This window comes from Hippopotamus amphibius, chromosome 17, assembly GCF_030028045.1.
Source record: "Hippopotamus amphibius kiboko isolate mHipAmp2 chromosome 17, mHipAmp2.hap2, whole genome shotgun sequence".
Lineage (NCBI taxonomy): Eukaryota > Metazoa > Chordata > Mammalia > Artiodactyla > Hippopotamidae > Hippopotamus > Hippopotamus amphibius.
In genome coordinates this window covers 36113192-36174139 of record NC_080202.1, presented here as the reverse complement: position 1 = coordinate 36174139, position 60948 = coordinate 36113192, and the positions used below count along the sequence as shown (strand labels likewise).

The window sequence follows — 60948 nt, the reverse complement described above, 5'->3', positions numbered from 1 at the left end:
CGTGGTTGCCTGATTCCCTCTCTGCCCCTCACTAGATGGTATGCTCCTTGGGTGCAGGGATTTCCCTTTTCTTTTTCTCTATTGTGTTTCCAGCACAGGGGAAGCATTCCTAACACATAGTAGGTATTCAGATAAATGCTTGTATGATGAATAAATGAATGAACTAGTGAAACAAACATTCCTTTCAGGAACTTGGATCCTGTGGTTTCAGGCACAGAAGCTCCAGCAGCTTCCTCTTCCTGCATCCACTGTTTGGTCACAGGATGCTCGGCAGCCTGTGAGAACCCTGAACATCCGCTTGAGAGGCTCCTTGACTCACACCATCCACTGGGAGCCCAGTCTTCCCTTAAAAGGCCACCTTATCGGAAAGTGCCTGTGATGGCATTTATGAGCTCTATTTTTATCTATGCTGGAAAAGTCTCAAAGTTAATTCCCAAGCCAACGACATTAAACTCAGGAACGTGGATGAGCAAGAAAGCATCTACGTGATGCCTTTGAGTCACAGCTTTGTTTTCCGTGGTAAGGCTTCCAGTCCTCCCAGTCACTGGGCCCTTGTTTTTCAGGACTGACTCTAAAAAGCTTTTGATCCCCCGTTTGTTAAAACTAGATCCTGCAGCCCTTAATGGTCTAGGAAATGGTGTCCTCTTCCTTAAGGTTTGCTTAACTCTGCTGGGGCCCTCAGAGAAGAACACATAATAGATTGCCAGACACCTCCCAGTTCATTCAAACCAGCTTTCTCCTCCATTCCCAAATGCAAATGAATCGTGGGTGATAGCTTTGCTAGCAGCAGGAAGGAAGGAGGCATCGTGGCCAGAGGAGAGGGCTCCCAATGAGCTTGGCCAGAGAGATAATTGGACAGAAGCTACAGAAATGAGAAGAGTAACCCAGCAGGGCTGGCAAGCAAGTCGAGGGCCTGTGCCAGGGAAAGAATTCGCTGTCAGAACTGGGGAGGAGGGGAGAAGGCAGGAGTATGGAGAGAGGAAAATGACATGAAGGACTGAAGGAGGGAGGTGGCAGGAAGGAAGAAGGGAGAAGCAGGGATGGGAGGAATCATAGGTAGTTTGTAGAGAAAGTGAAGAGGAGCAAGGGAGCACACCTTTCCCTTTAATCGAAGTGGGGTGCTTTGGAGAAAGGGGAAGTTTGAGAGTCAGGTGGTGGCCCCAGAGAGATGGTCAGTGACACCCCCCACGGCAGACTAGAAATGAGACAAGGGACGTTCTCACTCCCAGATTCAAGGCAGCAAATTTGCCACCATCCCTGCCTCTGGGAATTTAGGAAAGATAGTTTTTGTCAAAGGATGTGGGAACCTGGAGGACTCAAGCCACTGAGTCTCCCTCCCCGTTCCTTTAGCAAAAGCCTAAACAATCCAGGGTCTACACCTGTCTCGCACCCCATCCCCTCTTCCTGGCAGCATGCACACAGCCCAGGATCACAGCCCCCTGTGCACTTCTGCCTCTGCTGGCTACTCTGGGCCAGGGACCAGCCTGAGAGCTTGGAGTCTGCGCTGAGTCAGCACTGCCTGTGGGAGAGATTGCTTCAAAACTTCTGGCTGGCCAAGCGCCAGTAGGGAGCAAGAGGCACGCTGGAGGCTGGACGCATCTTTGGCTTTCAAGGTACCTCTCACCAAAGAGAGAATCATGGGACAGAAATTTCCATAATCCAGCTTAAAGAGTGACTCCAATGTACTTCAGACTGCCCCTCCACCCTCCACCCTCTCCGATTCAGAAAATCAAATTTTCAGGTCTCACAAGAGATTTCAGGACCAAGATGGAAGTTCTGATTCCTGATTGATCTAGTTACTTCTCCTGTAAATCAGACAAAATGTACTTTCTGAGCCTCAGATGTCTATTTTCTGAAGATATGTCCTTATTCACGGGGGCAGTAAGAATGCTCCCTTGTGTGGGCGCAAGGCCGCACCCTCTCTAGATAAAAAGGACTGCATACCATTAGCAGAATCAGCAGACTGCTCCAGGGGTCAAGCTCCCGCTCTGTCTCTGGGGGCTGCGATGCGGAGTCTAAGCCATCCTCACCCTTCTCTTTAACCTGGGAATTTTGATCCCCCCAGTGCAGGGTGAAGGGTCATTCTGATGATCTCACTTTGGACAAGTGAGAAGAGAAAGCATTTTACTTTGACCCCCACAACTGCTTGCTATGCAGCGGGCACTCAGCGTGTAGGCAGTGGGTGGCAGTAGCTGCCAGACACCTTCCCCTGAGGATGTATCAGTTGGTGCCAAAAGCCTCTATAAGCTCTTTCTGATCTCTGTGCCAGCAACTACGGGTCCTGGAAGGAAGCCAGGAGTCCATCCTGAGCCCTGCATTCTTCTCCTCCCCCTCATCCGCCAAGAATGGGGAGGGATGGCTTGGGAGCTCACCGAGAAAGGAGCTGACGGTTCCTAGACACATTTTCCAGCTGTCACACCTGCTAATGTGGGAACTCACACTCACGAGCACACGCACATTCAGCAATAAATTGTTTCGGGCTTTCTTGTTCCATCTGTCCCACGCCCGACACAGTGGGAGTAAGAACTTCCATCAACAAACTGCTGTTCCCAGTTTGCCTCCTTCTCCCTCCCTTCCTTGCACTCTTCCACAAACATTTATTGATGTTTGACCGGCACCTACCCTGTGCCAGTCACTGTGTGTTCGGGGCTAAAGACACGAGGACACAGCCTTGGGGAAGAAAATATGTATAAATACTAATCAGATGCAAGAAAGTGACATAGTGCCGCAACATGGAAGGTGGCAAACTGGTGGCCATAGGCCAAATCTGACTTGTAGGCACGTTTAGTCTAGCTGGCAAGGAATTTGAAAAATTGTCAGAGTTCACGTAAAAATCAATATTTCCATCTTTTTTTGAAATAACAGACGTGGCAACAATCCGGAGGAGGTGAAAAGCCACTGTCCCCTTCAGATGGGATGTGCTGTCAGTGGCATAGGCCACATAGCCGTCCCCCACCTCACCCACTTCCCTGTGGGGTTAAACTGGTTCTTTCCATTCACGTTCACTACAATGATTGTGCAGGTGTTAGAATTTGGAACCCTTAAAATGAAAAGCCATCATAGGACCCAAAGGAGGGAAGCATCAGCTCTGCTCAAGGGAGTCAGATCAGTCATCCCTTGAACTAAGTCCAAGTACTCTGTTGGTTTGATGACTTGTGTACTGTTTCTCCCCCGCCCCCATCATGAGAGGCATAAGGGAAAGGCTCCAGTCGTCTCCCCCTCCAAGTTTCTCTGGCCCACGGCAGAGTGCCTGGTACAGGGCCGGTCTCAATGCACACTTGTGAAATGTGTTGAGTGAATGGAGTCGCTCTAAGCACTGGGTGGAAAAGGGAATTCCAAGCAGAGGGAATTGTGGGTACAAAGGTGTGAGGAGTGTAGCGGGAAGCTGCAAACAGTTCACAGGGCACGGGGGTGGGGGTGCGGGTGGTGCTGGAAGCGTGAGGATGGTGGGATCAGGGAGGGTGGCAGCAGCAGGAGTTGAAGCAGGAAAAGACTCCAGTGGGATGCCCAAGGGCTTTTTACCGTGTGTTAGGAAGGCAACCATGGAATCTTGGAAGTGATTTAAGGAGTGAAGTGACAGGATCAGATTTTCATTTCACAGAGATAACTCTGGCAGGGTGGTGGGGAGGAGAGAAGTGGGTCGCTCCAGAGGGAAGACAGAAGCAGTAAATAGAAACTTCAATTCAATGTTCCCCTCTGAGGCCCCTGAAATGCCACAGGGGATCTATTTTAAGAAAATGGTGCCCCCTGCTGACTAAGTCTGGGCTTGCATCTACCCCTGGCCAAGAGGGAAATTACCAAATGTTTGGCCCTAAACAAAAGTACCTGGAAGCCCTGTGCACAGAATTGCAAGTGGTGATGATCTGAGGGTGCCTTCCTTTCCTAGAAAAAGATAGGCCACGAGGATGGGCGACAATGACTAATGCCACAAACTGTGTTGCCAGGTAAACACAGAACACCAGCTAAATCTGAATTTCAGATAAACAAGATACAATTGTTTGGTATAAATATGTCTCAAATAGTTCATGGGACATACCTATATGAAAAAAGAATGTGCTGTTTATCTGAAACTCAAATTTAGCTGGGCATCTTGTATTTTTATTTGCTAAACCTGACAACCTTAGATAAGGTGTGTTGGAGGGGCCAGGAAAAAACTAGAAATGAAATCAGATGTGTTACTCTCCTTAGGCTTCTGTGCAAACTCAATCTCACCCCTCCATCTAAACAGAGCTGGAGATGATGATTTCTCATATTTTACAGTGGTGCCCAGTTATACAATAACTATTTGGGAAATCCATTTTCATTAAATGAGCCCATGATTTCAGTGGACCCTGTGTATGGACCCCTACAAGAATCGAAAGAGAGCTGTGGATCCTTTTTACAGCAAAACTGATCTACTAGCTTGACATATGCGTGAGCACTTGTGTTACAGACACATTTTTACATTAAAATTTCAGGGAGTTCTCAGCCTTCCTGTAAGAGTGACACGTTCCCTCTAGGGCTATAGTCGGAATGTGGCAGTTCCAGGGTCCTGAGTAGGGGGAAATGGTGTCTCGTCAGACCCTAAGCTGAAACATGATGCTTCTGCTAGCTCTGCCCACCCACACACCATGACAAAACACAGAAGTGGGCAGGAAGAAACAGTCTGTCCCTCCCCCTGGAGAATGCCTAGAACCTCTTCCTTCTTCCACCTCTCCCAGAAACAACAGGGAGTCAGGCATATTTGGACAGAAAACCCACCAGCCCTTGTGGACGTGCACCTCAACTGAGTGGAAAGCACTAGAGGAAATCGCTCCTCCTTGCAAGATTCTCTTTGTTCTCCTTTCCAGCCTTCTTGCCACGGCAGGCACAGCTCCCTGGTTCCCAGTCTGAGGTCTGTGCCTCTCAGAAATTAGCTTTCCACAGTAGAGGGAAGTTCTTCCAGGATAAATTCTGGGCGCTCTGAGATGGGTGACGAAAGCCATGGCCCGAACATCCTGGGAGCAGACCTTGGAGCAGAGGTGCTGCGTCTGTCTCCCTCCCGCAGCCCTTCATGGAAAGCCTTCTGGCCCCCACAGCCTGCTCTCCTCCTGGTCCTGCAGAGGGAAGGCAGAAGTGGCCCAGGTCAGGCAGATTGTTGTTTTAGACTCTCTCAGGATGTTCTAAATGATGTAAAACCTCATTGCAGGTTGCTTCCATCTTTGTCAGCATGCTTATGTGACATTCAGCTTCAGCAGACTGCATTATGGAATACAAGCCCCAAATTGACCAAGGTGTTTCAAGCCAACAATCATAATGATATGCCTACAATGTATTACCATAGAATAACATTTTATGTTGAACATTTTCTACAGTTAATCAATTTTTCTTATTACCTATATAGTGGCATCACTTCCAACGATCATTTCTTAGGAAGGATTCTTTATTCCGAGGTGGGTCGCTTTTCCTAAAATGTTTGGACTTAAAGTGTCCTTTTGTAAGCCCTAATGATATTAGATTTTCTTTAATAAGTCCTTACTTGAAAATATAAAAAGCCAACATACCTATATCAGCTGCCCCCCCCACCCCCATTATTCGAAAATTCTACTGGATCAGGAAATCCAAACAGCTGGGAACCACTGGCTTAACTTGCTGACCTGACATGCTAAGTGGAGGCTCACTCTGGGCCCTGCCCTCCCATGCAGTCATGTGACCTTCAGCTGATGCATTTTGGTGGACTTCGGGCTCCCTATTCCAAATATGGGGAGACTTGTTTCTGGCCTAAGCTCTCCCCAGTAGTGTTGTAAGCATAAAATGTCATGAACTAAAAGAGCTTTGGGAAAGGAGGAGCTCAATAAATAGGAGATTGCTGTTCCTAAAGACAGCTGGTGTGTTTTCAGTGGGAAGGGCTGAATGATCCCGCTGAGACCCAGGACAATGTCTCTGCCAGGACATCTGGGGAGAGTGACCGGCACTACGCATAAAATGTGCAAACTGTTCCACCGACACGTGGGACCAGACGGCAGAGGCAATGGGCCTCCTGAGGAGGTTGGCTTCTTCCCCTCTGAGGGCACAGTTCCAAGATGCAACTAGAACTCGGGGAACCTTGAGTTCTAGTGAATCTCTCTGGGACATACCCAGGGACCTACTGCAAGTTGACCCCGTCCCTAACTTGTGTTCCTGTTTCTAAAAGGTGCAGATAGATGCCTGCTCAGTCCTCTTCACAAGGGTGTTACAGGGCTCTGAGAAAACACATCACCCAATCCTAAAGAACCCACTATAGAGATTATCCACAGTGAATGTTTAATTTCTGCCCCTTTAAGCCCTTTGGAAAACAACATACAAATTTTCTCCCTTATAATGATTAATTCCAGAATAGCTTTCCTTATGGTTTTACCCCAAATCACATTCATGCGTCACTCCCCTTGCCCTAGGCTAAGAGGTGTACAGGAAATGGAAAAACCACTCTACCATGAGCCTGAGCACAAACAGCTAGAGGGAAGCCTGATAGTTTGACCAAAATAGACGTTCAGTAGAATACACCCCAAACGAAAAACACAGTGCTCGGGGAAACGTTTTTGCTGGTTCCCTCCCTTCCACACACAGCTGAGAATTAACTGCAGATGAAAGTCCTTTGATGTTTAGCAACCTGAGGCATCAGGCCGCCCAGGGTTAGTGATCAACAATACCTCTGTTTGAACTTGCCTGGTATTTCACATTTCTCGGTACCATTATAACCTAGCAGAGTGTTACCGACGGGAGTCTGACTTGGCGCTCTCAGTTCCTGTGATCCTGTAGGTGAGTACGCCACCTCGAACGAGCTGGCAGCTTACCCAACGTTTTAAAATATCTTCCAAGCGAGCTGAAATGATGCCTCACTGCAGAGCCACTCACCTGCTCCTGTGCTCTCACTTGAACTGATTAGAAGCAGGAGCACAGGGAGAAGCCAGGCAGTTTTAAACTCCATTCCCCACTTGATGGTAGAGCCAAAGTTCCCTTCCCACTTCCTTTCATCTTCCCACTCTCCCCGGCTCAAGCCTCACCTTGCCCACTTTCCTTCGTTATTAGCCCTGCATTTCTGCATTTACCTACCCGTCTCCCTATTAGACTGTGAATCCCCTAGAAAGTACTGGTCCTACTTAACTCTGAACTCCCAGCATGCTCAGGATGTGGCCCACAGAAGGAAGGGTTAGATGCATAGACAAAGGACTGAATGAATATACCAGAACTAGGCTCCTGGCTCACCAAGGACAGGACAGGCTTGCTCTAGTATCAGGTGAGAGCCACACTGAGTTGTTGGAAAGCCTTCTTGCTCTTGGTGACTAGTAAGAGGCACACCTGAAACTGCTGGTTGGGAATGGCAGGGGGTAGAGGTGGAGGGGACTGGCCTGATAGCTGCGAAGATGTTTCCTGTTAAAACAACAGGCCCAAGTGAGGACTGCTTGTAGGCCCCTGGCCCTGGTAACGTGCTCTCACCACTGAACCAATCTGGAAGAACTCAGTCCAGTACGAAAGGAGCTAATTTGATGCAACTTTCAGGATGAGAAACACAGAGAAAAGAAAAGGGTGGAGAAAAGAAAGAAGTTCAGCCAGATGTATTTAAAACCTCTTCTCTCAAGGAGGAGTTCAAAAATGAGAGGGGGCCTTTCAGGGCAGAGCTGCAGTGACACCTGGGCCCCTAGAGAGTGAGACGAGTGCAAGCGAGGCAGGGCTTGAAAGGCTGGGCGAGGGGTGGGAAGGCAGCCGCGCAGGAAGGAGGCTGGGCTCCCATCTGGAGAGCCAAGGGGCTGGGGCTGCTGAACAGATGGAGTGAAAGTTGCAGCTGGTGGAAATGCACTTTCATGTGTAAAGCTTGGTCCATGGAGGACTGCGATTTCCATGTTTCTCCCCCCACTGCCACCCAGAAAACTCGACAGTGGCTCTATGCCAGGACTCAGCCACCGTGCCTCCCGCCAGCATCCCTTTCAACAGGCAGGAGCTGGCGTGGGGACATGAGGGCACAGCCAGGATGGCAGAGGACTGCAATGCTTTAGCAGCTGAAGGGGGCAGGGGAATAGGAAGGATTAATCCAGCCTCCCCAGAAGGGGACTGAGAAGACGGAGAACAGCCGTAGAGGTGGAGGGAGGGAATCAGACCTTCCAAAGCTGTTCATGACATACACACTGGGTCTCTGCTCTGGTCTTGGCTGAGCTTTGGCTGAAGGGGAGGCATTGGGAAAAATATGAAAACGCAGCAGACTCTGAGGCTCTGGGCTCATTTTATCTCGACCTCAAGAGAAGCTTCTTGAGGAGAGAATATATCTGTAGTTTTTTAAGAAATATTTGCCCACCAGAGCTCTAAGAGATAAAGTGATTTTTACATTCTCTGGCTCTAACAGACAGCCACCACGTGTCCTGGCATATTTAGACCTTCGCCTGTGGGAACAGAGGCCACAAGCACAACAGCTCTTGGGGGCACTGGCCACCCAGCCAGGTTAACCACACTCACGAGGGAGCAGCGTGGGCCGTGAGCACCAACCTCTACCCCTTCCCTCTCTCTTCCTCTCTTTACTTGCGCGAGGCTGTGCTCCCAGTCACCAAGAACAGAAATGGCCAACTCTGTCTCATTAAAATCCAAATGCTTTTTTTAGAATGTGATTTTGCTTCCTTTAAAAAAAAAACAATAACAAAAAATACCCAGACTGAAACCTAGTCCTTTATGTCTATTGTGTCCATTTTCCCAAGAGATGTCGCTGTTCGAGAAAATAAATATTCTTGGAGTGGAGGTAGTCTTTCTCTTCCTAGTGGGATGTCTTCTTGGCTCCTTTCCCAAACTTGGCATCGAGACCGAGACCTATGGAAAGAGAAAAAGTGGCCTTAAATTTATGGGGAGAAATGAAGCCTACAAATGATTGGGGGTGGGGGTGAGCCTCGGTTCTCCAAAATTGGAGCTTTAAATGAAACTGGTTTTCAAACATTGGTTTCATAAAACCTCTTCAGAGAAAAGAGATTGGTACCAAATGAAAAAAATCACCAAGATACTGGTAATTACATGTATACATAAAATATGGCAGGGACTTCCCTGGCAGTCCAGAGGTTAAGACTCCACGCTTCCACTGCAGGGGACACGAGTTCAATCCCTGGTCAGGGAATTAAGATCCCACATGCCACGTGGCGGGGCCAAAAAAAAAAAAAATACAGCAAGACTGAAAGAAACTTAAGAATCAAACTTCTAAGCTAGTTCTCTCAGCTCATCCACAGCAGCATAAATTTGTAGGGAATAAGGATAGTAATTTTACCCTGCTCAGTGTCTGGGGAAAGCAGAATCACTGGAAGGAAATAACTCAAATGAAATATTCCTTAGGAAGGCTGGATTAGAGGCAATGCTTCTTTACTCTTTTAAAAAAGTTTTCTCTAAAATAGCTTACTAAATTTCACAAATATAGAAGTAAATATTAAGGAAAAAAAATAAAGCTCTGTCACTGTTCCTTTGTGCAGCCCAGAGCTGCCCACTCTGGATGGAACTTACCCAAGAACACAAGCACGGTGCCCACCCACTGCATGGGGCTGATGGGGTTGGCGAAGAGGATCACAGAGGCCAAAATGGTGAAGAACTTTCGAGTTGTGGTGATGATGGAGCAGGTCAGGGGACCAAAATACACAACTGTCATGAAGATGAAGCTCTAGAGAAAGACAGAGAAAGACAAGGTCAGTCTGGTTCTTGGGTATCTGCCAAGAGGTCTGAAGTCTGTAACAGGACATCACGGCTAATCTTGCCACCCCTCTTCTCCCAGCCAGGTCAGTCTCTCTTGGGGAAGTCAAGCCATCCCCCATCAAGGCACTCACCTGGCCCAGGGCACTAGTCAGGCCAAAGAGCAGGATGTTATAGACGATGGTAGGGTACCTTTCGGCAAAGCTCAAGAACTCCCAGAGCTCCCCAGTGAACAGGATTCCTAGGAAGAAACGTCAAAAGATGAATGGTGCTTCTTGTGTGCCCATACTCACACACATACACTTGCAGAGGCCTGCTAAAGCACTCTGAAGGAGGGTGGGGCATGGGAAAACACACACAATGAGTTTGTAATGTCCCTTCAGGCATCTCCTACTTTTCCTATTTATTTGTTTGTTTGTTTATTTATTTACTGGCTGCGTTGCATTTTCATTGCTACGCATGAGCTTTCTCTAGTTGCGGCGAGCAAGGGCTACTCTTCATTGTGGTGTGCAGGCTCCTCACTGCAGTGGCTTCTCTTGTTGCGGAGCACGGGCTCTAGGCACACGGGCTTCAGTAGTGGCAGCACATGGGTTCAATAGTTGTGGCTCACGGACTCCAGAGCACAGGCTTAACAGCTGTGGTGCACGGGCTTAGTTGCTCCGTGGCACGTGGACTCTTCCTGGAGTACGGCTTGAACCCACGCCCCTGCATGCATTGACAGGCGGATTCTTAACCACTGCACCATCTAGGAAGTCCCTCTCCTATTTTTCTGATTAGAGAAACTAAAGACTCTTTTGGGAAATACTTGGAAGTTAATGAGTTACTTCTGCTGAAGTGATTGAAAGCAGCAAACCTCAGATGCTGTGAAGATACTGATCCACATGTCCCTAGCTCAAGGCAGCCCCAAGCACTGGTCGATTCCAGCCATCAACAGCCTCCTCTGCTAACCCTAGTGTATTGTATGAAAAATACTCCCTGTATGTACCCAGATTTGAAAAAAGTTAGGAAGCACTGACTTAAAAGCAAATACATCCGTGTCTGAACAATATTCAGTATTCATCCTATACCAATGTCTCATCTCTCTCAGAAGAGTGAGAGTTCCCAGGGCAGCCCAGTGTTTTACTATTGTGCATCCTCCCATGATACCTGGCACAGGTCTACCCCTGATTGTGCCCGTAACAAGTAGCAAGCAGAACTGACTAGTAAAAGTTTCTCCAAGAAGGCTTCTCAGGGGCTTGAACGTAAAAGCATCTGAGAACCAAGGCCGACCTTTGGCCTGGGCAAAGTTCGCAACTGGCACCAGAGCTAGAGATTAAGTGGATGAGGGCAGTCTGCCCTCTGCTGATATGTGGAAAGAACAGCAGAACTGCTCCTTACCAGCTCCCAGCAACAATGTCGACCAAAGGTTGATGTTTAGCATCATGTGGTTGGAGCCCGTTTGGTAGTGAGCCCGCATGTGGTCCTGGGAAACGCCGGTCAGTCCATCCAGGGTGAGAGACAAGAGCTAGGAAAGAAAGAGTACAGCCTGCAGTGAGAAGGCCCTCCCGAACCCAGGTCACAGAACTCTCACCTTTCTGAGACCCCTCAGAAAGCCGCTGCCTTAAGACAGAGTCCTCAGAACAAAATGCTGCCATTCAACCACAGATGGAGGGTAGGGAGAGACCACGCGAGCTCCCTCCTCCTCTGGGCACTGGAATGACAGGCGATCTGAGACACACAGATGTAATGTGAGCAGAGCAGGGAAGGAAGCCTCCCAACACAATGCCATGAAGCCTGGTGTGCAGGGGGCCTAGAACGGGCCACGGTGAGCCACATGCATTCTTCCACTAAACCTGGAGAGAGGAACTCTAGTCCGAGCACCTTAGCCTCCTGGCTTAGAGTATAGTGCTTGAGAGACTGGATTCTGCTGTCACACTGCCTGGATTAGAATCTGAGGCAATGTTAGCCACTGACTCTGCCAATTAATAGCCATGTGACCATGGGCAAGTGATTTAACTTTTCTTTCCCTCAGTTTCTTCATCTGTAAAATGGAGATAATGCTAAGTTATGAGATTATTGTTGTAAAAATTAGTCTACATGTAGAATACTTGGAATAGTGCCTAATACCTAGTAAGCAATAGCTACTATAGTATTGTTTCTAACCCTGGCTTCCAGGTTCCTTGGAAAGCCACAATAAGAGACACACTACTCCTTTCCTCTTTGCTCTCAAGTCTCTGGGACCTCACACCAGCATTTAGACACGTGCCTCAAAGGAGAGCTGAGCTATAGTGAAATATTTTAGGCTCCCCACTATGGCCTTAGTAGGGCCAAGGGCCTTGTAGCAGGACACAAAGATCAGAAATGTGAGGCAAGAAACATCACAACCTCCCTCAAAACACATAACTGGCCTTCTGCCTGCACTGGTGAGGATATTCCTTTGTTAAGATTACCGTAAAAGGCTTCCTTTCCCAACAGGATTACATACCAGGAGCAGCTCTCCATAGCCAATTGTGTGTTCTTCTATTCCCACTACCTTCTTGGGTTTGTACATGAAAAGGGCCACTCCAGCCACAATTAGCAACACACACAGGTACTTAGCCACTGGGTACTTCTTCTTCAAAAGGGTCACTCCAAGGAGCATGACTACAGGGAAGAAACAGAGTGGAAAATTCAGGCACCCACAGGCATTAACGAGCCCAACACTCTCCTCCTAGGAGCCAAAGCCTCATGGGAAAAAAAGAATGTCTGAGAAGGAAAGCCGATAGAGGACAAAAGAGGGTGCTAGGCTGGCACCTGGATGGAGAGAACTGAGCAACAAGGGTGAACAAAGAGTACGAGGAAGGGAAAAGGTAGAGAACAAAGGTGAAAGTTCCAGGAAGAAACAGGGTAAGGGTGGAGCAGTAGGGAAGAGTGAGAGGTGGGAAAAAAAGAAACTGATGATCAAATGGAAATTTAGGGTGTCTTAATGACAATGTAAACACATGGGACATCAAAATGATTGACCATGTGAAGCAGATTAGGTCAGCCTCTAGCTCACAGTGAGTATTACCAGCTAATGAACACCCAACACCACAGGAAGTGATATAGATGACAGGTTGGATGGGCGGAAGGGATGGAGGGAAGTCCTGAGAGATAGCTATGGTGAGATGACAAAACCCAGAGGAATAGCGCTCTAGAAGAGGAGGATCAAGCTCACTGAAGGAAGAGCGAGGATGGAAGATGGCGACCATCTTCTTCTGCTTACCTGGGATGGGCTTGCAGGATTTACCAAGGACCTGAAATCAAATTCAGCAAAAATAATTTCTGAGCATTTCTGACGAGCCAGGTACTGTGCTAGGTGCTATGATAAAATGAGTAAGTATGGGGCCTGCACCAGAGACTGCAGCCTCAGAAAGCAGCCTATCACAACCAACCCACCATCACTAAACCTCAGATCTACAGTTCTTCACACTCTTAATCTCCCAAACACACTCTCTTTTTATTTAAGTCACAGACCTGAGGGAAGACTCTTTCATCCTTTTCAAGCAACTTCTGAGCCAACCCTCACCCCACCCTGAGGTTTCACCTGAGTTGGGTAGTTGACAAACTGTAGTGCTGAGTTGCTGGAGACCATGGCACCCAGATAGGAGACAGAACAGGCGGCATAGAGCCAGCTCCGAGTACGATCCACCCTGGCAGTGTCAAAAAACTGGATCACTGGGGGAAGACAAAAGAAACATACAAGAGAAAGCTGGTGGGCCTAGAATGGACCACTGAGCAAAAGTTGAAGCCACATGAAAGGAACCTGTCTGTTAAATAAGATGAGAAGCATAAACTATTTCTGTCCTCTTAGACTGGGAAATCTTTGAAGATTCTCCAACTCTCTGATCCTACCTAAACCTAACACAAGACCTCATGCAGGGCAGGGGTGGCGGTGGGGGGTGTTCATTCAGTTCAAGGGACTAGCTAGGCCCCAGGGAACAAAGAGAGAACCCTCAAAATATGCTTGAAGCTGACACATAAAGGAAAATAAAAAAGACAAAGAAAAATGTTTTAAGTATTCTCGTGGGGATCTGGAACACAGAAGACCCATTCTCTGCACATTTCTGACTGAGAAATCGATTGAATTTAAGGAAATAGGGTTTCACCCTTTTCCAAAGCCACTAGTTTTATCAACTGAACAGAGACGCTGTTGTACGTGCTAAAGGGGCTGAGGCTGTTGAGAGTTAGACCTAATACCTAGGATACAAAGGGGAGGGGATGCACAACAGATTACCATCTAAGTACTCACAGATCTTGGCAAACACAGCATTGATCACACATTGGATGAAGACCAAAGTTAAGGCAAAAGTGAACGTCTCCTGCTTGGCTCCCTCCCCATACTTTCCTCTTGTTCTAAGAATGAAATGCATGAGAAAGGGGAGGAATTAGTATACTTCCCTCAGTGTCATCTAGTAATCCAGAGCCACTGAACGCTTTGAAATTATCTTGCCTCTCTAGATGTAGAGAGAGTTTGGTAAGGATCACCCGGCTCATTTACAACAGGAGCTGATTTTACTGGATCTAGAAACTAGACATTCCAGACTTCTGATCCCGTAGCCGAAGGAAAAAAATGTCCGTACAGATGGAGCTAGAGGAAACGTGAAAAATTAGTTGGTGAAACGAGGTACCCCGGGCAGCAGAAGAAGGCATTTGGGCTACAGCAGCAGGGCCGAGGGTGAAGGAATCAACTCTCTGAAAGCATCTGGGAGATCCTAAGAGGCTGGCACGGGTCATGGAAACCTAAGCCTGTAAAACCCAGCCCTTTAGAACCAACAGGAGGGGAAAAAAAAAAAAAAAAAGCAATTAAGGGAAGCAAAATAACCAGCTCTCGAAAATCCAAAGACCAACCTTCGCGTTTTGGAAACCTAGGGAGGTTTAGCTGCAAAAGTGTCAGGATGCTGGGAGGGCGGATGGGCGGGGTGGGGGTGGGGGCTACAAAAAGGGAACACTGGGGCCAGGGGCGGGAGGACCCTGAACCCAACCACCAGCTGGGGAAAGGCGGGATTGGGCGGGGGTTCTGCGTTCCGACCCCGGGGATCCGCTCACATCTTCTCCTGAAGGATCCCATAGTAGAAATAGCAGACAAACACGCCGAGGAAGCAGAGCGGCAGGCGCAGCCGGTCGGGCACCAGGGAGCTGCTAGCGGCCATGAGACGCCCGGACGACCCGACCGGAGACCCGCTCACAGCCGGCAGCGGCGGCGGCGACAAGTCCAGCCGGACATCGCCGACCGGCGGCAGGGGCCTCATAGGAGCTGCATGCGACCGCCGCTGAGCAGGACCCCAGCAGCCACCGCCAGAACTGCCAACTCAGGACCGCCGAGGGGGAAACTCCTCAGAACCCAGAACCCGCTTCCAAGGAAAGGAGACCCACCCTTGGGCCTTGGCCTCGTCCCTGGTGGCCAGGGGAGCCAGCTATCCCGAGCGTAAAGCCTTGCCCTCGAGACTTCCCGATCAGGCAACTCCGAGGACCACTGAGACCCGGAGCTCGACGGGACGGCTTAGGAGATACGCGGACGTGGAATGATGACGTATAAGGATGTGGAGGTGACCAATTGGCTGCGCTGTGCAAAGACAGACAGGTGGGCGGGAAGGAGGAGTACGCCGACCCGGCAAATCGGATAGCCTTTTTCCCGGTTGGCTTGTCAGGCTTCTGCTGGGTCCTAACGCCCGGAGACTCGTTATGGAGCCTTAGCGCCCCCTAGCTGCTGCCCAACGTCCCCGACTCTAACCCCTCCAACCAGAAGAGCGTTCAAGGCCTGGCCTTGGGGAGCGGTCGTCCTCCTAGGGCAGATCACTAGGCTCCCAAGGGCGGCAGGGCTCTTGCCTCAGCTCTGCCAATTAAAGGCAGGGTAACCTACGCATGTCACCTAAATTCCGAGCTACAGTTTTCCTAGTCTATATATAGTCTATAGGGATAATTAGTAATAGCCACCTTGTCGCCTCTTGACTGTTCTGAGGATCAAATGAGCTGAGGTTGGTGAAAGTGTTTTGTAAACTGTAAAGTGTGCTGTGCAAGTTTGAGGTATTTATTAGTCATTATTCTTTCTCAACTCTGATCTTGTTTCCTCACATCCTGGAGGTGGATATGGAAGCTTGCCGAAGTGGATCTTCTTAAGGGTCTCACAACCCACCAACAAGGGAGTAAACCCTCCTGCCTTAATGAGCTCCTTGTTGGACCCCTTCCTTCATCCAAGGGTTGGGCCTCCACCTGCTGACACCAAGAGCTAGGGCCAGACTGACCCCAGGGCCTGCCACTACCGGCCTCAAGTCCCACCATAGTCATTGCACACGGGGCTGCTGTCTGGGTAGAGGCTCCTTCTCCCCTTCTCGCAGCTACTCCTCTGGCACAGCCTCAGGCAAAGGAAGGAAACTCGGGGCAGCACCACACCCATCCCTCCGGGCCTGATTCACTGAGACTTTGGGGGTAGGCCAAACATCTTTCAGGGGAGGGGTAAAAAGTAGAAGATAGGGTCTGTCCCTGACCCCCTGTCTCCTTTATATTAGTTGGGGAGGGGACTTGATATTAGTTGGGGACTTTAATATAAAGTTTGCCCTCTTGTCCAGTGGCTTACTCTACTGTATGAGCTGATGATTCCAGGTCACCGAGCTGAGGTTCTAGTCCCAGCTCTGCCTCTTTACCAGCTGGGACTTCAAACAATTCACTTGACCTCTGAGTCAAGTTTCCTTATCTGACATTAATGGAAATATAATAACAAGCAGGAGAGAACTGTGGTTAGAAGCATGGGCACTGGATTCAAATGATCTGGTCCCCAGTCCCAGCTCCCCCCCTTTGTATGTGTGTTTTGGGAGCAAAGGTTATCAATTTTTTTGTCCTTTCCTCATTAGTACCGTGGAATTTATCACCAGATGGTCTGTGATTTCAATGACATTTTATGTAAAGCATTTTCCAGTATATCTGATGCTTACCTAGCCAATACATGGTAGTTGGGATAGCCTGGCTTAAGAGTTTGTTTTGAGGTTTTACGAGATAGATACAATTGTAGTTATTATGACTGCCCTTGGGATAGTCAGCTTTTAACCCATGCAATGGGGATAATGTGTCTTTTGTGAAAAAAGCTTTGTAAATTGCAAAGCACTATCAGATTGTTGAGATGGTTATCCTCATTTCCCCCAAAAGCCTCAAGAAGCTCTTCCTGGCAGGGCACTGTAAAGCTGAGAGGCTACAAAAGGACAGGAACAGTTTCTTATACCCTCTATGTTGTGGGAACTCACTAATGTGAAAAGAACACTCAAAAGGAGCTAAAGCTTCCCTAAAACTGTGCCCAGAGATTCGATCCAAATGCCATTCCCTTGTCTTGTTTTCCTTGCTGGTGCAAGGAGCACCCACAGTGTCAAACTGTTTCTCCTTGGTCACCCTCATTTCCCTGCTAAAATCCACTCTCCCTTAAGGTGTTTTTCCAGACTCACCCAAGAAAGGATGACTTCCCCACTGACTCCTTCACCTCCACCACACTCTTCATTCTGGACAGACTTTCCCTGGCCCTACTGTTTATATGTGTATGTAGAGAATGCAAGCCTGCTGTCCTGAGGACACAGACTCTGGATCCATCCACCCAACACTATGTGTTAAGTAAAGGCTCCTCTTGAAGACAGGGTTGAAGGGATTAATATGACACCCTCAATCTCCATCCCTCTCCCTTCCCCCAAGATGTTTAACAGAACCTCAAGGTGCTGGGAATATATTTATTTGGTCTATTAACACCAAGATCTGCAAAAACAAAAAACAAAAAAAAAACCCCAACAACTTCTAAACACAGGATAATAAAACTTGAACATTAACATTCTTCTTCAATTTTGTGTAAGCTCTGCAGTACGGAAAATATACAAACTTCAAACAGCTGCAAAAATAGTGTCTTTGGGAGAAAATAGAGTTTCTACATCGATACAAGAAAAATAGGCATTTTTCTAATCCAGCCCAGTCCTGGGGCAGGTGGAGGGTGGAGAGTCGCCACTTGCCACCCAGAGAAATGCCAGCTCTCCCTCTCTCCCACTACCCACCTGGGGCTGGGCAGGCTGGGCTGCTGCTTAAGACAATCTTAGGGTGAAAGCGAGATGAAAATACCACTTGGGAAAACGCTTGGTTCCCCCTCTGCCAGCAGCTGGATTGGTCAAGTGTTATGGCCCTTTCGGGCTGCTTTGGTCAGCTCCTCCAATGAGAGGGAGGCGTGAGGATGGGAGTATATTTGGGTCTCCTCGTCTGTGTCTGTGGAGGAGAGGGAAGGAAAAAAGACAATGGCCCTGTCCACAGACCTCTGGACTCACGACCCAGGGATGGGGGACCCAAGACCTTCTGGGTGAGTTTTCCATGAAGTGAGGGAGGTGGCAAGAACATGGTGTGACTTGTGAGCTGCCCAGCTGCTAGTGGAGAAGGCAGGTCCCCTCACATTCGAAGGGGCCGGTGTCCATCAGAAAGAGGACCCAGGGCTTTGACACAATAAATGAAAGTGCTCTAAGGCCGAGAGGGAAGGGCTCCTTCATCCCCCATCTCAGGGGAGCTAGAGAGGGGCCTGCCACCAAGGCACTGGTCTCCATGGTAAAGTGGGGGTGCGGCCCTCAGACCACCAGGGAACTCTGGAAAAGCACAGGCTCTTCTGATGGCGGGGTGCGCTGCCACAGCTCGAATGGCAGCGAGGAGGCCTTGGAGGCCTCTGGATCCTTCCGAGGCGGTGGCCTGGGGCTGGCAGGGGGGAGGGGGGACCCTGGGCTTGAGGGGCAGTTACGGAAGATGAAGCCCATGCTGGGGAAGAGGGGCTTCATCAAGCTGACGGGGCAGAAGGCCGAGCCGGTCGGGTTGAAATGGACTTTGTTCTTGTCGGGACAGGAAGTCAGGAAGGCCAGGTCAGGACCTGGGGACCTGGAGGATGGAGAGAGAAACACAGACATACGTGTGTGTGCATGCACACAGACATACGTGTGTGTGCGTGCACACACACACACACACAAACACACACAAACAGCCAGTGAGAAGGGATGGGAGGTGTCACAACATCAGGGGAGCAAGGGAGCTGGGTCTACAGGTCGGTAACTTGACCAAAAAAATGACAGGCTACTGAGCGACAACCAGCGTTTAGGCCCCGCAGCTCTCAATGTTTTAGAAATATGGCTAAATAACAGGAAATCTACTTTAGCTAAAAAGAGGAGGGATTAAAGCTAGACAGGAAAGAGAACTTCCTGACAGTGTGATTCTAGAAGAGGAGACTGAAAGATCTTTTAATTTGAAAGAGTTTATCAGTGAACAGTTTTCGGGGCAGACCACTTGCCTGAAAGCAGAGATCCAAGCAAAGTGACTTTCTTAGACATTTTATAGCCTAAAGCAGGGTTTCTCAGTCTCAGCACTATTGGCATTTGGGGCTGGATAACTCTTGGTTGTGGGGGGCCATCCTGTGTATTGTAGGATGTATAACGGCATCCCTGGCCCCTACCCACTATGTGCCAGTAGCACTACCACCTGAAGTTGTGACAACCAAAAATGCTTTCTGACGTTGCCCAATGTCCCCTGGTGGGTAAACTATCCCCCGCTGAAATCTACTGACCTCAAGAATCTAATTCTTGAGTAGATTTGAAAGACGTGATTTTCAAAACCCTTGCTGGGAGGAAAGGACAACAGCTAGACCTCATCAGGAGATCTAGCTTTTAACTCACCACGCGCTCTTGGCCTAACCTGCCTCACCTTTAATGTGGAAAGAATCCCTACCCTTCCGATCGTGTAGGGGAAATGGAAGGATTAAAAGAGGTCAGGTCAGAGAGTTCTAGAGTAAGGATTCCTTATGATAAAAAAGGAAGAAGGATGTCTAGCCATGCTTCAAGGGTGAAGAGCGCTGAGAAGCTGCTTGCTGTGAGGATTCCAGGCAAGAAGACAAACGTGCGGGAAGATAGTCAAGCTCTGCACCAACGCTTCCCATCCCCTAACTTTTTCTTGAAGCGTAATATCTACATACAGAAAAATGCACTTGGTGTACAGCTTGACAAACTGATTATCATTTAAGTTGTAGAATTCTAATCATTCCAAACCCAGGAAGAAGAGCGAGGCGCACGGAGGAGGGCAGATGTTGGCCCAGCGTGAGAGGTGGGAGGAGAGGTGGAGGGAAGCAAAGGCCCGTGTGTGGGTTGTGTTGGGAAGCCTGGGGGCCCAGAGGACTTCGCAGTGGCAAGGTGTCCTCTGACTGACAAGGGCTTCAAAGAATCCCACTTAGGCAGAGGTGCGGGGTGGGCAGGAGAGGGAATGCTCCTGGCGTGAGCATGCGCACGAGGAGCGTGACCCAGGGGAGACTAAGTGACACTCGAAGGACATGAGGGCAACCAGCCTGACCCTGAATGGCTCGATTCCCTTCCTGGGAAATCCAGGCCATCTTACAGGATGGGCAGCCGGAGAGAGGAAAATGTGGCAGAAGAACCACTAAACACAAGATCTTCCCAGTAAGAAAGTTCATACAATGAAGAGAGACCGATGCGCTGAGAATTTCTATCTCAGGACATCTTAGAAAGTAACTGATGGATCACCACCTCTCTTAAAGGGCTAACACAGGGGCAGGAAGCTGGACGAGATGACTTTAAACCTCTTGTGGCCTTATGAGCCTACAAAAGAATAAAGACAAGCAACAGCCTAATTGCCACAAGCAAATCCAGGTTGTAACTACTCAACTATACTGTGGACTGGGGAAAGGTACAAGAGCCCAGAGCCTGCTTAAGCTACAAGATCTGGCCTCTTCCCTCCACACTACCCCAGAGGACCCAGGGTTCTTGGAGAGATCCCAGGCAACAGTGAGGATGGGAGCAAACCTCCAATGCCCCTGGTTTTCTCCATAACTCCCATTCTGGGTTATATATGTACCTCCTGCTACTACCATGGGTTGTCCTCCCACTTATGTGAGATACAGATGGAGCCGTCAAGGTCCCAAACCCTGTCCTAGCTAAATCTTCCTCACTGCCATCGAATCCACAGCTTCCACTGTGAGCTGACCCCGATGAATATTACAGTGGCAGCGGGAATATGATGAACTCTTTTCTTAGCTCCTGCTAAGGGGGACTGTGGGCCATTTGGAAAGTTTTGGCTCTTGATTCTCTCTGCTGATGGGTGGGAACTGTAGTAAAGAAATCAACTTAGGAATGACTTCTGAATTGTCCAGTCTGGTTTGGGAATATTCCATGGTTCTTACTTTCAAGGACTGGAAATTTCTGTCTGGGAGTTCATGACACTTGACCCACTGCAGCTGCAGGGTAAAGATTTGACTCAGAAGCAATCAGAAAGCTTTTTAGGCTCCCTCTGCCACACCAGTGGGCATGAGACACTTCTAAGCTCTGCCTGAAGAGAATTACTAGTATGTTCTCTCTGATATGGTCTAGCAAATTCTCACACCTTCCCCAGGGATGGAAAAAAATAGAAGAAGCAAAGGGTTTAGGTTTCAGATCTCTTTCCTTTCCAGCTCCTGCTGCGCTTGTGGCTGGCATGTGGGCAGAGAGCAGGTTTCTATGGAGATCATGATAAGCAAAGATTTCGGTGCTCTGAGGAGGTAATGTCAACAAGTTTGATCATGGGAAGACTGCAGTACTGATCATCCACAGCTGACGCTGTCTCCAGGACGAGAGGGAGTCTGAGACTAAAGAGGGGCCTACCAGGTGGGATGCCGCAGGGCTCAGCCTGCATCCCTGTCCCCCCCTCGCATGCCCTGACCCTTACCAACCAGCTGAGGTACTCACGTGGCCTCTTCAAACACCCTCACTCTCTCACAGCCTTCCGGGGGCTCCCGTTTGAAGACGTAGCTGTGATTAGGCCGAGGGGAGGCGGCAAAGGCAAGGACTGGAGATGGGCTGCCATCTTCCAGGAAGGCTGGGTGGCCTGGAGAGGAAGCTGCAAACAGAGTAAGGTTGAGTCCCGTGGCACTAAAGGAAGGTCTCCGCTTTCCTGGGTTCAGGCCTTGGTATAAAGAGGCAGGACTGGGAGACCTGGTACGGTGGGTGGCCGTGGTTATGTTAATACAGATTGTTTGTCTACACTCTACCTTAAAACATCTTTGAGGCAGCGTACATAAATACAGACCTAGTATATGTGTAGCTGATTCACTTTGCTGTACAGCACAAACTAGCACAACATTGTAAAGCAACTACACTCCAATAGAAGAAAAAATTAAATACCATAAAAAGGGGCCCAATAAAATAATAACGATAAATAAATTTTTTTTAAAAAAGAGAAAATAAAACCAGAATTGTGTGTGTGGGGGGGGGGGGGGATACAGATCTTGTTATACAGGATAAAAAATACAGTTGAATTGAGGGAAAAGTCGGGTCTAATACCAATTCTATAATCCCCAGAGGTAGACTGCGATCGCAACTCCAAGTCTCAGACTTGAAAGAATCCTAGTGTCTGTGTCTCTGCCTTCTTCCAAGACTGTACCGCCCTGCCTGCCAACATACCACAGCTTCTTCCTTTCCACGGTCTTGAAAATCTATCCCTCCTTTCAGGAAGAGCTCTTGTACTGACTCAGACGAGCAATCTTTACTCAGCCCCACTTTGTGGGATAAAATTCCTCTCACTTTCCACACAGCAAATGTACTTTGCCTAGGTTGCAAATATTGACTTTATCTATATTTATCTCACACTGATTCTCTATTATTCTACGCTCGGTTTACCTCTGTATTGTGAGATCGTGCCTTTGACCAGCCTACCTCATGGGGCTGCAGTGAGGATCAAGTTAGGTGATGCACGCCATAGTGCTTTAGAATGTCAGGACCACTATTACAGGAGGAGGGACTCGTGTCTTGTCCTCTCAGTGACACAGACATGGCAGAGTACAAAGTGGAGATTTGGAGTCAGAAAGCTTGGGTTTCGATCTGGGTCCAACTGTGTGACCCTGGGCAAGAGACCACATTCTTTTATTTACAGCATTCACACCCTCCCTGAGATGTATTGCTGGTCATGGGTACCGTGGACACCTGGGCGGGCTCGTGGGCTCTCCACGACCGCATGCTGAAGCGCAGACAGAAGATGGGGGTGGGAGGGATTGTTCCTTTGGATTACAGTGAGGATTAAGGAAAACTGTAAGTGCAGAAACTTCACATAAGTTATAAATCAGAATCTATATCAAGGACCAGTATAACATACAGAATACAGACGACTCATAAAGATATTCTAGTTGGTTCATACGTGAAACCGGCCAGAAACTGACGAGCGTTAGAGGAGGGCATGGAGAGGACCCCGTGCCCCGTGTGGGCCCTGCGGCCTTGGCCCCCCCAGTTTACCTTTGTCGTTGGGGAGGGATGCCAGCTCCTCGGCTGCACCCCGGTGTTCCTCACGGCTGGTCTGGCCGGAAGGCTGGGGGGATGCCAAGGGCATGGAGGGAGAGCTGGCAAGGTTTCCTGGCTCCAGGAGGAGGAGGGGATGATCACAGCTGCCGCTCTGGGAGGGCGCGGGGGCACGGTGCCCGTCGGGGATGTCAAGGATCTGCCGAGGAAGAGTGGGGTCGCGACTCTCCGGCCTGTCTCTTCAGGCCAGCAGGGCTGCGGTGACCCTTAGGGTCATCCCCTTGCCATTGTCCTCGTCCTCTATTCACAACACACAGAGGCAGCAGGACACCATTTGCTCACATCACTGACTTTCCCAACAACCCCCAATCTAAGAGACAGCTCCTCCTGCTTCTCCCAGAGCACTTCGTTCTTTTCCCTCATAGACAGCGCTTTATGACTACATAATTATTTCACGGTTTCATCAAGGTGTCGCCCCCACGAGGCTGTAAGCCTCACGAGGGCAAGGGCCTCCTGTGTGTCAGGCTCTGGGAACCCAAAGGTGAATGACACATGGGGGCACGAGAAGGGGCAAACCACCAGGGCACTGCAACAGCTACAGGCCACGGCAGGACAAATGTGCAGGTTATCACCACGCACCAAATACACCCATCACTGCCCCCCCCACCCCGCCCTTTGAGCATTCAATAGTACTTGTATCAGAGCTCACCAATCTGTGTGCACGTGTAAATCCGACATATACGCACGTTAAAAGTCAACCAGCAAGTAGATCATAAACTGAGGAGTGTGCCCATTAGAATTATATTAATACTGCCCAACTGGCATTCCCCAGTTGTCCTGTGTCAGTATAAAAATGTGCCTGAGACTGCAGAAAAGGGAGCAAATAACTCTGCCTGGGAGTGGGGCAGGGGAGACGGCTGCACAAAGGCAACTGGGCACGAAGGATGAATGCATATCGCCAGGTAGAAATGGAGGGACGGGCCGCTTGACCTGAGGCACAGCTGGGTGACGGTGACGGTGATGGTATGCCAGGAATAAACACGGAGCTGGTGCTTTGGCTGAAGAGGGATGCCGAGTCCCTTCTTTCCAGCCAGGGGCCCTCCTCTCTGCCAACCCCTGCTCCTTCTCTTTCTACTTAATGCCCCAACACCTTCCCCAATTTCACCCACCCAGCTCTGCTGTTCTTGTGGTCAAGTCCATTTGAGTCTAATAAACTCAGCTTGTGTCCCTCCATGGGGTGGTGTTAGCATGTTGCTCTGCTGACGTGCACAGCCTGTGGGCCCCAGACAGCGCGCGTCCTACCTTCCCGTGTCCAGACTCAGCAAAACCCTGCCTGTCTACGCATCCAGGGTATGGCCCCCACTCACCCGCAGCAGCTCCTCTTCACCCTGCTCCTTCACAAACACCTCCTCCAGCTCTTGGTTGAGCCCTTCCAGGCTCCGGTGTAGGCAGGGGCTGAGTCGCAGGACAGGGGACCCTGAGGGGAAGCTGGGAGGGGAAGCCTGAGGAGGAGGCGAATGAAGTCATCACTGAACCCCACCAAATCCTGTCCCGTTATCAGTTCTGACCAGGGGGTAACACTCATGTCTACACAGCAGAATCAAGTGAGTAAAGGAGAATTTGGAGACTGTTGCCAATTGCAATAGGTCCATTCAATGGGGTTTTCTCCAGAAGGCAGAGCTTTGAGAGGTCTGGAGTATGCTTTTAGAGTCTGCATCATAGCCTCAACTGTACAGGGGGTGGGGATGGAGGAGAGAGACATTCAGCACAGCAAGAAGCCCTTTCCAATGTTGCACCAAAACTTCACCTGTCACCCACGCAGCCATAGGCCCTGTAGTGCAGGAGGGCTCAGAGGACCCGCCCACACCAGGGGGCCTGCCCGGGAGGATGACAGAGAGGACAGGGCTGGGGGAGAGACGTACCCTCAGTGCCCCCCGCACAGCATGGTCCCCTTGGAGCGGGGAGCCCCGCTCCTTCTCTTTCCCACCGCGGCTCAGCTTTGTCCTCTGCAGCTGTTGCTTCAACTTGGTGATCTGGCGGCCAGGAGAGGGGAGAGGACAGGCAGGTGAAGCAAAACAAAAGTGCCCTGGGTCCTCCCTCCCAGGCATGGCTCTCACCAGAAGCCCATGAAAATACATAAAAGGAAGATGGAAGTTACTCTTCCACCTCAGAATACCCCAGTGGTGTTCAAAACGGTGGTGATAGGTTCATCAGGCAAGTTGGCCACCATATTAACCAGATTACTGGATTTTTGAATTACCATGTATTCTGCAGATGGCTCAGGTTCCGAAAAACTAAAAATATGCAACACTGAAAACATTTTTGTCTTTCACAGATTCCAAAGGCATGGAATACTACTCTATTAATAGACAGGGGAAATGATGTTTTTGAATTCACTCCTCAAAGTACATTCACCGCTATCTCAAAGGCCCTGGGACCAGGAAGGATGGAAGGATTTCCCCCCATTTTAAAGTAGGCTGCACTGAGCAAGGAGCAGCCTCTCCAGAAGGAATATCAGCTTTTGTCCCAATTTCACATCCTGTAACAATTACGGATAATCATCAACAATTTTGAATATTGTCCCAGTCACATTTGTAATTCTGGACCTACCGGTCCTTAGTGTAAATACTCTGGTAATTACAAATTGTAAATACTTTGTATTTCCCACTAGCCTTAAGTACTTCATATGCTTTCTCTGTTCTTGCAACCAAGAGGGCCGAAGCTACGGCTCTGTCAAGGGTGACCCCTGGTGAGCTGGCCTCCCGGGGGCTCGCCACAGCATCCAGGCGCAGCTGGGTTGGGAGGCCTGGAATCCAGCCTATGGCTTTCTCTACTCACCCGCAACCCCTGGGGCCCTCATGAGAGCAAGGGAGGGCCAGGAAGACGTGTTTGGGAACACATTACTATTTTTCTCTTCTTTTAAAAATAAGGCTGGATGAGTAGTTAAGTAGTAAATGAGGTGGGGGGGCTTCCAATTCCTAGAAGCTCGCTCTCTTTCTCCAGTCTCTGAACCACTTATCTGGATCCAACCTTGATGTAAAGTGAGAACAATGGCCGCCCCCACCCTTAGCTTGGCTGCTGGAGGGCCAAGCCCCTGCCTGCAGGAGGGCCTGGGCTCATAAAGCCAGGCCACCAGGAGGCTGGGAGGCAGCTACGAAGGCGCCATCTCATTAGGAAAAAGCTAGGTCGAGGCAGGTGAGACTGGAAACGTGGGTCCACTTTGGAGCAGATGTGTCCATGGTGCTGCGGGTAGACAAGAGGCAGCTTCCCTGGCTGGGGAGTCAAAGGGGGCAGTTACCTCTTTTCGGTGGTCTGTGCTGCCCCAGGACGCTGAGCGCTTATGTGTACAGGAGCTGGCCCGCTCACCTTCAAGCTCTTGCCAGGACAGGGGGGTCTGCAGGGAGAGAAACCCAGTGAGACAGAGCAGCTTCTCAGGCAGGCTCTGGGGAAGCATACACACCATTTCCCGGGACAGAGGTGGTGGCTCTTTGAAGTCTTCTCATCAACCTCCTGGACACTGCCAACCCCTTTTATCCTTTTATTCTTTCAGGCTTCTCCAGCTGCACTGCCTCTTTTCCAGGCCACATCCTCCAAAAAACCTTCCCTGATGAGCCAATAAGGCCAACCTGCTCTTTACTCTCTTAAGACTTTCACCCATGGATTATAGCCTATTTATTCCAAGTGCTTCTCCCCAGCAGTGAGGACCAGTATTGCCCCTCCCCATCCCAACCAGCTCCAAGAGAGGACGGGCTCAGGGAACCACTGGCATCCATGATTCCCTCCCCATCTATGTGCCCAGCACGGGCCCAGGTTCCTGAGAGCCTAATGAAAACAAGTTACCGAATGGGAACCCATTAAGGAATCACTAATTGGTAAGACAGGAAACAGCTCAACAGAGATGCCCTGCTCTCTAGCCTGAACCAATGCAGGAAACTTCTGTGCAGTGCAGTGCCTCAAGCTTGTTCCGTGATTTTTCCCTGTCCACAGAGTGCTGGGGGCCCCAAAGACCTACTGAATACACAGGGAGGGGACATTTTCATAAAGGAGGGAGCCAGAATTCTGAACTCAGCGCTGAGTCCTGATCCCTCTTGGCTTTTATCACAACTCCTTCTCTGGGCCCTGCTCTGCCCCTTGTGAGAACCCGGCTCTCAGTCCGCCACCCTCCCTCCTCTGCTGCACAGAAGACAGAGGACCCACGATGGAGGCAGGGGGAGCTGTAGACCCACTTCCTGAGCCCCCACCGGAGGGAGGGAGCTGTTGGCTCTAAGCAGGAGGCAGAGGAGGACATGATCCCCACCCCCAAGCGTCCTTACTCCCATTCCAAGGGAGGTGCCCAAGGGGGAAGGCTCCAGTGGAACCAGTTCCTCTCTAACTTCTTTGCACAAGCTGCCAAAACCATGAGGGCCTGGGAACTGTCTCCTCCAACAGATCTGCTGACCTCCCCCGAGAGATTGTTGCAAACAGAAAAGGGGGAGGATAAGAGGGAAAAAGCCCAGCAACTCACCACCCAACAGCTGTTGAGAAAAGCTCGGCAGAGGCAGTCTGAGCGGGACTGTGGGAGCAGGCTGCCCTGCGCAACAGCTGCAGGGGAGAGGGGCCATGGGGGGCCGAGCCTCCCTGCCTCTTTCTTCTGCCCACCCATCAGGACCTTTACTGGGCCATGTAACACAGCCAGGGTGAAACAACTGCCCTGACTCCCTTCACTGAGGCCAGCACCACAGGGGAGACCCTCGGGAGATGCATCCCCACTCCTCCTTCTTTAGGGCAAAGAGCATGTCCTCAGGTCTGTACCCCAAAGCCTCGAGGTGCGGCTGGCTCTGACAGTGGAGACTAAGCAGCTGGTCTACTTCCAAACGCCTATCATAGTGTTGGCAGACAGAGAATCAGAAAAGGCTGCTGCATATACTAAAAAGAGAGAAGCCCACCTTTCCCACAGCCCCCTGAGCTGAGCAGATGCACGAACGCTCCTCCCCTCCCAGGGCTCTAAGCCAAATCTATAGATAACTAGTTCTGCTCATCAAAGCTCTGAGTCCCACTCAGGCTTGTTGCCCCTGGGAAGGTGGCAGAGACTACAGAGGAGGGGTGACAAAGGCTAAGGTGTTGATGCCTGTTATTCCTCCTCCGGGAAGACACTGCACTTACAGGTGGGTGGTGAGAAGGAGGTAAAATCAGCCACATTCGGGTTGCCACTGGTTCTACTAAACATCTCTTGCAAACCCTTCAACTGCCTCTTTCTTCTGAGATATGCGAGGGGTGGAAGGAGAAATGCAGGCTAGCGCTGGAATGGATGTGAATGCTCAGGGCAGCTGGGATCATCTCCTATTTCACCTCAATCTGCTTGGCAGCATCTCCCAGCAACTACTGCCTACTCTGTAAACTGTGCTACTAACCATTGCTTTGCCTCAACACCCACCCCTGGCCATAGACATCATCATCTTACCCTCCATCTGTGGGATCTCTGCCTACAGGCAAATGTAGCTCCACCTGCTTTTTCTGTCCTTAATCCTTGACTCTAAGCCTGGCCTCCCCACCTAAGATGCGCTGCCCTACCAGCTCTTCCCAGCCTTCCCATCAGAAGCCCTTCCTAACTGTCCACCTCATGCGGCCTGCTGCTTCACTCTGCATCTTCTCTGATCAGATGCGTTCAGGGTACACATCACTCATGTACTCAACAAAGAGTTACTGAATGCAAACTGTGTTCCAGGTGCTGGGGACACAACAATGCACAGAATGACAAAAATCCTCATCCCCTCTGAGCTCAGGTTCTGGTTGGAGGCACGGTTTACACAGTGATAAGTACGAAGAGGAAAATACAGCAAAGAAAGGGGGCAGGAATGCTGTGGCGGGAACATGACTTTAAATGTCAGGGAAGTCCTCAGTGAAAAGGGAACATCTGATGAAAACATGAAGAAGATGAGGAGTGAGACGTGGATATCAGAGGTGAGGGTGACCCAGATGGAGGGAATAGCAAGTGCAAAGGCCCCGAACCGGGAGCCAGTCTGGTGGGTTTGAGAATGATAAGGAGGCCAGCATGGCTGGGGCAGAGTGAGTGAGAGGCAGAGTAGTAGGAGACGAGGTCAGTAGGTGTGACAGATTGAAAATGGCCCCCAAAGAAACCGGGTCCTAGGCCCTGGAACCTGTAAATGTTACCTTATATGGAAAAGTTTTTGCAGATGCAATGAAATTAAGGATCTTGAGATGTGAAGATTATCCTGGTGGGCCCTAATACCATTAAAAGTGTCCTTATGAGAGAGATACAGGGAGATCAGACACTCACACAAGGTAAGGCAATGTGATCATGGAGGCAGAGATTGGAGTGATGTGGCCACAAGCCAAGGAATGCTGGCAGCCACCAGAAGCTGGAAGAGTCAAGGAATGGGTCTCTCGGAGAGCCTCCAGAGAGCATATAGCCCTGCCAACACCTTGATCTTGGCCCAGGGGAATGGAATTCAGACTTCTGGCCTCCAGAACTATGAGAGGATAAATTTTCATTGTTCTAAGCCACTAAATTTGAGGTAATTTGTTCCATCAGCCTCAGGAACTTAATACAGTAGGTTATCCTGTGTTTGAAGATGTTTACATGTTGGCCTTGAGTATTCTTCAGGCAGGCATGTGCACAGGTGTGGGCTTTGGCCCCTCCAACTGACCTGGGAGCATCAAGAGAGGGACCAGGCTTGCCCCTTATATCCAGGGCCCCTGGATGGACAGACCCCTGCTCCTGCGTCTCATCACAGACATCTGGGCCAAGGTCTCCTTGCAGCACAGAAGCGTCATAGCTAAGGAAGGCTACCCTTCAAAGAGTGACCCTTCATGGCACCACAGGGGCCAAGCGGGCTGTGTGACAGCACTGTAAGTAGTTGTTCCAGATGGTCCTCTGGAAGCAGCATAAAGCTTGGGCTCAGCAGGTCAGTCATGTTTGTCAAGGGGACTCACACTCGGGAACAGATTTATCTGAACACCCTAGCTTGCGGGGAGCAGCTGAGGGAGAAGCAGGACTGCTCACTGGCCATGAGGCGTCAGCCAGTCATGCAGATGATGCTCGGCTTATGCAAAACTGGCTGTGAGTTAGACCGAGGAAGCCTGGCCTGGAATACTGAAGTCCCAGAGCAACACGCGGGATAACTGGGCGAGGGCAAGGACAGCTTTATAACAAGAAGGCTGGGGTGAGATGGAGCCTGCAAACTGGAACCTCCTTCTTTGCCCCCCACCCAACTAAGCTTCTATCCTGATTCTGAGGCAGGAAGAGTCCTGGTCCTTGCTGTCTCCAGTGACCTTGGCTGGGCCCTGGGAACATAACCCAGTGTACCTATGCGGATGTGTAGAGCAGCATGGTGCCTGGCCTAATAGAGATGCTCAGTAACTGTGTGCTGAACTGAAATTCAGCGGGGAACCAGCCCCTTGGGACTCTGGCCAGAAAAAGAGGCAGGAAAGGCTCTGAGGGTGGTCTGCTGGCCAGCGCTGAGAACTCTGGTTGCAGGTGGCCAAGGGCACCATCTCTGGCCCTACAGTAACCGTGCAACCCTCAGATTTTCCATCATGGACCCATTTTCAAATATTCTGTGCTGCTGTCAAACCATATACTGAACAACTGGTCCTGCTCACCAGTTTGGGCAACAGGCACTGTGCCCAGGCCCTCACGCCCACAAAGAAAGGCCCACGATAAGCAGACTGAATCATGTGTCATCATCAAATGCTGAGGCACTGGACTGGGAGAAGGAGGAGGACAGTACACAGCTAGGGGAAGTCACAGAAAGGGAAGTCTTCCCAAACAAAGCATGCCACCTCTGCCTTTCCCTTCAGGACACTCCATGCAGTTTGTCAAGGACTTAAGCTACTTTTTTTCCAAAGGGTAACTCAGGCCTAAAGAAAAAAAAAGTCGATCGTAAGGGCATCCCCACTTCACTTGGAGCCTGCAGAGGAAATGGGGCTGGGGATGAGCAGAAGGTGGGCCCGGCAGAGCAGGCACCCAGGGTCCCGTCTGTCTGCAGGATGAGAATGCCAGGGGGAACTTGGCTCCAACAGTCATCCCAGCTGTGGTGAGACCACTTCCTCCCTCCAGAAGAGTGCGAGAAGACTCACAGCAAGAAGGCACAGGGCAACCGCAACCACACCAGCATGTGCCACCGCCACCCGTCCTGGCCCCGGCCCAGTGCCAGCAGCGGCCGGCCCACAATACTTGGTGGCCAGCTCTGCGTGACCAGCTGACCTAGGGCAGGACAGTCAGGAGAGGGGAAAACACATTCAGATGGACCTGGACTATCCTGACCAAGTCCTCCGAGACACAAAGAAACCTCTAGATGATGGTGACACCACACAAGAGCCTTCCTATTCCTCGCTGACCAGCCCCTCTGCCTCCAGCACTCGCTGCACCCTAGCCCTTCCTCACACCCACCAAGCTGACCTCTGGGAGACCTGCTCATCCTGCTCCCATAGCCCATCCTGTCTCAGAACATGTAGCGGCTCCAAAGCACTCCTTCCCCGATGACCACATTCACACCTCCTTAGAAGAACCAATTTCCCAAATAAGACCCGTCCACCTCTCTTCTTCTCTGGCCCCAAATATTTGGGTAAGCCTGCTCTCCATGTCAGATTCAAGTGGCTTGGGAACCACTCGTGCTATCCTTTGTGACTGCTTAAGGGCTTAAAACACAGCTAAGCCCAGGGAGGGAATATTGGGACTGTTGGCAACCTGCTACATTCAAGAACTGAGAGCTTTTAACTTCATCTTCTGCCTTGGGAGAATCCTTGAGGACGCAGCATGCCAGGTGTTCTGATGTGAAACTTGCAGGGCTCTCGCCTGCCCTAGGGGGTTTGGAGAGGGAGCCAAGCTGCTCGGGCTACACCATGACCATGGCTGCTGTCCTCACTGCAAGTCCTGCCCCTCGAGTGCCAGGCTGACGAGGTCTCCAAACACACACTCTGGTGGCTGGCTGGGGTGTGTGTGTGTTTGGTGGGGGTGGAGGTCGAGGGCAGAAGTGAGGCCTGCCAGATGTGGTGGATGTACTTCACTGGTGTGGCTAGAAGAGAAAGTACAGAAGGTGGGGGCTGGGGGGGGGGAACAGCCCCCCTCAAACTCAAAGGGATTAAGGAAATGTGCTGGCGTCATTTATTTTTAGCGACTTATAAGCTTCCAAGAACTTTGGTAGATCCTGCCTCCCGACCTTCTCCCCACTCTTCTCTACAACCCCTTGTTTCACTCCCATAAAACCTATCCCTCATCTCCCGTCCTTTCTGGGTGATGTAGCTGCACTCAGTAGGGAAGAAGCACCAATTACTTTGGGAGATGCTGAAGAACGTAGCTTGTGCCAGGCCAGGGTGCTCAAGCAGGAATTTGAATGGAGCCCAAAACCTAGAACCAGAAAATTGCCAGAAGGCCAGGAATGAAAGACGGGCAGAGCGCATGCTTGGGTTTGGATGCCCACGTTGATCAGAATTCTCCCACCTCCTGACTGCGGCCACAATATTGACAGGTTGCTAAGAGTTCCTCGAGGGCTGGAGCCCATCCCAGGGAAAGAGGAAAGCTGCACAGCTCGGCCTCGCCAGACCCACGGAGGCGCATCGCTGACCTCTGTCTTGCTGTGGCAAGAAGCCCAGACTTGTTATATAAAAGATCTGGCCTGCAGCTGGAGCCTGAGCAAAAACACACAGCCTAGAGCCCAGGCCTCTAAATCCAGCCAAGGAACATCTGAGGCCAACCCTGCCTTGAGTTGACAAAGAGAACGCCATCTGAGGAGTGGGATGGAGGCTTCCTAGAAGGCTGGTGGCAGGAAATGACAGTGACAAGGATACAGCGATACGAGGATAGGCGGGCTGCATGGAAGCCTGCTGTCTGACGAAGGGGGATGCAAACATGTGCTTACACAACCAAAGCAACCTCAAGTCCTGCTCCTCCAGGAAGCCCTCTGTGACTAGACACGTTCGTTGGACTAAACGCTCTCTCAAAAGAGAAAGGGTGTGTGCTCCAGGCACGGGAGGGGGAAGTACAACTATGCTATTTGCCCTTTTCAGGGGACACAGGGAAGGACAGTGTCTGGGGCTCCCAGGGAGTGTGTGCTACCCGGAACATGCTCTCCCTTCACAGTCTGTTCCTAGATCTAAAGAGTGCCATCAATTTTAACTGCAGCAACTCTTGTTGGTCCAAGGTGGCATATTCCTATGAGAATTCCCCTCCTGTAAACTCTGCCAGACATTTGGCCCCATCTCATCTTCTGGCTCCCTGTTCACTGGCCTTCATGGAACTGGCATCCAGACTCACCAAGGCCAAATCTTGTTCTCATTTCCTTGTTCTTCACTCTGACATGCCAAGAACAGTACTGGGCACTCAAACCTTCGCTAATAACATTTGAAAATGGATCTCATTTAAAAAATAAATAAAGGGGACTGATGAGATGTGCTCAGCAGAGGAGGATGGGGGAAGTGGGTGCACAAAACCCTTTCCCACTTGGCTGGCGCCCCACCTCCAATCAGGCAGGGCGGGCACGCTCTAGCGCCTGGCCCAGCATCCCCTAGGACACGGGCAGCCTCTCCTCTGAGCCTGTGTTCTCCCCACCCTGTTTCCTCTTTCCTGAGAACAACTCATTTGTTCTGAAGTTGAACAGGAATGAGCTTAAACTGCATCAAAAGGGAGAAGATTTGACTCTTAAAAACTTAACTGCTGAGAATATTGAAATCCTGAGTCAGATGAAGAAATATATTCGTATAATTTCACAAGATGACTTCTTGCTCAGGCTAACACTACCTTATTCAAAAACTGACCAATGGCCTAGATGATTGCAGAGATTCCATCTAAGCTTAGGATTCTTAATGAAAAGAGAAACCCTGAAGAGGGAACCTGGGCTCCGTCAGACTCAAATGTGTCCACTGAAATCCCAGACGGGGCTGCTGACTAGGGATCAACTCTCCATTATCCGAGAACTTTCCACTCCTATTGCTCCAGTGGGATCTGTCCTGGCTCAATACAGTTTTTGGCCACCTCTTCCAGCTGTCTGGGGACTGCATACTCAGTTGAATGTTGGCCTGTTTTAGCAAGGTAAATCTCATTTATTAAAACCTAGAATAAAGTCCAAAATCAATCTTGTATCCCCATACAGAATACTAAAGCCAAATTGAAAAACCCAGATTGCCTTCTCTCTCCCACCAGTCAGGTGGAATGCAAACTAATTTTCAGGTAAATTTACAATGAGAACTAAGCTGGTAAACATGAGATGATGAAAAGCTACGTGGTGAATATGTACAGCCAAAACCCAGGACAAGCCTCATCAATGACTGAATGTTGGTAAGTAGACCCAAGGCCTCCTCAGCCAGCCCACCGCCCCATCCTTATCCCTTATCCCATGAGTAGAAAGCTTCATTACCTGGGTGGCCTTGTCATTGGTACAGCAGGTGAAGGCCCCATCAGCATCTCGTGGCCACTGGCCCAGAAGGTAGGAGCTGAGGATGGTGTCCAGGGAGAATGTACGTCGGACCTGGGGTGGCTGAGGCCTTGGCTTTTCTGGGGCCACAGAACACAGGACACTGGCTGGAAGAGAGCACAGCCCGCACACCTGGATGTCAGCATGGAGGCAGCTGACGCAGTAACCAACCTACCCTCTTTTAAGAAGCCTCGCCGGACTGCCGCACCTTCACTTATATATTTACCTCCCTCCTACAGGAATTTGCAGCAGGCCATAAAAGCACATACAGCCTGATGAAAGCTCTCCTGGCTTAGCCTGATGAAAGCTCTCCTGGCTTAACCAGCTGGTCTTTGTCACTGGAAACAATTTACACCATTTCACTCTGGACGAGGGGTTACTTTATACATGTCCTTTCTCTCCTGTTCCTAATGGACTACGGACTGTGAACCCCCAGGTCTCCACACTGAGTTTCCTGAGAGCAGGACTGCTTCCCATCATTAAAGAAGTAACTGGAAGTGGATAAAAACGAAGTTTTCCTCCATCTTTTATCTCCTGCCTTTCATTTCCTTTTATCGCCTGCCTTCTTCCAGCACTGATTGCAGGGCTCCTATGTACAAATTCAACCCAATTAACTGAAGTACTCTTCCCACTTCCTCCAAGACCATTAGCACCAGGGAACCTGGGTGACTGAGGCAGAGAATGGTGTAACCACTTGCAACTATCTAGGATCCAGGAAGATATCCAGGTCTTTTGGTTCTCTCCTCTGTCTCTGACCGCTGGCTAAATGGAACGAAAATAAAGCAGTTATAAATCCACTCATTTTATTTTCACCTTGATTAAAGCTTTCTGGGAGAAGGTAAAAGTTGAAACTGTTGATAAAATCTAAGGGTTCTGGAATTATCTGTAGGTTTCAGTCATATGGGTTGACCATGTTTTCCACAGCCACATTCAAAACACACTACAATCTTAAGGTCTATAAGGGTCTTCCCTTTAAACAGAGCAAAATGCTTTCACATCTGTGCTAATCTCTTGATAATTCATGTGTGCATTAAGCACAGCAAAAGGAACTGGGGACTGTAGATAGAAATAAACTTGAAGAGCTTTATATTAAAAAGACACTAACAGGTTGGCAGCTCTTCAAAAAGTTAAATACAGAATTACCATACCATCCAGCAATTCCGCTTCTCAAGGAGATATCTGTAAACCTATGTTCATAGCAGCACTATTCACAACAGCCAATGGGCAGAAACAACCCAAGTGTTCATTGACAGAAGAATGGATACACTAAACGTGTTCTACACATACGATGGTGTCTCAAAAAGGGATGAAGTTCTGATACATGCTACACCACGGATGAAATTCAAAACGTTATGCTACATGAAATAAAACCAAAGGACAAATACTATATGATTTCACTTATAGGAGGCATCTAGAATAGGCAAATTCATAAAGACAGAAAGTAGAACAGAGGTCACCAGGAGCTTAGGGGGAGAAGGGAATGGGGCGTTATTATTTAATGGACACAGAATTTCTGCTTGGGGTGATGAAAGTGTTCTGCAAATGGACAGTGGTGATGGTTACACAACACTGTGAGTGTACTTAATGCCACTGAATCATAAACTTAAAATGGTTAAATGGTAAATTTTATGTTATGTGTTTTACACCCCCCCAAAAAAAGAGAGAGAAGCACTAATAATACTATCTACAGTCTCCAAATCCATTTACATATTTACACACATTTTGACATAGTATGATTAATATGAAACATATTACATGATATTCGTTGTCCTACCCATTTCATATACCTATTTCCAAGGATCAACAATCTGCCTGTCATTTTTAAAGATTACAGAACAGTCCATCAGGTTGATATGCTGCAGTTTGCTTAGCTACTCCCATATTATTGGACATTTGAGAGGTTCCCCCCACCCCAATCTGGATATCATAAATGTTATCACATGGATAACTTTTAGTTTTTATCTAATTTCTGACATCTTTCTAGGTCATTTCCCTCAGCCATCATACAATGTGTGCTCATTTAAAACAAATTAAAAATGACTTATAAAAGTGGTGTGGGGAATTCCCTCCCGGTCCAGTGGTTAGGACTCTGTGCTTTCACTGCCGTGGGCCCAGTTTCGATCCCTGGTCAGGGAACTAAGAGCCCTCAAGCCACGTGGTGCGGCCCAAACAAACAAAAAAGTAGTGTGAATTGTGAAAAATTCAAGACATATATAAAAAACCAGAAAAAACTTCAAATCTTAACACCCAGAGATAATCACTGATAACACTATGACATATATATCCTTGGGGGCCTTGCCTTCCACGTGCATGCATGTGTGTGCGCACACGTGTGTGCTTTAAAATGGAAAGTGGGATTATACTGTACATATTATTCGCAACCTTATATCATAAACATCTTTCCAAATCAATATATATTGACTTACAACACACGCTTTTACATGACCTTACCACTCTTAAAACTCCTCAAAGGCTTTCTTTCAAAGATGGTACTCAAAGGCCTCGTGTCCTGGTCCCACTTACCTTTCCTTTACATGTCACTCCTCTTCAAGGTCTCTATGTCCTGGAAAAACTACACTATGCAACATCTCCCACCTATGTCTTGGGCCTGCCCTCCTCTGAGGTTGTGCACATGTGCTCAGGGCTGAAATCTGATCCATTTGTCTGGGCCAGCCTAACCATCTCCACCTCCGCGGAGCCTCCAGCATCCCCTGGAAGGAATGGCTCAGGACTTTCTGATTTTCCTCAGTACTTGTACTCTTCTAGTACTTCTCAGCCTCTCTCAGGTTATAAGTATTTGTAACTCCCAAATAATAAACACCCTGTGGTCAAGGACTGTCTAATTTATCTTTGAACCCCACACAGCATCTAGAGCATAGAGTTGGAGATTGGCAGACACCTAAGTATTTCCATAAAATCAGAAACCTGTTACTACAAAGGCGAGCCTGCTCTAATTACACCTGGATTCTAAGTTTGCGTGACTTGCACATCCACGCTCACCCCGCTCCCTGTGAGGAACCCCCTGGTGAGCTGCTTGTCCCTTTTCCTCTCTCCGAGGCTCAGAGAGACAAACCTCTTTCTACCCCTCCCTGCACCTGTCGCCCAGTAAGTTAGCGACAGGCACGCTGGGTTCAAGCCCCAACTGCATCTCCTACACTGGCATTTCAACCACTCGTTTTTCTCTCCTGGGCTTAAGATCAAAAGGTAGCAATCTGGATATTTCTGGGAGCTTCTGACCCCTGCCGGCAGCCTGGCCAGACACCAAAACCAGACACCAAACTGTCTCTGAGAGCCCACCGATGAGGTGGGGGCTCTGGAAGACAAGTTTACAAGATTATGTGACAGAGAAGCAAAGAGGCAGGTGGGAAGCAGATGAGCCAGGGACTGGCATAGAAGCCAGAACATCATGATCCTAGCAGTGGCTTCACCACTGTCGGAAGAAAGAGGGCTGTAACTCCAGGGCTGAGAAGAAAGCACTGGGGAGAAAGATTTCTTGGAGCCACTTCTCCCAGCCCCCCAGCAGAAATTGCTGCAAAAACCTCCTTTAGAATTTTTTTTCATACTGAGACCGTAAGTATGCCCCCTCCTCAAAGTACTTGTGTGTGTACAGTATTTTGTTCTCCTAAAAGGGGCTCCAGAAAGACTGATGAGGAAACCAAGGCATAGAGAAGTCCAGTCTCAGATTGGACTTGGCCGCCCAGTAAGTCAGGAGCAATCCTACATCCAAATTCAAGCTTCCTTCCTCCTACATCAGTTCACGGGCCTCTCGGCCCTTTTGCATCAGGAACGCCCCCAACGGTGTGGGATGCCTGCCTACACACCTGAAGGAAGGACTGCCTGGCAGCTCCTTCAGGGAGGGCAGTAAGCAAGGAGGCTGCAGGCCTGACCTGGGTGTCTATAGTGATTTTTTGTTTGGAGGGTTGGTTGGCTGGTTGGTTGGTTGATGGTTTTTTGGAGAAGCCTTTGAAACCTAGGGGAAAGGATTCTAGTGTCACCTGGGGATAAGTGAAACCACTGATACCCTTCACAGCCCACCCCACTCATGAGCTACAAGGGCAGTCCAATCTCAAGGGCAGTAATCAGGGATGGCATGTTACTCCCCAGCACCCCCAGGGTTGAGGAGGACCCAGGATCCTGGAATTTGGTGTAAGAATCCAACCACCCATTTTGATCAACTCTACATGCTCTCCGGCCACCTCTGACCAAAGTTATTCACAAAGACTCTTAGGGCTTCATTGGTTCTGACTTGCTCCTCCATATACCAAAACAAAAACAAAAACAAAACAAAAAACACACACACACAAATCAAAAAAAAAAAAGGAAAGAAGGTGGATGGGGAGAAACCAAGTACCCCAATCCAGAACCTGTGGCCTCTGACCCAGTCCCCTCCTCTCTGCTAGACCAGCGAGGATGTTGCTGCATCTAAGTCAAACTGGAGGACTCGCCTCAGTTTCTTTTCCTTAAATGAAATCACTGGGCCTCAGACTTATTTCTACAGTGACCACACCCTAGCACAGGGTACCGGCCCAGCTCCTCATCAGCCACAAGGCGACAGAATTCCTTTCTGTCTCCAAGTCCTTAGCAAAGCCCCATTTACCCTCCCAAACCCCCACATTCTTAGCCCCTTAGAGGAGACGAAAACGCCACGTTTCCTTCATGCCCAGAAAATAAGGGAGGAAGTACTTTTAAAAGATGAGGTTTTTGATAGGAAAACAAACCTAACACTTATTTTAAAAACACTACCCCAAATGGTTTGGTGAGCATCTGCTAATTTGGGCACCAAAACTGATTTAAGGGCAAAACCAAGGTGTCAGGTTCCCCCCAAACACAACACAAACCAAGGCCAAAATCAGACTTTGACATGTTCTGTGCCACCCTCAAGGGGGCCACAGGCTGGAGTGGTGTGGCCCCTGAATATCTGGGAAGGGCTCAGCTGTGAGGGATCTGGTTCTGACCGCAGCTCTGCCCTTACTGTGGTGAGACCGCAGCCCACACCACGCGCCATCACCCCTCACCGGGCCTGTTCTGCCATCTGCTCTCCCATCCCACCCGCAGAAGCACAAGTCCTGGCCTCAGTGACCTCTTAGGGATGCTGTAAAGAAAGAAGATGAGATGCAAAAAGGCTTTCTTAAAAGTCTTCATTAGGTGGATTATGTCAAACCAGTTACCGTCAGTGAGCCCCTCCCACACCACAATCTTTTGGGACTGAAGGTGAAGGTGGGGAAGCCTAGGAAGAGGAGACAAGCAGGGTGAGTTCCAGCCACCACTGCCCCTGGGAAGGCCCAAAACTTCAGTGTCAGAGCCCTTTCGCTTCCTAGTGTTGGTCTAACCCAGCCAGGACAGCACCTGGAGTGAAGGGGCAGGGGAAAGAGAACTGCTGGGAGGCGTGGACATCAGTCACACTGTCGGCACTGAGACCTCCCTCGGTGGGCTGGGAACGTCCCCTGAGAAATCTCACAAGTGAGTGCCGCTGAAATAGGGGCTCCTGGGCTTATCCCTCCCTCATGGGCACACCGGAAAGATCTGGGGATAGGGTTCTGCCCTGCAACTGTGTGATTATGGTTAAAGGAGAAGCATTGAGAAGTCACAACGGTTGCTTGTGGTTGGAAGATGAACTGGTTTCATTTCTGGAAAGTACCCCTCTCAGATTTGGGAAACAGGGGGAGGGAAAAAGGACAATTGGCTGCCCTGTCTGAGAAGAGATGCCCCTATCACCACAGGCCAAGACAAAGCAGCAGGCTGCTGGGGCACTGGCTGGGTGGCTGCAGGAGGGTGGGGTGTCCTGTTTACAGCACTGTGGGGTATTATCGGCCCATCACATGTAGCAGCCTCCACAGTGCAACCACCTGGCGAAGCTCCCTGGCACAAAGCCAGGCCATTTCACCATGCAGCTGAGCAGTGGCGGATGCTTTGGTTCTTGGGCAACGGCAAATGGAAAAAACAAAACAAAATAGCACACACCGGAGATAAGAAGCCTTGGGTGCTATCTTCCGGAGCCACTTGGCCCTGTCCCCCAACTGCTGCATTTGTATGGCTTTGGGGAGAGGGGGCTCTGAGTGGAGAAGATCAGCGGTCAAGTGTCTGTGCCTTGGGGGACAGTGATTACGGCAGAAACACACAAACAGCTGACGAGGGGCCTGGCACACCACAGTAGACTCACTGATTCCTTCAGTAGCAGATTCTGAGTGCCCACCGTGAGCCAGCCCTGTGATACGCACGAGTGACACGGGAGGAACAGGACAAGACCTGTGGACCAGGCTGAAGTGGGGGGAGGCCGATACAATTCCTAAGTGCCAGGCTGCCAGCTCAACTTCTGGGGGTTCCTCCAACCACTGACTCTTCAGAAGGACCACCAATTTGTCTCTGCGGTTCCCTCATATCCCTGGCTGGAAATCAGCTCAGGCCTGCCCACACCAGCAAACCCCCGCCCCGGGAACCCGAAGGAGAAGGGCAACAGCAGATGGCGCAGGAAGTGAGGCGTCTGTGGCTGCCCTTCTTAACTCGGCCAGAGACAGACTGTGGGGTGGAGGCTGAGCAGCTTAGAAGAAGAGACCAGCCCCTGACCAGAGGGTGCTGGCTGGACATCTATGGGGGCTACTTCACTTATTTTACTATCTTTGGGGCAATGCAGGAGACAGAAACCTGGGAAGCAAGACAAGGCTACTCTCCACCCATCCTCCATTAGCATGAGGCTGAGTGACTGCAGAAGGAAGAAGAGAGACAGCCGGTGAGATTTCACACATGGCAAAAACTCAGCAACTCGCAGGTTCAACAAACAAGTTATTAGTCACTTTCTCATGTCTCTGGGGTTTGAGCCTTTATTACCACTAATCTTCTTGCCTCCCCTCTTTAAGAGAAAATAACTCTTATTGTAACAGAAGCTGTACACATATTGGGAGAAATTAAAGGAAATTTTTTAAATGCAGATTAGCAAAAACTGAAAAATAAAAACAATGTACGCCACCACTCAGAAATCACCACTATGCACATCCTTCCTGATCTCTCTCTGTGTACATATGTAAGCACATATATTTTTAATAAAATGAGATCTTATTACACACTTTTTTCTAACATGTTTTTTTCAGTCACTGATCTGGTATTGGGGAAATGTTTAGAAACAATTCAGGAGAAGCAGGCAGGGGCAGGGCTGCCCAGGAGGCTGAGGCAGGGCAGATGGTTGGACATTGAGGGAGCAGGCCCTGTCCTGTCCTGTCTCCTAGCTGTGAGGCAGCACTTTTGTTGGGGGGGGGGGGGGGGGGGGAGGGGCGGGGATTGCTAACCTGGAGGGGAGCAAAGTAAAACAGAGATTTAGAATTTCTAAACATTTCCCCAATACCAGATTTGCAGTAAATAGGGGAAGTTCCTCCTCACAGCTTCACAGGGATTACTTTTCCATTTCAGTATGTGTGTTGGGATTAAACAGTGCAGGCGGTCTTCTGAGCTGCTCGTGCTCCCGCGCCGCTTAACTGCTTAACTCAGGGACATGTGGGGTTTGGAGGGAAGTTGTGGTCAAACTGAAATCCCCAATATGACTGTACAAGAGTTAGAAGCCCTCCTTGGAAAGCCCAAGGAGACCCCACACATCCCAGCTGGGAAAATTAAACCTGGGGTTTTAAACACTTCTTTCAACACCAAGCAATAGCTCATTTCAATCATAACAGGGAGAAGAAGCTAAAGAAACAAGATTAAAAAGAAGGAAGAAAAAAAGAGTAATAGCGCATTTCCCTTTAGGTAAGAAGGCCTACCTAAAGGGAAAAAAGAGTGATATTTGTATACACATGAAAAACTTCTCAGTCAGGACTTCAATACTAACTCCATATTTAATACTAACTCCATATTCAATACTATCTCCATATTTAATACTAACTCCATATTTAATACTAACTCCATATTCAATACTATCTCCATATTTAATACTAACTCCATATTTAAGTGTGTAGCTCAGATGAAAGCATTTCTCACTGTGTGTCTGACTCCCCAGGATGCAGACCACATCTATGCGCAGCTGGAGAGAAGGGTCAGGAGAAACCCATTTGGAGGTGTCACTATGAGGAAAATATGAGGAATACCCAAACTCTTCTTATTAGCAAGGAGGGAAGGGGTGATCCCAAAGTGTACGTCTGTGTGTGTGTGTGTGTGTGTGTGTGTGTGTGTGCTGCGCATGTGTGTGCAAAGAGTGGACAGCAGTTACTTAGACATTTGTTCAATTCTCAAGAAGCTGCAGTTAGAAGAAAAGGAAGTGGTGTGAACTTTTCACCTTTTATCTGAATTTATGAAGAGGAGTTCTGTAGGATTTCAACATTCTTAAAACAAGAAAAAATAGTAGCAGTTACTGATTGGAGCATGCTTTCCTTTGGGATCTATTTGGCCTTTGTTAAGAACAGCATAAATAGACATAGCCTAGCCTTCTCCCCCTAAAAACAATCCTCAACCCCTGGAGTTGGGCTATTTGGGAGTGATGAATTTCTGGGTGGCTATAAACTCAGAGGACAGGCATAAACCCTTCAGTATCTTCACTTCAGACGACAATCTGATTCTTATCAAGTAGAGAAGAAATCATGGTGTCCAGTCAACTCTTTAAAGATAAAAAAGGTGAAGGAAGAACCAGAGATTGGGGAGGTTCATCTAACAGTAAACCCTGTGAGGGGGTAACTGTGATTGAAACCCTACCGTGATTTTTGTTCCAAATGTATGTGCCACACATACTCTCAGGAATTCTCCAGCTGGGGGCCCAGGAACACCCTCGTGCAGACAGGTGAACTGATTTCTCCAATGCCACAGAGCAACTTGAGACACAGGCCTTTTCCTCCCCTCTTCTTAAAGTGCATTTCCCTGGGATAGGGAGGGTGAGGGGGAGTCGCAGGTGGGAGGGCATATAGGGATATATGTATAAATACAGCAGATTCACTTTGGTGTACAGAAAAAAACTGGCACAACAGTGTAAAGCAATTATATTCCAATAAAGAGCTTAAAAAAAAAAAGCAGATCCTAGGATTTTCTGTAATAAATGATCAATTTATTAAAACAACAACAACAAAAAAAAACCAAGTGCATGTCCCACCTTGTGTTTCACTGTCAGACTCAACTGTCATGACTGCCTGGCTGCCTTGGTTCAGGAACTTGCCTATGGACTGGAAGGGTTTGGGAACCAGCACAATCAGACCTGGGTCGCGGGGACCCTGTTTTATCCGCTGGGCACGTGGGGCAAACGGAGGAAGAAGACAATTAAAAAAGGGGGGGGTCCCTTTTCCAGTGAGGACTGTGGAAAGCGAGCGAGAGAAAGAAAATGAAATAAGAATAGAATTACAATGTTCAAATAGTCGAAATAATTTCTGCTCTGTGAACAAACCATGACTTATTTTTAGCTGCATCCAGCCTGCCTCCTCCCTGGCCGCACGCAAACTGCCAGAGAGCAGCGTATGTGTGAGCAGCTGATGCTCCACGGACTATCAGCCCCGGTCACACAAGACACCTAGAGTCTGACAGAATTTGATGGCCTCTTTTTGTTGCCTTCCCCTCAATGATTCCAAAACCCCAAAGAAAATTTTTTTATTCCTCTTGAGAACAGCGAACATCAATACTCATATCCTTAGTTTAGAACTGGCTTTATGCAGCTCCCAAAGTAACAGCTCAGTCAGGAAGAGGCATCACGGGATGCCAGAACTGCTGGGAGAAACACTGTGGGGAACAGAACATTTACATAATGCCGAAGTATCGCCCCAGAAACCACTTGTAAGAGAACAATGTGCTTTCATAATGGGAAAACTGGTGGTCACCACCTCAGGTAAGCAGACTTAGCACTACTAGTAACTGACATTCTGACACTGCGTGCCTCCTGAAGTGATGTATTGTGACGTACACAACTTCACCCATGAAATATTCATGCCCCAAATGCTTTACCTTAATCAAATTGGACCCCAGACCTAACCTCCCACTTGCAGAAAGCACAGGGGATGGAGCAACAAGTTAAATGCCATCAAGAGGAAACAGTCAGAAAACTCCAGAATGTGGTCAAAAAGTCAGTCATCAAAAAACTTAAAAACAAAAAGACAGGGACGGGAGGGGACTTTTAAATAGATTTTTTAAAAGACATAACCAAACGAGAACTTTGACTGGATCCTGGATCAAAAACAAAAACAAAAGAGCCACAAAGAGGAAATCTGAAAATGAACTGGATATTAGATAATATGGAATTATAGTTTCCTTACATGTAATAATGATATTGTCATTATATAGAATATGCTTATTCTCAGGAGATGCCTTTGAAGTAATAGGCAAAGTGTCAAGATATTTACAACTTGTTTTCAAACAGTTCACCAGGAAAAGTGCCTACAGATGCACATATGTGTGTGTCTAGACACACATATACGTAACACACACAAGGAGAGAAGAGAGATTAGATAATTGCAGCAAAAAGTTATCAATGAGTCTAAGATGAAAGATAAATGGATGTGCACTGGGCTTACAACTTTTATGCAGGTTTAAAATTTTCCAAGATAAAGCTGAGCGAGGAAAAAAAAAACAGAATTGGCTTAATTTGGGAAGACGAATTAACTTCACTCCTTAGCAAGGATCTAAGCTGTTTAGCAGTACAATCTTCACAGGTTGTAGTCAAATTCAATTGGGTCACTGCTCCCGTCTTCTAATTTGGGGGAAGAAAAGGGAGGCTTACTAGGAGGCAAGGAATTGAAAGATGTAAATCAGTACAAGGTAGAATAAAGATACTAAGTGAAGGAGACTTTAAATTAAGAAGTGGCATGTGATCCCAGGAGCAAGACCCAGACTGTGGGCAGAATTAAAGGGTTCCTATGATCCAGAAATACAGTTGGAGTTGGATATAACCTCCAACATGCCCCGTGCCAAGTTACCCTGAGCATCCATTTGCTGTTACTGCTCTGCTCATTCATTCCAGAAATGTAGAAACCAGTGAGATCCCAGGGAAGATGGGTAAAAATAGCTAAAGGGAAGGTAGCTAGATCCCAAGAGGAAGGTGAAGTGAGTTAGAATTTATGTCTTCTTCTACGTGAGTGTAAAAATGAAGGGCAGGAAAAGACTTTAGTTAGAATGGGAGAGATTCCAGCTAGATAAAAGGAAGAACTTCCTGCGCATCAGAACTGAATGAGGGAGACTGTAGAGTCTGCCCCTGAACAGCTACAGGGAGAGATCATTACATGCCCCCAGAGGTCTCCATATTCACCCCCCAGAAGGCAGGAGGTTGTACCTGGAGAGTTTGAGCCTCTTCTAGTTCTAAAATTTCCCACCTATTAAAGGGTAAATAAGAGATGACTACTGACCAATTCAGCTAAATTGAAAGCCCCAGAGCGCATGCTGTTATCCTGGACAAAATTAGTTAAGGGGGAAAAAAGGCACAAAGTCAAAAGGAGATGTGCCTTACCTAGGCTGATCAGACAGCTGTGTTGTGGGCTCCCAGACCATCTCTCCTACCTCCTCCCCCAAGCAGGAGAGTATAAATAGCACTCAATTTACCTGTGGCTGGCCACAGGCAGAAGGGCTGGTCACGTGGTAACTGCTGAGTAGACATCAGAGCTCAGAGGGCAGGTTTGCTCACTTGCTACACCTCAGTAGGTCTGTCAGGACCTCTGCTCTGGTTCATTTTGCTCTGGGCTGGGGGGTGGGGAGGTGGGCTTAAAGGAGCAATTGCTCAGTTATATTCCTCAGGGCCATGAAGGTACAGTCACAGAACTTGCTTTGCCTTCAGGGTCTAAAATCCTATTAGGGTTAACTCTGCTCAACCCTCAAAGCTTTGAAAACCTGTGTGGATCATTTTGCCCCACTTGCAAAGTCTTCTCTGGTTATGTCCATCTCTTTACTTACGTTCTACTGTGTCCCCAGCTTCAAAAAGGAAATACCCAAGAGACCACTACATCCCACCTAATGATTCCCTACCTGGCCTCTGACATTCTGGAATTGATCCAGCCTGACCTCAGATCCCAGGCAAATTCCCAGGCTGTGCCTGGTGGAAAAACCCCAAAGTGTGCTGGGCAACATTCCAGGGCAGCCCCTGCTTGAAAGCCCTGGTCTTGCTGGTTGCTCAGATCTCCTAAGGGAGGCTCAAAGGTTATACAGTGCCTCCAGGGTAAACCTTGTCTGAAACACATAAAGATTAGATGGCCCCTCCAGAAAGAGCCTTGAAAGGTATGACCTTGGGAAGATTTCTTCCTACTCTCAGCATATGCCTGAGACCACTAATGACTTCATAGCAGAAGGATGCTTGTCAAGTCACCTCTCCACATGTGCTTCCAGGCACAGAGGAGGATACACATACCACTGGAGGGTGAGTTACACCATCCTCCCCACCTACAATGGGTAATGACACCTTCTTTTATAAGTCACGTAGAGAAAAGCCTTATCCTCCTGAAGCAAAAGGAGAATATGATCCGGAGAAACAGTCTGGGGTGTTAATTACCAAGACGTCCCATCTACGCCCCTAAGAACTAGAAGGGGGAGGCACAGTGGTCACGGTCCCCTCCAAACAGCTCTGGCCATTTGCACAGCAGCTCTAACACAGACAACCCAGCAGGAACGTGGGGGCAGCCTTTTCTCATCCTCCTGCATCTTGTCGGGATTCTGGATGCCATCCACCAGGCACTGGCTGATTTTGAGCCAAGAGAATACTGGGGACAGCCTATATAGCTTGATAACTGCCTAAGGACAAACCATCTAAGTATATCAACTCGTGTAATAATATAGTAAATGCTCATGGGTCTATTTCACATAACTGGCTGGAGTCCACGAAAAAAATCCTTTGATGCCAATTTAACCACAGTCTCACACTCTAGGGCGGCTGCGGGAAGCATTTTAGATAAAGGACATATACTAAAATTAAAGATTCTCCAAAAACTCTTCTTTATATGTTAAGAAGTAAAGTCAGACTCATTCAATCACCCCAGTTCTGAAGCTGGCAGGAAATGTCAATAAGCAAAAATGTCAGGAATAACTCTGGTGCCTTCGAGGAGCACAGACAGATGCAGAACACGCGGTCTGGAGTGAGAGAACGGGGGCTGGGGGCAGAGTGTAGTGTCTAAATCCCTGACTCTGCTTAGCGGGGATTACCAGACCCCCCCCTCCTGGGGCCCTGCAGTTAGTGCAAGGCTTTCACGGACAAAGAGTGAAGCCCTCCCTTTGCGTATGAAGTCGTAACTCCCGTCCACCTGGTGACACGTGCTGCACTAGGCCACAGGCTCCTGTACACTCACAAGGCAGTGGGCACAGCAGACCGACTGGTACGCAGCCCATAACCTGGCACTGCTTTCTAAACAAAACTCAACTCCTTTCCCTTCGGATCTCTACTATAAAGATGTGAAGTAGTATTACTCCACGGCCCTGGCACACAAGAGCCTCCCGACTTCACGTATTTTAAGAAATGAAGAGAGTTGAGTGAAGAGTAGAGTGAGAGCGTTTCTCAGAATGAGGAAGCAGTTTTCCCTAGAAGGTACCTGGACATCCTGAACATGCTCAGTACGGAGCAGCAGCCTGCTGCAACCCTGCTGAGCCCTCTGCTGGGCTAACGTGGGGCACGGACTGGGCTCAGACACGCGGCAGCAGGCACCCAACGGTTCTCAGAATCTGATGCCAACCTTGTCCAGCTCGAGCAGCGGGGACAAGCTGCAGTCTCCTACCATAACAGTCAATACCTGGGCCCAAATCCTGCCTCCGCCTCAGTGTGCTACATGAACTCAAGACGAGTCACTTAACTTCTCTGGGCTTCAGTTGTTCTTTCTGTTAAATGGGGAGAATAAGAGATGTTATAAGGATGATAGAAGAAAACTTCCATTCTAAAGAACTCCTGGTACAGTCAAGTTAGTCTAGCATAGATTCACTTTTTTAAACTTTTTATTTGGAAATAATTTCAAACATATAGATGCAAGATCAAGAACAGTACACAGAACACCCATATGCCCTCTATCCAGATTTACCCATTACTAAACATTTGCCCCATTTGCTTTATCATTTGCTTTCTTTCACATGCACTTTTCCTCACATACACACTCAAACACTTGCTTTCCCCTACATTCACACCTGGCACCCACACATTCACACTCAAGACACACACACACACACACACGCTCACAACTAGACTACTGTCTTTTGTTGGGTTTTGCGTGGTGCTCTGCCTGTAAACAACCAGGAGGGACAGGAGGGTGGGAGGTTTGAAATGAAGAGAAAGCAAAGGGGGCCATGCTACTTGGTGGTGGGTCCACAGCCCCGCTCCCTGCTCCCTGCCTCCAATGCAAACAGCAAGCACGCGAGTGTTCTGGTTTAGAGAGGAACTATTACATGGACAGGGACCAGAAAAACTACTTGTTACGTAAGTTGGTTACTCTTTTCTTTTCCTTTAAACAAGAAACACCACAAAAAACAACAAAAGCATTTATATGAAGCATGGAAATAGCTTTATTATATAGAATCATTTTTATAATATTTGTTATAATGGGGCTTTACCTTAGGCAGTTGGGAAATAACTGGGAAAGAAAGGTTCCACATAAGCACATGATTATTAGTACATTCAAGAGTTCTATACAAAATCTGGCTTTGTAAGAGAAATAAGGATGTAGGAGCTGCCCATAACCCTCTCTATGAAGCAGGCCAGGCAGTTCTCCATGACACCACGTCCCTAGATGGAGTTTTCTCCGGAGTTCAAATGCCTGCTAGTCCCCTTACTGGGCACATACTTGTCTCATAAAGGCACTATCATGTATCGCAACGATTCCACTCCCAGTTAGCCTAAAGCTAGGAGAGGGAGACATGCTCAGCAGAGCATGCTGGGGGAGGGGGAGGTCTGCACCAGCAGTCCCCGACGTGAAGGACTAAATTGTCATCTATGACACAATGCCACCTGCACCTACCCGCCAACCCTCCCCCCAACTCCCCGCCATAGGAATGCACCACCTGTGTGGTACATTTACTCCTGAGTGCTTTTTGGGGGTTTCACATAGCCACACATAAGAAAGACACCCTTTCCTATAAGCTCCATCTTAAGAGTATCTCCCTGACATGGCCCCAAGCTCAGTAACCAAGACCCCACAGAGGCCGGAAAACCCTGCCTCCTGGGCCCTAGCTGTCCCTGGTTAGCGTCTCATTCCACGTGGAAATTGCATACCTCAAACCCGTTGGAAACCCTCAAAAGCCGCCACCACATCACACATGTAATGTAACAACCATCACCCTCTAGTCACCCGCACCAAGTGGATAGTTACTTATATGGTGCTGAAGGAACAAAGACTGCTCTGCAGCCCATTTTCCTCTCCAGTTCTCTTCTGGTCAGTTAAACAAATTTTTGCTCCTGGAAAACAGGTATACCAGCAGAAGGGAAACAGGCCGGGCAGGGGCTAGGCAGGCAGCAGAGGATGCCAGCTTGGGGGAAGTTCCCCATGGACTCTCCACACATATGTGGGAAGAGCTCTGGGTCAGGAGCAAAAGGGCTTTATTATTCACATGGTCTGGGGCAAGTAACTTCCTCTTGGGGCCTCAGTTTCCTTATCTGCAAAAATAAGCAAATGCCATCCGCACCTGCAGGACTGTGGCAAAGCTGAATGAGAAACATTTGAGGCTGCGAGCAACAAAGAGCTAAACACGCAGAACGCGCTGTCAAAACTAACGCTACCCATACTGTTTCCCTGAAAAATGCAGATGGATTTTGAGGCCTTCCAGGGTTGGGATCCACAGACTCTTTCTTTCCACAGAAGCAGCTGCTTTAGCTTTCTCCTGTGAACACAGAACTCCCCAGGATAACAGTTCTAATGAGAAAGAGTCCAGGTGCTGCCTTCAGTGTTAAGATGTGCACATACCACACGGATGGCCTCGCATGGGGCTCCTCTCCCCAACCTCGAAATCCAGACAACGAGATATTGTGAAAACTCTCTGGTTGCACCCCCTCTGTCATGCCAAATGCTATCCACTCCACCCTCAACTCAATTTGTGTGTCATATCTGATGGGCATGAGTTACAAAGACAATCCCCAAATAGGGGCCGGGCGTCAGGTTCTCAGCCAGCTTGCAGGTGTGGGGCAGGGAGCGCACGTGTTATCAGCCGCGGTTCTCTCAAAGCCATGTGGGCGATCAAACACACACAGAGCACAGAAAACTCATAAAGGGAAGGCGGTGTGGCAGGTGGGGGAGAAAAGGGGGCAGGGAGGAGGGAGGAGAAGCTGCCTTTCTTTGCCTGCTATCACATTTTTACTCTGTTCAAAGTTACCCCCAGCTGAGCAGGTTTATAAAACCACTTTGACTAAGCCACCAGGCCCACAGTTGGCAGGGGAACACAGGCCCCATGGATGACAGTGTAGGTATCAGGGCTTGGGGAATGACAGTGAGCATCTCTTTCCAGCATTTTCCCCATTTGGTGGGGAAAAGAGAAGGAGAATCAGCAGTGCTTTGTTATAAAGGATGGTGCCTGGCTTGGGAGGGGGGGCTTCCAGCCTGATCACACCTCTGAAGTCACCCTAAAGCCAAAGACAATTCTGTTCCCTAGCCTAGAAAAACTGCTAATTCAGATTTTGTTTTCCTGCTTTCCTTTGCTATACATTATAGCATACTGGGAATTTGGTGCAAATCTACCTGGAGTGAAAGGACATCCAACATTCATCTCGGTCTCCTTGGCCTCTCACCCATATCCACGTTTAAGCCTAAAGCCAAGTCTTCTGGCTCTTTTACAAAATCACAACAAAATCCTAAACACTGGCTGTTTCCATGGATCAACCTGGTAACTGACTGCCCAAGCTCACCCTTTGGCTTTAAGTGTGTGGGGAAGAGAACCTACAGGCCTAGCAAAGACATTCATGGAAACACCAGGTCTTTGCCACCAGCTGGGCTTTGAGCCCAATGACCAGGATGAATGGAAGACCAGTGATTTGAAGAGAGAGAACACTAACACTTCAGGAGGGGTGGGGGTGCCTTGTAAGTAGCTAAAGAGAGGTACAATAAAGGGTGCACAGAGTGTGGGGACCAGAAGTGGGAAAAAACATTTCAAATGAGCCTGGGGAAGTGTAGCTCACTCTCCCCACCCCTGCTGCCTTTCCAGCAACTCCATCCAACAAGTATTTACTGAGCACGACACTCCCCATCTGCCCTGGCCCTCCCTCTGCAAAAACACTCAAATCTGTTCAAGCTGCAGGGTGAGTTCCATTGCACTTGAACTTGAAACATGAGGTGCCTACCTTTTAAAAAGGCAGGCACACAATTTCCAGCATGGGGCAGAAGGGACTAAAGAGATTAGAGAAAGTTAAGGAACACAGCTGACCAAACAAGGATACACCAATGCCACTTTCGAAAGGGAAGGGAGAGAGTAAAAATTTAATTTAAGCGCAGGGAGAATAATACATTGGTCAGTCAAAAAAAAGCCTACTAGTGACATCTCAGTAATTCTCTAATTAACCCTACCTAACAGTGACTATTCCTTTATTCTATACCTCCTCCAGTTTGAATTTCTTTCATTCACGGGTGCGCGTGTTAGTAATTTGCTTTTAGACTTGTATGTGTAATCCTACCTTTGCCTCTTAAGGAGGTTAGACCTCCATGCTCTCTTGTGTGTTTTCACTTAGGATCAGATAATGAGGGATGCAAGCGGCAGAGCAGGTGGTAAACTAGACCTATGCTCATGAACAAAGTTTCCCCCGGAAAAGCCCCCCACCATTTGCAAGATAAGGAGCACAGGGTCAGAGAAGAAGCACCCCAAACTTAGCGCTCTGCCTGCCAAATACTGCCCAACTCTAAGAAGCCACATTCAGGCAGCCTCTGAGAGAAAACTCCCCCAACCATGAAGCCTGCCGGTTCAAATCAACCAAAGTCCTCAGAGGAGTCTTCCCAGGCCTCCCCCAACCTGGATCCTTTTAGAATGTGCAGGCAGGGCTGAGCCCAAGGCACTCGCCACCCCCAGTGTCAGCTGTCTGGGGCTCGTGAGCAGGGCAGGGTAAGCGTCTGCACACAGCCCAGACTACAGTTCCAGGTTCCCCAGAGTCTGGAGTTAAAAGTTTTCCTATTATGAAATACTTTGATAGCATTCTTTTAAATTCATTAAAGCCACCCTTGATTGGCTGTGTAAAATCACAATAAAAGTCGACTGAAGCATATTCAGGAGCCTGAGGATAAACATTTAAATGACTCCAAGCTGGGCATTCAGCTTTGTAGTGATCCTGAGGAAAAGTGTGGAGGAGAAATCAAAGTACCAGGAAGAGTTTTCAAAACCAGGAGGTTCAGTGGGGACCATGAGCCTGGGTGAAAGCAGCCAGCTGTGCAGGGCCTCCCACCAGACAGCTGTTCCCAAGAACAAGAGCCCCTTCACAAGCTCCACACGACCAGAGAGGAACTGGAAAACAGATAATTTATAACTTCAAATATAATCCAAAACTCTTTTCTCTCTTAGATCAGGATTTGTTTTGGACCCAACAATGTGACTAGGTTTGGCTAACGTCTGGTAAATTCACAAACCGGCAAATCAAATAATGGAGCCCTCTGTGAAGACTCAACTCGGGCAGAAGAGGAAGGTTGACCAGGTTCCCCACTCATCTTTTCTCTGTTCCCACTCTTCCCTGCTCCCTCTCCTATCCACCTCAGATGGGGATAAAACTTATGGACCTACGAAGAGATAGTCCAGTCTCATTAAACTAGCCTGCTGGTGGTCACCTACCTTCACTCTGAAATGGAAAGGAAACACAAGGTTTTCCCTTACAGCCCTTTCAAAGGGCTCCAAGGTGCCTGTGGAATAAGAGGATGCCCGAGTAAGTCTAGTAAAGCATTTGAGCTAGTGTCATATAGCATTTGATACATATGACAGCGTCAGTGAGAACTCAAAAATCCAGAACTGCCCCCAGAATACGTCACACCCTAAAGTCTGAATCCTCTGGCACCAAGGCTTTGTGTGAGAGCTGTAAGAGAAGGGTGCTCCCTTAAGATGCAAGGAACAGTGTGGCCTTGGTGCCCATCACATCACTCATTATAAACTAACAGAAAATGCAGATAAAGGGTTCTCTGGCTATTAAAGCCCACCAGCCACTTTGGCAACACTCATATTGCCACCACAACTATGAAAAATTTGCAATCCTGCCTCAAATTTCCTAGAGGACAATCTACATATGGAGCCAAACAGAACGATGTCCTCTCACCACTATACCCCACCGCAGTTCTCAGCCCTTCTCCACTGACCTCAAATGGTTTAAAAAATCCTCGCTCTATGTTACCTAAGTGGAGAGAGCTTCCCATATGTATAATCCTTTGCTGTTCAAAATACTGAAGAACACATGGACCCATGCTCCTTTGGGCACCAAAAGGATTAGTTAAGCACTGTAGCCCCCAATTTCAAGGATGCCATCACTGGTGATAACATTTAAGAGTCAGATACTTCAGCAGTGCATTTTGCTGACCACGTGCCTAGTGCTAGCAAAGCTGTCAAAAGCAAGCTAGCAGTGTCAGGCTGGGAAGTGCCTGGTGTTTAATGCTTCCCAAACAGAAGCTGCCTCAATCACAGGTTTTCAAAGGACAATTGTAGCTCTTAAAGCATTTTAACTGCAGCCCCAAGCTTCATTATAGCAAGATGGTTCCATGGCACAGAAAAGTTACACTCAGTTCTAATCTCCAAGCTGTTTCTAGCACCAAGGTCCAAAAGGACCATGGTTTGATGAAGGCTCCCTCTTGGGGTCTCTAATAAGCAACCTCCTTTATGTGGTTCCATACCTCTCCAAACACGCATCCCCTAAGGGCTTAGTTTACAAAAGTACTGCGAGGAAACGAGTTTAATAATTACCAATAGCATTTAATAACAATGCTGCCTTACATTCGTTGAGACAACCATCCTGGAGAACCTAATGGACATTTGAAATAAACCCTTCCTATGTCTCTGTGGGGAAGTCAGTATTTGAGGGCAGCTATGACTACTGCCAGCTCTCAATGATCTGTTCAGAAAAATAAAAGGTAAGGAGAAAAATCCAAATCAGGAGATAAGCCTGAAGTAATTTCCATCTGATTTTGAAATGTGTTCACTGCTATTGTGGGTTGTTGGGTTTGGAAGGAGGGTAAGAGAGGAGGAGATGCAAATCTGCCTAACAGTTAAGCTTTTATGTAAATCCAAACTGGTTTATATCTACCGAACACATGTCACCTGACAAGGGCGGGGGTGAGCAGCATGGATTCACACGTGCTGATCTATAGAGATTGAGAACTGACTGGAAGCGGATGATCCCCCTTTCTTTCTCCCTAAAATATCAGTGGGGATATAGGCTTGTGAGTTTTCTTTACACCCTTAGGATTTTCTGTGGAGGTGTCTACTACCCACATTTGAAAATCATCTTCATATCAGAATATTGGTCAGGAACATTGTTGAAGGCAAGGGGTAGGCCAATTTTTTTCTGAAAAGTGTCACATAGTAAATATTTTAGGTTTATGTGGGCTATTCCATCTCTATCACAACTACTCAACTCTGTCATTGTGCAAAACTACTTAAATTCTGTCAGTGTGCAAAGCAGCCACAAACAATACCTCAATGAAGGAGCATGGCTGTGTTCCAATAAACCTTTATTTACAAAAACAGGCAGAGGCCTGGATTTGATCTGCAAGCCATAATGGCAAACCCCAGTTTAAGAAGTGTGATGGGCAGAGGAGGTCCAGAGGCAGCGCTCTGGGCTCCCCCAGCGCCCAGGTGGCCAGTGGGGCTGGTCCACTAGAGAAGAATCTGCAAAACTGTACTGAACATTAGCTTCACTCCCAGGACATGGAGGCACTAAACAGAATAGAAAAGACTGGAACCCAGAACAGTTCACCTTCCAGCCCCATCTCATCCGTCATCAGTGGTCCTGGAAAAACATAAAACTCAGCAGCCTCCACTGACATAAGACACAAATGAGAATTTAATTAAAGGGGAAAGTGCAATAAGAAATTTATCCTGGGTTTCTGTTACTCACTAGTAGCTCTTAGATTCTTAGACTTGACCTTCATTTTTCTCTCCACTCTCTTCTGCCTTCCATACTCCTGGCCCAGGCTCATAAAAACGAAGCCATTCCTCACTTTATGAAGACGTCCCTTATGGATGAATGGCCACAGAAGGTAAATCCTCTCTTTACACCATAACCTTTTTTTTAAAAAAAAACAAACAAATCAAAAAAACAAACCCAATACCTAATATATCTTGTCAAGAACACAACAGAGTGTGTGGTGGAGAGATAACTGCACAGCCCTGAGCACTACGCCACTTTGAGATGGGAAACAGAAACAGGGACGACACTTAATTGTTCCTGAAACTCAGTCCCAGCTCACATGCTTTTTTAAACAGTTGGGTTTCAGAGCCCTGTTTAGAAAGCTCATTTTAAAAGATGAGCGAAGAAAAGTACAAGCGGAGGCCCTGAAATTCTGAAACTTGCAGTACTGGTTTCAGACCAATATGGGTTTGCTCTTTGAAGCCTGAAAAAGCAATGGGCTCTGGCCAACAGTGCTCTCACCTTGGCTGGGTGGAGAGAATAACAACAACATAAGCACCTTCTACTTGCCAGGCACTGTTCCAAGCACTTTACAGCTATTGACTCATTTGATTCTTATGATGTAGATGTTATTATTCACACTTTACAGATGAGGAAATTGAGGCACAGAAATTACTTAACTTTCTCCAAGCCACACAGCTATTAAAAGGTAGAACCTGGATTTGACACCCAGGTAACTCTTGCACCCAAAGCCATTCTTTTAAGGCTTTATGACTGCAAGGCATTTCCTTCTATCACATATACCCTATGGGCCCAGAGGAAAACACTTCTGCCACTTCTCAAGGCAGAGGAATGGAAACAATCTGAACACACATAAAGGTAAAAGTTAACATGCAGAAGACCTGATGTGTTTCCAAATCAAAGGCCAGGGACATTCTGGCCACAAAGAAGTCCACAGGCTCAGGCCACTCTTTCCTTCTCCTGCCTCACTGAAAACCTATAGATAATCCCACTACAGACCAGGTAAGTGCCTTATTAGTGCCTTTGGGATACTAATAGGTGGAGAAACAATCCATCAGCCCAATCCATAAGCAAGAGATCACCCAATCTGCCTTAAATCCTCCAACAAATTACACGGAGCTCTAGCGGTTCCTATGTTTTTACCAGTAACTTAGGGTCCCTGGCCCTAAACAAGAAATAGGCCATGTGAAGAACCCAGTCATCCAAAGCTACACTGTTCTTTCCACAGCATCCACCAGTGTTTGTCCTTTTACTATTAGGTTTCTATAGTAGACACAAAATAACTGCTCTTAAAATATGACTGCTAATAGATTTCCAGCTACTTCACAGGCAGGCTTTCTGTTGATTTCTACTAAAAGCGACTAAGGTTCAGGTGCTTGCTCTTCTACTAACTTCCCTGGACTCCAAGGAAGCACAAACAAAACCAAAAGGTTTGTAGTCTTGTGGTTTGCTTTATAGTACTTCATAGCACTTCATGATAGGCATGAGTTTGTCTGGGTATTGCCTTGCTCTACACTGTCAGATTTTAGGCATACTTTTACTACTTGGTTACCATCTTGCTACCACATTCGACCAAGTTTCTGTGTTCCAAGATGCAATGCTAACATTCCGGACAGACTTGGACTTTCTACTTCAGAGACCCTCTTAATCCCACTCCTACCTAGGAAGGCACTGTAGCAGCTATACTTTCAGGAGGGGGTGTGCTGAAACTAAGCTTAGTAATCACAAAAAGCTCAAGAAACTCTGGTTTAGAGAATGTCATTAACCATCAGATGGCAGGGACCATGACTTTCGTACATTTGGTAGACTCTGAGGCTTTGGAAGTGTGCAGTGATCTCTTCACATCTGGTATAAATCAAATGCAAGCCTCACTTTCAACTTATTGCCAACCTCCTCATGCAAGTAGGTTCCTTTTCCCATTCCTAACTGCCTGCCTTTGCAGGGGATCCATTACAACTTTGAGTGTGAAAGCAAGGTTAAGCTTGCTCTTGCCTACTTTCCCCACATCCACCACATTAAGCTGCTATTAAGACATTTTTTTGGTGCTGTTCAGAAAGTGGGGGTATTTGCCACACTGTACTTGACTGTAGCCCTCATCCCACACCACGCTGACTGACATGCCCAGGACAAATCAGCCTTGGTGGCAGGGAGCAGGGAAAGGCAGGGGGGAAACTACTCAAGTCCTGCGCGCGCACGCACACACGCACACACGCGCGCACACACACACACACACACACACACACACACACAATGGCTGGAATGAGACAGCCATACTAAGCAGGTCACTGATCTGGGAATATACAGTTCTGGGACACACCAAGAGGAATGTAGGGAATAGGAGCGGTAGTAAAAGCCGTTAAACTAACTTATTCCAACGGCTCAGAAGAAATCAGCTCCAGGAGGTGGCATAAAGGGAAGCGCACAAGAAATGGTGGGAAAAGGAACTACAGAGTTGCAGAACGGGATGCTGGGGCCAAACTCAAGTTGGAGAACTAACCCATGGCTCCACGGGGCTCTCCTCCATGCCCCTCCCCCTCCCCGTGCAGACATCCAGCGCCCACCGACTCCTCGCTCCAACGCAAACCTTGCATAGGGCGCCCCCATCACGCGCCACTCACCCCTTCCTCACAACTCGCTGCCACCCCTGCATCTTCCACTCACCCCCCCCACGATACCTCTGCCCACTTTTCAGTTACGCCCCCAAACCCAGCCTCCATCTGCCAGGTCCCTCCCCTCACCTCTCGGCCCCGACTGCCTGCACACTCCTTCCCGGCGGTGTACTCCGCGTTCACGGCTCCTCACTCTCGCTCCTTCCATCCTCGCAGACTCTGCGCGACCCCCTTGCTCTTCCTTCGCCTCTATCCACTTCCCCCTCACACTTCTCCCCATACCCCTCCCCCCCGACACGCGCCCCCCCCTCCCCCAACGGCTGCCTCCCCAGCACCCACTCCAGGCCCGGCTCACCTGCGCTGCCACCCCCGTCCCGGCGCTGGTGCGGCTGCTGCAGCTGAAAGGGGACGGTGGCCCTGAGAGGCTGCAGCCCAGCCCGGGGGGAGCCGGCGGGGGCTGGAGGAGAGCAGCCCCGCCGGAGCCCCCCGGCGCCTCCGCGCCCCGGCCCCCAGGAACCTCCGCCTCTGCCGCCCGCTGCGGCCCCCGCCATCGCCTGCCCGCCTGCCTCGGCCCCACGGCGAGCCCCACACAGCCCCCCAACCCCCGCTGCTGCTGCTTATCTGCCCTGCGAGGCGGAGACCAGCCCCCTCAGCCCAGAGCCCTCATTGGCCTACGGATCCCTAGACCCTTCCTCCTAACCAATCCCTGGTTTGATCTTCCCTTGCCAGAGTGTGATTGGTCGATATGCCTAGCGATCCAATCCACCATCCCACCTCCACCCCACCCCCGCCTGCTGTCCCACGTCCGAGGGTTCGCTGATTGGTCCCTCCGGAAGAGGGCTGGTTCTCCGGCGCCACCAATGAGAAGACGCAGAAAAAGGGAACGTCACACCCAGTCCCAGGTAGTATGCAAATACGGTGTCACGTGACGTCAGGCTAAGCGGGGGCGGGGCCGAGTGTAAGATGGAATCAAGCGGTAGTGAAATCACTATGGGGAGCAGTGTCAAACTTTCAGCAGTTGAGTCCCGGCAGGTATGGAGAAAGCAATAACTTAAAAAGGCATGACCTTTGGTTTAACCTAAAAACATTAGTTCTGAGTCCTCATAGGATCTCAATGCTGCTTGCAATCTCCAAAGTAAGTGTCTACAAACTAATGCAAAGTTTGCATAATCTTTGTATGCGATTTGCATTATATCCGTGAACTTAATGGCTGCTGTGCTTCTTGTCACACCACATTTGTCTTTCTTCACGTTTCCAAGTCCTTAGCTGGTGTTAGTCCAACCTAATAAAAGCAGCTGCTAGCCTGTAAGTTAAATTGAGATTGAAAAGGAGCAGAGTCGTCCATTCCAAGTCTAGCTCAGCACAGCAGAAGGAACAAAGTGAGAAAGTTGACCACATTTGCACAGTGACTCCGTAAGCAAATCCTGGTCTTCCCAGTTCAGTGCTCTCTGACCTACAAGTCAAAATGAGACTGGATGGTCCCCAAAGAGAATGCACACAGTTGTGAAAATCACATGCTGTCATATATATGAAGACATTTGGGAAAGAAAACAGCATCTAAGTTACTGTTTAAAATTATTACTCTTCAAAAGAAAAAAATATTACTCTTGGTATTCATTAACCATTTTGTTCTCTTCTATGGAAAAAGTAAAAGGCAATCAACTCTGGATTGTCTGTGATAAGGGACCATCCAAATAATTAGATAATTCCCTCCAGGTTTATATTTAGCCATGATATCTAATTTTGATCTTGCTACAGATTTATCTTTCTATTTCTGGTTTTGCCCAGTTTAATGTTAAAATGAAGGTATTCCCTGAAGCCATACCAACTAATCAGAGAAAAGGAGGTAATCTGGGAGCGTGCTGCAAGGCAAGGAGAGGTCATTCTTGGGATTAAATATTGAAAGCAGATAATACCCAAAGTGGAAATTCAAGAGTTGGATGAATATTAAAATCAGCCTAGGTACAGAGAACAACTTGAGGCAATGGAACATCTTAAAGAAAGGTTTTCTTTGCAAAGAGTAGATTTGAAGAATTCACTTAAAGGTCTGACATTTGAAATCTTTTTTACTGAGGGGGAGATGCTGTACTCCTTTTCATGAAGAGGACAACTTTACCAAAGGCAGGTAGGAATGAACAAAAATTAATGAACTGATAAAAATTCAGTCTTTATAAATTTAACTCAGGTTTTTAAAAAAAATCTTGCAATTTATAACATTCCTCAATTCCAATTAGTTCAAAGTCTTCATATATATATATTTTAATCCCCAGTCTGGAAAAAGAAAACCATGGATCCTTATTATGGTGCAAGTAGAGAAGCTAAGGCCCAAAAGGTGAATCTTTTTGATTCCTAGCTCAGATCTCTATCAGATCTTACTGCACCACCCTGCCTCACATCTTCATTAATAAAATCAGCAATAGTAGAAGCTAACATCCTTTCTCCATGTCAGGTACATGTCAAGCACAGTGCATACATTATCTCATTTGATTCTCATGACCACACCTAGGAGATGGGTATTATCTCCTCTTCATTGAGGCTTCAGAAAGAAGCAAGATTACTTACTGTTCAAGGTTACTGCAGCAGCCTGACTCCAGAGATGAACTCCTAATCTCTATTCTTATAAAAGTCTCTTATGAACACAGAAGGATTACTATTTATATTTTACATAGTCTCCAAAGATGCAATTTGGCTAAGATGTTAAAATTAACACTTGTCTAGTACTTCATAGCTTCCACAAACATCATCTCATTTAATTTTCATAATAGGCATGTAATAAGTAGAATATTACATGTACAATAGGTAGAAAATGCAGATATTATGTCCCTATTTTACAGAAGGCTATGTCACAGAGGCCAGAGGACCTGCCCAAGATTGTCCACTTAGTAAATGGCAGACCCAGGACTAACAGCCTAGGTCTTTTGACTTCAGAGTCAAGTATTTTTCCCAACAAACACTCAACTCTTAGACCATTAACCTGCCTGAGAGCCAAAGTGCGGGCCAGTTGGTCTCTTGAAATCTGTTCTTACCTGACAACTTTGTCCATTTTAAGACCCAACATGTAAATTCTCAGGCAG

At 48.4% G+C, this 60948-nt stretch overlaps 2 protein-coding genes across 9 annotated transcripts; both read right to left on the bottom strand.

The window, feature by feature from the left end:
* Nucleotides 1-8563: 8563 nt before the first annotated feature.
* Nucleotides 8564-15166, bottom strand: SLC35B1 (solute carrier family 35 member B1). Of its 5 annotated transcripts, XM_057716506.1 has the most exons (10): nt 14695-14830; nt 14099-14236; nt 13898-14001; nt 13193-13323; nt 12872-12902; nt 12113-12270; nt 11026-11152; nt 9783-9889; nt 9466-9619; nt 8564-8790 (listed from the first exon to the last, which is right to left on the bottom strand). In XM_057716506.1, exons 2-10 carry the CDS (start codon nt 14140-14142, stop codon nt 8738-8740), a joined length of 909 nt encoding a protein of 302 aa, XP_057572489.1. In that variant the 5' UTR covers nt 14143-14236; nt 14695-14830; the 3' UTR covers nt 8564-8737. The 5 variants fall into 5 exon arrangements, with proteins under 5 accessions (XP_057572489.1, XP_057572491.1, XP_057572488.1 ...); XM_057716508.1 differs by lacking the exons at nt 14099-14236; nt 14695-14830 and adding an exon at nt 15022-15166 and having other exon boundaries at nt 13193-13298; XM_057716505.1 differs by lacking the exon at nt 14099-14236 and having other exon boundaries at nt 14695-15147.
* Nucleotides 15167-17334: 2168 nt separating this feature from the next.
* Nucleotides 17335-58492, bottom strand: FAM117A (family with sequence similarity 117 member A). 4 transcript variants are annotated; one of them, XM_057714634.1, is made up of 9 exons: nt 58230-58288; nt 55233-55399; nt 34265-34428; nt 26209-26304; nt 24833-24943; nt 24278-24412; nt 22908-23109; nt 21369-21519; nt 17335-18525 (listed from the first exon to the last, which is right to left on the bottom strand). In XM_057714634.1, exons 2-9 carry the CDS (start codon nt 55312-55314, stop codon nt 18225-18227), a joined length of 1242 nt encoding a protein of 413 aa, XP_057570617.1. In that variant the 5' UTR covers nt 55315-55399; nt 58230-58288; the 3' UTR covers nt 17335-18224. The 4 variants fall into 4 exon arrangements, with proteins under 4 accessions (XP_057570617.1, XP_057570616.1, XP_057570619.1 ...); XM_057714633.1 differs by lacking the exon at nt 55233-55399 and having other exon boundaries at nt 58230-58492; XM_057714636.1 differs by lacking the exons at nt 55233-55399; nt 58230-58288 and adding an exon at nt 58004-58141.
* Nucleotides 58493-60948: the final 2456 nt, after the last annotated feature.

Coding starts and splice junctions, on each gene's coding strand:
- SLC35B1 (XM_057716505.1), bottom strand. CDS start 14,897: ATGAGGCCCCTGCCGCCGGTCGGCGATGTCCGGCTGGACTTGTCGCCG. Junction 14,002..14,694: donor GGGATCCTTCAGGAGAAGAT/GTGAGCGGATCC, acceptor TTTCATTCTTAG/AACAAGAGGAAAGTATGGGG. Junction 9,890..11,025: donor GACATTGTTGCTGGGAGCTG/GTAAGGAGCAGT, acceptor GTTTCTTCCTAG/GAATCCTGTTCACTGGGGAG.
- FAM117A (XM_057714633.1), bottom strand. CDS start 58,425: ATGGCGGGGGCCGCAGCGGGCGGCAGAGGCGGAGGTTCCTGGGGGCCG. Junction 34,429..58,229: donor GGACGGGGGTGGCAGCGCAG/GTGAGCCGGGCC, acceptor GCTCTCTTCCAG/CCAGTGTCCTGTGTTCTGTG. Junction 24,413..24,832: donor CTGTGCGGGGGGCACTGAGG/GTACGTCTCTCC, acceptor CCTCCTCCTCAG/GCTTCCCCTCCCAGCTTCCC.